Source organism: Clarias gariepinus, chromosome 20, assembly GCF_024256425.1.
Source record: "Clarias gariepinus isolate MV-2021 ecotype Netherlands chromosome 20, CGAR_prim_01v2, whole genome shotgun sequence".
Classification (NCBI taxonomy): domain Eukaryota; kingdom Metazoa; phylum Chordata; class Actinopteri; order Siluriformes; family Clariidae; genus Clarias; species Clarias gariepinus.
The window spans coordinates 9,927,676-9,999,764 of record NC_071119.1 but is presented as its reverse complement, the minus strand read 5'-3'; the positions used below and the strand labels follow the sequence as shown (position 1 = coordinate 9,999,764).

Genomic DNA, 72,089 nt, shown 5'->3' with positions numbered 1-72,089 from the left:
TTTTACCGCCGGAAAGGATGTTGGAGAGACGAGTGAGCTTAATTACTGCCCAATGCAATGGCTGAAAGTACTTTATTTTGTACACAGCATGTATAGCATGAGCAGCACATTCACACGAGAACCTACATCCAATTCAGCCTAAGCATGAACCAGCGCACATTCAACAGGTCACACTCAACAAACAAACATGGCCGAAGCCACTAACCCAAACACCCTTCCCCAACATGGTGAACACATAGCAAACCCTCCCGCAAAGCATGATGGTTGCCAGCCGAAGCCCCGCCTACGCCACACTGCTCCCACCCGAGCTGTGACCGTCCCCGGTCACATGATGAACTCAAAGATGGTCGGCGCTGTGAACGCCGGAGTCCTTTTGCGGGGGAGGAAGGAGCGCAAACATTGTCCTGAGGCGGTCCGGGCCCATACGCTTCATAGGTGCCCCCACCCGAAAGTCCTGCAGTGGTGCCCGCGAGCACTGGGTGGGGCCCTTCTTTGCCGTGCAGAGGTCGCATCAGTGGACAAAGAGTATGTATCCGCGAACTCGTGAAGGAACAACCTCAAAGTATCGGTCTGTGTTGGATTCAACCCCGCGCTGCTACGCTGCAGAAGCTCACCCATTATACTCGCTCGGTCTGGTACCGGATGTTTATTTGGCGCGACCCCGGGAAGTTCCGCCCAGTATCCCCCCCGGGGGTGTGTGTAACGAATACGCGCCGCGGTGGTTTAGGTACTTACAACCTGGCTACCCCTGAAATTACCACGCAGAGTCCCGTCAGTTAGATTCACCACACTTTTCTAAAATGTCCAACCCCAAAATGCACTCATCTTCAATGTCTCCCACAAAGAATTCATGCAAATGAACACGCTCACCTACTTTTACTCGCAACGTGCGACAAGCCCGTATCTTCATGTAGCTCCCAGACACGGTGCGAGTGTTGAAGGCTGGGTCAGGCAGTCTGCAAACGTGCTTGCTTTGCCCCAGTAACGCCACAATAGAGTGATTACTGTTAACAGAAAGTCATTGTTTAATAGAAACTGGTTTGAAAGAGGTATTTTGTTTGTGACTGACTTGTTCGACTCAGATGGTATTCTGTTGGATTATGTACAGTATCTTTTTTGAAGAAATTTAATTTAGGTTATCCGCAGAAAGAATACAGGACGATTTGTCGTGCTATCCCATTGGCTTTAAGGCAGCTAATATACAACATTATGTTATACACAGAAGTCAAACCAGTGTTGCCAAATTTAAAAATTGGTAATTGTAATCTAAACGATAGCAGATGTAACAAAAAGGTTATTAGTGTGAACTTTAAATTAACTCTTTTTCATGAGTTTGACTCAGGTAGGCATTTGCAGGCTTTTCATGGGGATCAGTCTCTCATGGAAAAGGCGTTTTCTAAATTTGTTAAGTGGCCTGTTTCCCCAAAAGTTAAAAAAACTCATTTTAAGATAATTAATACTATATACCGAAAGAGAAGGTTTAAATTTGAGGTGGACCTGTGTTCTTTTTGTGATTCAGCCTGTGAAACGTTACAACACCTGTTTTTTCTATGTCCTGTGTCAGCTGATTTTTGGTCAGAAATCCACACCTGGTTACACTCAATGATATTCCACAGTCCGATGTATCTGATGTTATCTTCTACATGGATAACTTACACCCCTCTGTTTCTATTGTGATTAACATTATCATCCTTTTAGGTAAATACCATATACATTGTAGTAAGTGGAGAAATAGTAAACCGTCTTTCATATGGTTTTTAAATGACTTTAAACAATACTTCATGTCACTTAAGAAACTACCACTTAAGTAAGGATCTATGATGACATTTCTTATTTTTTACTGTTTTGATTCATGCCTCCAGTGCCGTGATCTCTTTGTTATTTTGCACTCAATTTTTATTACTGTGAATTGTGAATCTTTTTAGCCCCCCTTTCGTTACTTCTTTCTTTTGTTATTGTATTGTAGTAATTGAATGTTGATTTGTTTTATCCTCTGCGAGATTTTGTACTGTACTGTATTTTGTTTGTTATTCAATAAAAAAATAAAAATAAAAATTATTTTTCCTGTATATAACATGCGGAGGTTTTGCGATGCTTTGCGCATGCGCGCCCAATAGAAAATAAACGAATCACTCTCCGAAACGACTCGTTCATCTGAGTCATTTTAAAGATTCGTTCAAAAAGAACGAATCGTTCATGAACGACCCATCACTATTAGAGACGGCGAGGGTCAGACACGGAGAATAAAAGATACTTTAGGACTGAGCAGCTTCTGCTTTTCCCGGATTAAATACTGTGTAAAGTGACTCGGAGGTGACTTTTCGCTGCCTGGAGGCTGAAAGAAGTTACAGGCAACACGGAGGTTTGAAAACGAATATTGGGTCTTGTGATATTCACGTATTTGCCTTAAATGTGTTTTAAAAAGGAACTGTCATGTTTTTACATTTTCAATTGATATAAACAAACAAACAAAAAATTCTGTGAGGCGCATAACCCCGTTAAAAGCGGAGCAGCGCTGTGTTCGGCTTAGGGACCGAGTGAAAACTGTATGTACTACGTAAAAACGTAGAAAACTAGTCAGTGATTAAGGGATATTGACAGATGCCACTTGCACAGCTTTACTACAGTTTAATTGTACGCATAATTAATTTTTACAAATTATTTTCTCATCAGTCACAGTGGAGCTCAACCTGCTGACAGATTGAGAGAGATAATGGTAAGAAGATTGAACCAAATAGTATATATTAATGAAACTTCCTTTTTCATTAACAATATTATAATTAATTATAGATCTCACAATATATAGCAGTATGAGGAATTTAAAACAATCAGTAAGTCAAACTGTAGTTTATGAGCAAGTGCAAGCAAGGGATAGGCATGTGTTGAGTACATTATGTAGTATTAATATCATACACCTGTTGGCTGCCCTGATGCTTTTGGTTCATTATCCTCACTATTATCTTTCTCAATCTAAATTGATTATTGTGCCAATAATTGATTGAAATTAAAATAAATGAATACTTTTATTAGAGGAGAAAGAGCTCTTGTAACATGCTTCTGGCATAGAGAGAGAGGCATATTACAAGAGGAATTATGGGGAAAAGTGCAATAAATTTGTTGTTTAATTGATTATTGTGAAAAAAAAAAGATTATGCATACACTTCAGCTGTAGTAGAGCTGTGTAAGTGACACCTGCCAATATCCCTTAATCACTGACTGTACTTGCAGCTTTCTACGTAATGCAATTTTTATGCAGTCCCTAAGCCGCACACAGCGCATGGAGTTATAATAGTGCCAAAATTCAAAGCAAGATGGCAGGTTGAATTACATGACTGAAAAAAAAAACTTGTTGCAATGAAAATGTTTGAATTTTTCTGCATTGCAATTTGACAAGTTTGTTTCAGTTCATGTAATTCAACCTGCTATTTTGCTTGGAGATTTTTGGCACTATTATACTTCCATAACAGTGCAGTTCCGCTTTTAACGGGGTTATGCGCCTCTCAGGAAAAAAAACTGTTTATATCTCCCTAAAAATGACGCAACATGACAGTTTCTCTTTAAAGCACATTTAAGGCAATGAGTAAACATATCACAAGACCCAATATTTGTTCCAAACCTTTGTGTTGCATGAAGAGGGGCAACAAAAGCTGAATATCAAACGAACATCGAACGCCTAACAAGCTTTACCGCAGTGCTATATCTGTGAGTTTGGAAGCTCCGCCCTTCTTCCTGCTTATCTACACCAAAAGCGAATGGCATGGTGAGAATGATTTTCTTGTAATTTTATGTGCAGTAACGTCTAGGACCCCAGCGATATGCACCCTTGCTATGGGCATAAATGTTGTTGAACCAAATTGTAGACTTGCTTATCTTGAGTAAATTTACTAAATTTTAATGTTTAAATTGGTAAAAGTAGCATGCACAGACATGATCTGTAAAATATTTGGTGCAAAATAAAGTGGCGTGGTTGCTAACTCTCGCGTGACAAAGAAGCAACCACAGTTTCATAGACACACCCAAAAAACATCACATATTATTATAGTATGTGTAGGGTTTACCTAATAATGACAACGAATGACTGTCGCATTGTTCACCAATAATATGTGATGTTTAGCTCTGGGTCAGAGGTGTATCGAATCTTTAATGATTCGGGTTAATTTGATTAACTGAAACAAAATTTATGATGTACACCTTATCGACTACTTGTCAGCGTCTAGCACAATTTAGTGTATCTTACCAGTTCTGCTTATCACGTGACCAACAATGATAACAGAAAATCTAGTATTTAGCAATTATGAACAAGGTAACAAGATCTGGGCAAATGTTTAGACTTTAAAATACATGACCAAGACAACAGTTCTTTTTAAAGAAACAAGAATTTATTTGACTAATCTACGATACATGAAACTATGCTATTTAAACGCATGCACACACACACACACACGCACATTAATGAAGTGAAAATTAATGAAGTTATTCTGGTACTGTTGACTAGATCAACGAAAGTCACAAGAGCAGAGTCTTGGGTTTAATCTTACGGTTCAGTTATGAAACGAGCACCAACTTCTGCAAGGTATTCAGCTTTGTTTGTTTACTTGCGTTATGTTTCATTCTCATCCATTGGTTCGCCCTCAGCGAAGAGAATCACGGCGTTGCTGATTGGTTGGTGCGCTGTTGTAAAGATGACGTCTGTCAGGAAAGCCATTCGGTGAGGCGTTGGTTGCCTGGTTACCGATGGCTGCGCTCTGGAACTTCTCCTGAGGTTTCCTTTGTTGCGGGACTTTGGAGTTCTGGCACGAAGTCTTGTTGAGAGGTCTTGAAGACCGGATGACGCCAGCAGCGGCGGCGTGGCGCCCGCAAAGGGCGGAAGCCCGAGCTGCTTGGAAGATGTTGTAGGTCGCAGTAGTGATATTAACTTGACAGACCCCTCCTACCTTTAAACTCACATACACACACACACACACGCTTTCTCTCTGCTCTACACAGAAACACTGCTTTGTCGCGATTCTTTTCAAAGGTAAAGTGCAGGCTAATTTGTTTTATTTTTACTTTACAGCAGTGATTCTGTTAGTGTCGTTTTAAAAACTTAATTTGGTTTACGAGTGTTTTGGAATACGAGCCCGCTTATAGAACGAATTATGTTCGTAATTTAAGGTTCCACTGGATATATTTGGCAGATGTAAAGCATACATGTCTGTTTTTTGTGTTAGTCCATTTTTTATTTTATTTTCTCATTATTATAACAGCTCACATGTTTGTGCACTTTCTAAATATTTTAGTTCTATTTTTGAATAAAGGGTTGGAAATTAATGCTTTCCTTGTGTTTTGTTTGTTTTTAATCCGATTAATTGATTAATCGGGCAAAAAATAATCGACAGATTAATTGATTATTAAAATAATCGTTAGTTGCAGCCCTACTTACAACTAATGAAAAACTTAAATTCAGTATCTCAGGAAAATAGGGTATTACTTAAATTTATTTAAGACCAATAAAGATTTGGACAGAAATGTTGAACTACTTAAAAGTATGAACATGTACAGCACTCGGTACTTGTTTGGGGCTCAGTTTGCATTCTTATGGAAGCCCCCAGGTTGCTCTGATAGCGGCCCTTAGCTCTTCTGCCTTGTTGTTCCTGGTGTCTCGCATCTTCTGCTTCACAATACTCCATAGATTCTCTGTGGGGTTTAGGTGGAGCAAGTTTTCTGGCCAATCACGCACAGGGATCACATGGTCCTTAATAAACCAGGTATTAATACTTTTGGCAGTGTGAGCAGGTGCCAAGTCCGACTGGAAAATTAAATCAGCATCCCTATAAAGCTGGTCAGCAGAGGGAAGCATGAAGTGTGTATATGTGCATACAGTTGAAACCGATATTTACATACACTTCGGGTAAAAAAGGAGGTTTTTTCTTTACTGTCAAACATTAAATCAGAATAAACTTTTTTAATGTGATGAAGAATTTTTATGTATTTCTTTTTTTTTTTATCACTTTGATCAAAGTCAGAAGTATTCATACACTTCCTTAGTATTTGGTAGAATTGCCCCAAAACTGTTTCACTTGGTCAAGCGTTTGAGGTATCTTTCCACAAGCTTTCTACAATAGTTTGCAGGAAATTTGTCCCACTTCTCTTGACTTGACCTGGTGTAACTGTGTCAGGTTTGTAGGCCTTCTTGCTTGCACTTGCCTTTTCAGTGCCACCCACAAATTAACTATGGGATTGAGTTGTTTGCCCATAATCTTTTAATAATCTTTTAACTACTAATACCCATATCTCACCTGCATGGTTTCGCGTGGTGGCTGTAAATATGGTTCATCATGATTCCATGCGAGTTTTGGCGCTGTGATTAGGTTTCCATCTTTTCACGTGTCAGTCCTCTCATAGTCTAACCGCATAGGTGAGATAGGCGTATAACAGCAGGAATAACAGAGGGGGACAGGTTATTATTGGGGGAATGACTGCTGTCTGGCTCACGGATTACATAAACTGTCTAAATAACAGATTAAATAAAAAAAAAAAAAACTAAATAACTGAGTACTTAAATGGCGGACCTAACGCGTTAGATTACTCGTTACATCAAAAAAGTAATCAAAGTACTCTAACGCTAACGTTACTTTGTAACGCGTTACACCCAACACTGTTAATTACCTAATGCCACGTGTTATTTGATTACATTGCATTGTTCTAGAATGTAAAAACAAATTCAAGAGAGGTTGTGTAGACGGTATCTAGCAGTGAATTTAGGGAAAGGGAAAACATAAATGTAAAAAACAAAATTGCAAAAATTTGCTCTCTTTTTTTGTCAAGCAACCATGTTTTTAAAAACAACCCCAAAAATTGACCCACAACCTGTAGTAATTTTAAGCGACTTCTAAGAAAAAAAAAGCCCAACGTTGTGTAATATATGCAGAACTGGCAACTATGTCAGCAACAGCATGGAGGAGTTTATTACCAAAACAAATCTGTTAAAGATTGTTTTTCAATTAAAATGACACATATAGTCTGGGGGGGGGGGGGGACTGGGGAAGGGTAGCTTCTCTTGGAAAACATTACTAATAAACTATACTCAAAATGGCTGTCTGAAGTCTCAATGATGTGTTGCTGCTGTACTGAAAGCCTGTTTCCCCTTTTATTAATTCTACATATGGAAGAAACCACAAGTGCGAAACTGACACACTGTGGCAACAAACAGGAAGGCCTTAAAGGGGCCCCTACACAGTCATGTGACTATCAGACTAACCCTGTTGAAGTTTACTGAACATTTTATTACTATATGGATGATAATTTTAAAATGTTATGTGGCCTTTTATTCAATCTCCACATTTCAAAACGGCAAAAAAAGTCAAGAAACAGCTATTTGACGAACCGATTTTGCTAAGTCCTGTGACGGATGTTAGCGAACCACTTGCGGAAACTTAAGTTTGGACTTAGCAATGCTGATATTGTTATGTATTGGAGATATTTGTCCTCATGGAGTTATTCCCTCATGTTCCTATTGGTGGCACTAATGTTTGTGTGTGTGTGTGTGTGTGTGTGTGTGTGTTTCAATAAAAATGAAAATGTTTTTTTTTTTAAGTACTTGCTAATATCCACAGTGTTATTAATGTGGATGTTAATTGAAATTTAACTTTTATTTTTTTTTTTTAAGTTTCCATATTACATTAAAGTGGGGCCTACTATGTTTTATTAAATGTCCTAGTCTCATTTTAAAGTTACATATACTCACATTATCTAGTTAGGTATTTCTTATATATTATAGTTAAAATACCAGCTGTGTAATTTTGTACTTTGAAATGCAACTTCATCCAGCAGAAAACTTGAATTAAGAACCACCCTAAAAAATACTGGGTTAAAAACAACCCAGTCTGGGTTGTTTTTAACCCAGCTGCTGGGTAAATATTGGACTAACTACATGCTGGGTTAATTTAGCCCATTAAAATGGGTTATTTGTTTATAGTGAATCTGTAAAAAAAAAAAAAAAAAAAAATACCCATGTCTATTAAACAGTTAAATTACTTTGATATACTGGTCTATTACAAAAAAAAAAACTTCCAAGTTTTGCGAACCATACATGTATGCAATAAACATCATACTATTAAATGTCCTTAGAAAAAATATTTATTTTTCAAAAGCACAAGAACAGATAATCAACAGCGACATCATTACTATACTATTACTCACAAGGGCAGAATGGAGTAATAACACAAATAGGCTGAGGCATCTTCTACAGAGCAGGATCTCTTTGTGACATTAGATATCTTTTCTGCAGAACAAAACTATCCAGCCCTGGTTCTGTTTTAACATACAAACACTGTCTATGACTTTTCAAGTAGGCCATGCTATTTCATAGCAACATTACAAAAAGTCCTATACAGGAGCACACTACTTTAAATAGTTAATGTCAAAAATATAAAATGCCTTGAAGCACACATCAACCGCCCCAAGTAGTGTGCCATGCTCCAGAGCCTGTCCCACCAGAATGACGAATGCCTGAGAGCAGCGCTGGTCATCATCTCCCAACGTCAGGATGTACAGTAGGGGTACGGCCTTGACACTTCAGCCTGCTGGAGGTATTCCACCATGTTGGTGCCAACCTTAGAAAGAAAAAAAATGAAAAGTAAACATTTTGTTGAATAGCAAAGATTAAACTGAATAAGACTATCAATTTAATGTGTAATAGGATTTATACTAAATAAAAAAATGACAAAGCTGTCCATTAGGATAGGGTATAGGTAACCTGAAACATCTTAGCTGTTTCTTTCATACACAGGTGGGGTTCTTTGGCTAACTAGCAGCCATTGTCAGCTAAATTATCATACTGTACCTCAAACCAGCCTGAAAGTTTGTGTGTAACCTTAACACGGTAACAGTAATAAATCTCACATATAGTAATCATTTTTTAGTCATATGTGACTTAGGTGAGTGAACATGTGTATACAGACCTTGTATTTAACGTCATTATCCCTTAAATTATCCGTCATCAGCAGTGTGGGAGCTCAAGAGAGACACGAAGCTTTGACTGACAGCCGCTGAATCCACCGGTGAACTTTGGGGGAGGAGCCAATCAAACTTCAACCCAGCAGCTGGGTTACACAAAAACTACCCAACTCTCTGTAAATAACCCAGAAAAATGACCCAGCAGAGGCAACCCAGCGCTTGGGTAGAAAAAACTACCCGTGCATACACTCCTGAACACCCACAGTTCCTTCAAAGTGCACTTAAAACTTTTTGCACACGAGGTGAACAGAATGCTCCAAAGAGTTGTTTCCTACCGCAATGAGGCTTTGGTACACTTTTAATTTGATACGGGGTTTCCCATGCTTTTTTCAAGGGGAGGCAGTTTTATTTAAACAGAGTAAAATGAACAAGATTATTGCTTGTTGCACTTAAAAAGATTGTCAGGGATTACGTAAAAAAAATGTTAAGGAAAAAATGCACATTGTCTTGTGTTCTTAACAAATGCAGATTAATTTCTAACTTAGATATATTTATGTAAACGTACAAACTTGATTAATTATCGTTGATTACACAGATTTAATAACGCTACATTTACAACATTAGATTTATTTTTTTCAGTGTATAAAGTACAAATAAAAAAAATTAAAAAGGAAAGGTGTTTCCGTTTATGCGCGCAGGCGCTGTGTGTGTGTGTGTGTGTGTGTGTGTGTGTGTTTTCTCTCTCTTGTGCTGTGGAGTGTTTGCGTTATGTGTGTGCGTGTGCACGTAATTTGACACTGTGCCGGGTTCTCACACACACTCTCTCTTTTGTGTGTGTGTGTGTGTGTGAGTGAGAGAGAGAGAAGCACTCCCTCTCTGCTTTACACACACACACACACTTAAGGCAAAAGAGAGAGAGGGAGAGTGTGTAAACCGGCACAGTGTGAAATTACCTGTTGCCACACACAACGCACACACTCAGCAGCACAAGAGAGAGAAAAAACACACACACAGACACAAAACGACACAGAGGAAGAAATTATTTTTTTAACCTCCAATGAGACTTTCTTTTGCTTTACACGTGTGCGCACACGCACACAAAATAAAAAGTTGTTGAAAAAAAACGGATGTTGATTATACCAGTAAGAGATGCGCACTAAGACCCAGGATGGGAGACGATTACCCACAATTGTGCAGTGCAAGAGAGAGAAAAACCGTTGGCTCAGTAGTGATCACGTGACGCTCGGCGTCAAAATGCATACGTGATACATGATATTCCGTACCTGTAAACCAAGACTTGTTTGTTTTCTATGGAACTCCTAAGTGTTCAAAATTAAATAAATAAATAGGACATGATAAAATAAATAACTCCATGAATAAATAAGACACACGCATGTAATATGAGAATGATATTGTGAAATAATGGAATATATTTAAAAAAAAAGCTTATTATTGTGAAATATATTGAACTCTGCAAATTATTTTTCCCAATAACAGAGATTACTGCAGAGGCATTTTATTTAATTAATGCTGTTTTTATTTCAAAATGTCATTTTTTCAAAGTCATTTTTTATTTCAAAATCCCGTTTTTCACGAGGGCCTATTTATTTCATAATGTGACTTTTCAGCAGAATGAGTCGTTCTGTCAATCAGTGACAGTGGGTTGGACCTGCGCGCCTATTGGCTGATCCTTTAACATCGATTAGTTTCCCTGGATACCTGCTTCGCGGAACGCCGCTACAGCTAGCAATAAAGTGTTAGGCAGTGGCGGAATGGCTGTCTGGAGTACCGGGTGTTCTCTCGGTGGGCCGCTGGTCAATGTGGCCGGCCCAGTCAGTACGTAAATTTATTTTAAAAATGACGGAAACTATAATATTGCATCTCTTTTTTACGCAGATAGATGAGTGCGTTAATCGTACGGGCGCCGCCGATAAAGTGCGTATGTTTTGTAACGGCCAAAACTGTGTTGTATATCACATCATGTATGTACAGTGTGTTGCCCTTTATGAGTTGCTGCGCGTGTCCGCTGAGGAGGTGTGCACGTGAGGAGGTGTGTGTGCGCGTGAGGAGGAGAGAACAGAGCAGGAGCTCAGCTGTGCTGCTCCCCCCACCGAAACGCTCTATTGTTTTACCCATTTCTTTACTTTTACTGTATGTTTTGTATTATAATTTTGTGATGCTGATAAAGGTTTTGTGCTGAACGATATTGTTGGCTCTGAGCTCTTTTTTCCCGGCTATCCGGCGCAAAGCGACACAGTTTGTGTGCATGTAAATGTATTGTAATCCTATTCCATTACGTGTTCTGAAACCACGCCCCCTTTCACTTTAAATTTACAGAGGGAGAGATATGGATCATTTCTCGATACAGCAAAGAATGAATAGTTGCCATGGATGAAAAAAAAAAAAAAAGAAAAGGTGGAGCTGAAAATTTATGGGACAAGAAGAAAAAGCTTTAAAAGCAGATGCTGTGAAATTCTTCAAATGAACAGGTTATGCCTTTTGCGTGAGGGGAAATTACAGTTCCACAGGCTCTGACAGCTCTAACATTACGGTCAGGGACAGAGAGTCTGAATCCAGCAGCCTCAGGGTCAGTGTAACGATGACCAACACCTCTCCCCTCCTGTACCCGAGCCAAGTGAAAATCAACAGATAAACTGGAATAAAATCAGAAGCAGCATTAGCTTGGACTAGTAAACTTAATCATTTTAATTAATATTGTAGACAATGATAATTTAGAATAAGGCTGAGAAAATATTATTTTGAAATTATAATGACTACAATAATAATTACTAGCATGAGCTGATGCTGCTACTGATTTTATTCCAGATTATCTGTTCAGTTTGATTGGCATCATTTCCACTCTGGTAGATCAGGGGAGCGGTGTTGGTCATCATCAGCAGGCACTGGTTCATCATCACTGACCTGCTGCACTTGCAGCTTACACTGATTGGTGTATACTTGCTTGCTGATACACTGAGTGGTGTATCTTACACTGACTGCATTAAGATGATCCTCCCTGACCTGCTAAAATATTGTCTATATGTTTTTTTATGTTGTTTGTCTTAATGTTCTGTCCTTTGTTTTACAAATATGACCCAATATATACTACCATACAAAAGTTTGGGGTCACTTGCAAATTTCTTTGTTTTTGTTTAGGGATTTATTTTCTTCTACAACAATACTGGCGATTTCAAAACTATAAAATAACACATATGGAATTAAGTAATTATGTAACAACAACAAAAACAACAGTTAGTTGGTATTTTAAGACACAGAGGTCAGCCTTTCTGTGATAGTTCTTGCAAGAACAGTATTGTCAAGTGCATTTGCAAAATCCGTCAAGCACCAAAATGAAACTGGCTCTCATGAAGGCCGTCCCAGGAGGGCGAGACCAAAACCTACCTCTGCCGCAGACAAGAAGTTCATTTAGAGTTATCAGCCTGAAAAATGACCAATTAACAGCACCTCAGATTAGAGGCGTTATGAAGTCTTTACAGAGCAGAAGTAGCAGACACATCTCACCATTAACTGTTCAAAGGAGATTAATGCATTTTTTGGATGCCTTCAGCATTCCTTTACAATGTAGAAAGAAATAAAAATCAGGAACGATCATGGAGTTAGAAAGTGACCCCAAACTTTTGAACAGTAGTGTATGTTCAGTGATACTTTAAATAATATACTTAAAAAGCATTTATTTCTGTATTGAGTTATATTTTTATTCTAGTAAGTTGTGTGCTAAGTCAAAACTCATGGAAGATGGCGAACTGGTGTGAACTTCAGCCAGTTCTGGTCATTTTAGCTAATCAGATAGAGAGGGATAATTTACCAGTAGACACTGTACTGCCACCTACTGCATAAAATACGTATTGCACCATTATATGGAGTTAATTATGTGCCAAAATTTAACAAACAAACACAATCTGCTTTGCAAAGAAAAAAACGACTTTCTTACAAATGCAGCGTTTTGCAAACAAACACAATCCGATTTGCAAAGAAAAAAATTCAACTTTCTCACAAATGCACCCTCCATATTTTCTCACAAATGCATCCATCCGTATTTTCTCACAAATGCACCCTCCATATTTTCTCACAAATGCATCCATCCGTATTTTCTCACAAATGCATCCATCCGTATTTTCTCACAAATGCACCCTCCGTATTTTCTCACACATGCGCCCAACCTATTTTCTCACAAATGCAATGGAGCAACTCCCTCTTCCAAAACAGCAGATGGCGCTATCGGTCAATTTACTCTATTCTCCCGAGACCTCAAACAACGTGTTTATATGGTTTACCCTTATGTCCCAGAGGAATATAAGTGGGGAACAGTTTTGAGGTGTCCATTATATATCCAGACAGCCGGACATATTAACACTTCACTATCTTTAGGATAGAGCCCTGTAGGGGAATACAGTTATATCAAACCACAGCTGCATTTTAATTAATTATTGAAGGCTGAAAGAACTGCCATCATGTTTGGCTTTTTATATCCATACCAGACGTATGCGACATGATGCATCAAAATCTCTTATAATTAGTGATCATATCTACATTTAAATAATCTTTAACAAAGTTATATGGGGGAAAAGCTATAAATGAACAGTAAACATACTGAATTACAGACAGAATTCTATTACAAACCAGATTGTAAAAAGTTTCATAAATTTTATGCAGTCTAATACAATGATTCTTGCATCTTACTGTATCTACACCTCGCGCTGCAACAGCTGTCTACAATGTATGATTATACCACAGACACAGATTATTTAAATGTAGATATGATCACTAATTATAGTTAATAATTCAATAGTTAATTAAAATGCAGCTGTGGTTTGATATAACTGTATCCCCCTACAGGGCTCTATCCTAAAGATAGTGGGTTGTTAATATGTCTGGCTGTCTGGATATATAATGGACACCTCAAAACTGTTCCCCACTCATATTCCTCTGGGACATAAGGGTAAACCATATAAACACGTTGGTCTCGGGAGAATAGAGTAAATTGACCGATAGCGCCATCTGCTGTTTTGGAAGAGGGAGTTGCTCCATTGCATTTGTGAGAAAATAGGTTGGGCACATGTGTGAGAAAATACCGAGGGTGCATTTGTGAGAAAATATGGAGGGTGCATTTGTGAGAAAATACGGATGGATGCATTTGTGAGAAAATATGGAGGGTGCATTTGTGAGAAAATATGGAGGGTGCATTTGTGAGAAAGTTGAATTTTTTTCTTTGCAAATCGGATTGTGTTTGTTTGCAAAACGCTGCATTTGTGAGAAAGTCGTTTTTTTCTTTGCAAAGCAGATTGTGTTTGTTTGTTAAATTTTGGCACATAATTAACTCCATACCATTAGACCTAAATCGATACTTCATGCGCTATCACACAGCTGGCTCCGCCCTATCGCTCTTGATTGACAGAACGACTCATTCTGCTGAAAAGTCGCATTATGAACTAAATAGGCCATCGTGAAAAACGGGATTTTGAAATAAAAACTGACTTTGAAAAAAATGACATTTTGAAATAAAAACAGCATGAATTAAATAAAATGCCTCTGCAATAATCTCTGTTATTGGGAAAAAATAATTTGCAGAGTACGATATATTTCACAATAATAAGCTTTTTTTCAAAATATATTCCATTATTTCACAATATCATTCTCATATTACATGTATGTGTCTTATTTATTCATGGAGTTATTTATTTTATCATGTCCTATTTATTTATTTAATTTTGAACACTTTGGAGTTCCATAGTTTTCCAGGTCAAAATGTATTAAAAATCTTTGCTCGTCTTGCGACACACTCGCAAACCGCATTACTCGCAATCTCGTATAACAAAATACTTTCTTTTTCTTGGGCCCTGTATACAGCAAAGAGTCGACTACTATTAGGTGGCAGGAAGTTATATCTGCACATTGAGGGATCGGGAAGTGATTCTGATGGCCATTTCTGCAACACTGTAGCATTTTCTGTTACACCTTAAATACACTTGAGTGCTGCCTTGTATCTGTCTATGCTCCTAACACATTTGATTCCTCCTACCTTGATGAGGTTAAAAGTAGAATCTAAGCTTTGGTAATATTCCAATAATATTGGGAGTGGACCTTAATTTACAGTAACAGCTGATTCCTCTGATTGGTCCAGTACCAATCTGCCCACTTCCAGTCAACTTATGGCTTTTAATTACTTCAAAACCTTCATTAGGTATTTGAATATTGTGTGAACGGTTGGCGTGTTAAGAATCCAAACTATACAGGGATTATACATTGTTTCTTCTCGGCATAAAACATTTTCCAGAATTGACTACATATTGATCTCTGCTGCTCTTTTGAAATCTACTTTGGACACTAATATTTTATCTACAGTGGAGCAAAAAAGTATTTAGTCAGCCACCAATTGTGCAAGTTCTCCCACTTAAAAAGATGAGTAAGATCATAGTTATACCTCAAATATGGCAGACAAAATAAGAAAAAAAATCCAAAAAACCACATTGTAGGGTTTTAAATGAATTTATTGGTAAATTCCTCTGTAAAATAAGTACATTAAAAATTAAATTTGGTTTACATGTGTTTTGGAATACGAGTTGCTTCCGGAACGAATTATGCTCGTAATCCCTCCACACTCACCACCAAGCTGGAGCACCTGGGACACAGCTCATCTCTGTGTCAGTGGATCACCAACTTCCTAACTGGCAGACCACAGGCAGTAAGGATGGGCGTACTGCTGTACTCTTTGTACACATATGACTGTGTGGCCACTACCAGCTCCACCACCATCATAAAGTTTGCTGACGACACCGTCATGGTGGGCCTGATCTCTGATGATAACGAGATGGCCTACCTGAAAGAGATTAGGAATCTGGAGAACTGGTGCCAAAGGAACAACCTCCTTCTAAACGTCAGTAAGACAAAGGAGTTGATAGTGGACTTTAGCACTAAGCAGGAGAGCAACTACCAGACCCCCGTCATTAATGACAGCCCAGTGGAGAGAGTGGACAGCTTCATATACTTCGGTGTTCACATCACGCAGGACCTGTCATGGTCCTGTCACATCAACACCGTGGTGAAAAAGGCCCGGCAGCGTCTCTACCACCTCAGACGCTTGAGAGACTTCAGACTGCCCTACAAGGTGCTTGGGAACTTTTACTCCTGCACCATAGAGAGCATCCTGATGGGAAACATTACAACCTGGTTCGGGAACAGCACCATGCAGGACAGACGAGCTCTACAGAGGGTGGTGCGATGAGCAAAGCGCATCATCCGCACCGAGCTTCCTGACCTGCACTCCATCTACAGCAGGCGGTGCTGGACCAAGGCCAGGAAGATCGTGAAGGACCTTAGCCATCCCAACAATGGACTGTTCTCTCTGTTGAGGTCAGGAAAGCGATTCCGCGCCCTGAAGGCCAACACAGAGAGATTGAGGAGGAGCTTCTTCCCGCAGGCGATACGGTCTCTTAATCAATACACCTCACAAAACTGACCCACACATATGGTTTTTACACTCACTCAGGACATTCTGGACATTCGTTTACACTAGTGGCCACTGCAAAACTACACTTCATGGTCATTAGTTAAATCACTCTATCACAAGCCACTTTAAATAAATCACTTTTAAGCATATTTGCACGCACAAGACACTTTAAATATGTGGATTGCACAACCCTGGACATTACCATTTTTTTATTACCATTTTTTCTAACTTCATTCCACACAAAAATGACGTACATCTGTACCCACTTTGTACAGCTGTTCTTATTGTTCTATATTTCTTCATATATTCTTCATATATTTTCTATATTGTGTATTTTTGTTGTACATTTATTTTATTTTAACTTACAACAGATCTTTCATGATAAATGTGTGTATATGTGCTTCATATTATTTTCATAATGATGAAATGAGATGCCCAAATTCGTGCTTTAAAATTCCTAATAAGTTGCTTATATATTTTTTGTAATGTCTTAACAGGGACAAAACAGTGAAAGACAAGCCAATGCCTCATTTTAAATGGTATTGAAATTAATTAAATTTCCTGATAGTAGGCTATCTGATATTGTTAACTATGCGAATGTCCTGATTCGTGAATATGCCAACATATTGTGGCGTGGGCGGGGTTTCGACTGGCAACCATCATGCTTTGCGGGAGGGGTTGTTGTGTGTTCACCCTGTTAGAGAAGGGTGTTTGGGTTGGTGGTTTCGGCCAGGTTGTGTGTGTGTGGGTTAGATGTGTGTTTTATTGATCGTGTGTGACCTGTTGAAATTCTTGTGATTTCCGTGCTAAGCTGAATAAAGTACTCCCAGCCATTTGCATTGGGCAGCAAGGAAGCTCACTCGTCTCTCCAAGTTCCTTCTTAGCGGTGAAAAACGCTACAATATCTTATTTAAAACGTAAAAATGTGTCGCCATCATCATAAGACATAAATGAACTATATATATATATATATATATATATATATAATTTTATCATATTAAGTAAATATTAATTTAAGAACATAAAGTGCTTAGGGCTTTTCGTCATGTTTGTGTCTAGCATTGAATAATTATTTCATCCATTATTTGACCACGGCTGGGAATAAGAGCTGTAATGTGATGTGATTGTGAATTTATGACTGAAATTAATAAAGCTGTTCTTTGCCGTGCGGAAACCCGCAACTCATACTTTCACTTTACAAAAGGCAGCATTTTGATCAAAAGGCTAATCGCGCATAATTTAGGGATAAAAATGCAGACATTCTCGGCCAGAAATGCACCATAGACAAAAACATGTACTGTATATAGGCTACTCGCATAGTTTTCGTGCTGAGAGATTGTGTGTGTCGATGCGCGCTTCACATGTAGGTTGATATACAGGTCAATCTGCATTTGAAAAGTCAACCAGAATCTCTCTCTCTCTCTCTTTCTCTCTCTCTCTCTCTCTCTCTCTCTCTATATATATATATATATATATATATATATATAAATGTTTTTTTGCTGGTGAAAAACATTTTAGGCAGAGACGTCTGCTCGGTCTTTGTTTTAAAACCCCCAATTCCACGAATTCCCCCATCAGCGAAACCGGTTTGATAACTTCACACCTATCGAGAATTAAAGGTGAGAAGAGGCTTAACTGGGGGTTCTGTGGGTGCGCTTCACCTCGGAGTGCGCTGTCGCTTTTTTTTAAAGAATAGACTAAAACAAAATCATGTTTGCTTCAGCATTGGAAACAATATTGTATTAGGCTAACTTTATTAAAGATTATACACTTTTGTATTCTTTGTTAATTTTGTCTATTTGCACACACACGCGGGCATCTTTAAATTTGAACAGAAAATAATAGTGGGCTGGTAGAAACGGTATTTTTCCTATAACTTAAACGGCTGAATGAAGTTAAATATACACAATACATTAATAATTGCGTTTGCTTTACATTTGAGCACTCATGTGTAAATAGCTTTTTCATTGCATATATACTACTATATCATATATTTGTATCTAATATTGTTTTATTCATATTTTACAACATTACATGCAGTTTGTAATTTACTTGCGATTGTACTTTTAAAATATACCCTACGTATCTACAGTATAAGCATATTTAACTACTTGTGAATAAGAAATTTGGTCAGTCTGGCTTTTAAAAGAAGTTCTTATTTGATATAATTTTATTATTTAATTAATTATCTTATTATAAACATGATTCTTATTTTCTATATTCTTGTCGAGTATAGTCCTTCATGTCTGCATTTTTTCCGCACATCCCTTTGATCAAAACGCTGCCTTTTGTTAAGGCTGTCGGTTTATACACGCCGATGAATGAATTTTAGATGAATTTTAAAGCATCTTTTTAGGACTTGTGTGTTTGTGACATTATCTTCTCCTTCAAACGTGCTTCCAACCAACCAACCCTGGCCTTCAAACTCAGAAGGCTACGTGTCATAGCAGATAAATGCTCCTTTGATCTGCTGGTTACGGCGGGGAGCCGATTGTACAACCCAAGCTCTTCCCCCAAAAAATTGTGTGAATGTCTGCAACAATCACTAACCATTAAAATGTTAAGAATTTAATTAAACACGAATATATAAATAATATTTTCTTTATACATAATATTTTCATGGTACTTTTACTACGCTGAAGTACAATTTAAAGCTATTTTTTTTGTTTATCTTTTATTTACTTACTGTACTTACTTACCTACTAACTAGTGAATGCTTTTTTAGGGCTCTAAAACTACGGCAGTATGAATGACAATGAAATATTACATAACATGAGTTGACGCCCATGCACCAATCACTAACCATTAAAATGTTGGATTTGAATTAAAATGCCACTTATATTTGTGTTTAATTAAATTCTTAAATCATCGTGTTCACCCATGGGTTTACTGCGTAAACACCAGAACAAAAGGTCTAGGGACAAAACGGAGAAGTTTACTTTTTCTTTTTTTTTTGCATTGGGTTTAATCATGCAGCACTTTTAGTATTCATAGCAAAAGCAACCCAACAGTGTAATTATGTACCCGAAATATTGGCAATTTTGACCCAGCATAAACAACCCAACGATGTGTTTACAGAAACCCAGCAAATTTTTTTTGTGTACTACTACAGTACTAACGAATGGAGAAAGTGCAGTCAAAGCCCAGATCTTCTGCGTGTTGTCACGTTGTATTCAGAGTGTCCTACATATTTTTTTCGTTTTTTTTTTTCATTTCATGTCTGTTGTTTTATCGATAAATCTGCTCATACTGTATCTGCGCACGCGTTTATCAGCCTTTTGATCAAAAAGCCGCACGCGCAACTCACTTTCACTTTGCACAAGAGCGCATAAACACAATAATGTATGTTATGTAATGTATGTAATGTAAATAATAATGTTTTAGGCTAACATATCATACATCTTTATAGTCTTTTTGCACACGCGCTGGTGCGTTACAATAACAATAATAAGAATAACAATAATAAATTCGGAGCACTACTACTAATAATTATAATACTGAATGGGGAAAGCGTAGTTAAAGAAGTATTATTATTAAAGGAAAGAAAAAAATGAAGAATAAATACATATCAGTATTTATAGTTTGAGCTCGACACGTTTATGTCAATGGGTGCCTAAGAGAGAGAACACATTTTCGGCTTCAGTAGACACACAATACTTCAGACTGAAACATGACTGCCCCCTACAGGAAATGAAGGGCATTTTCACAGCTTGCTGCGCACAGTCACGAGATCCCTTTTCTCAAAACGTGCGTTTTTAATGGCGACATCTGTATTTTAAGGTCACGAGCAGTTGTCTAAGCTTTTCACTGCATATTGTACTGTGTATGAGACAAATTTGAATTTAATTCAAGGTTTCACTGTATATACAGTATTTGGCAGATGTAAAGCATGCATGTCTGTTTTTGTATTTTTATTTTATTTTATTTTATTATTATTATTATAACAGCTCAAGGAGCAACATGTTTGTGCACTTTCTAAAACTTTTAGTTCTGTTTTTAAATAAAGGGTTGGAAATGAATGCTTTTCTTGTTGTTGTTTTTTAATCCGATTCATCGATTAATCAAAAAATAATCGACAGATTAATCGATTATTAAAATAAATGTTAGTTGCAGCCCTAAATACATAATCAAATGTAAATCCTCATACTCAGTGGGAAGCAGCAAAATGCATAATTTGAGGTAGTTGTATCTCATATTCTTCCAAATTAGTGGCCATTTGAAAACAGAAAATCAGCTCACTTGAGAAAACATATACAGCAATTAGAATTCATGCAGAAACATCGTTATAGTTAGAACTAAAACATTAGACTTTTTAAAAGCAGAATATAAGGATGCCATCAGCTCAAGAGCACAGTTTATATTACTTAGAACTACCCATATTATAAGCAATCACACAGACCACGCTGACTACCTGCATTAAAACTCAAACAGTCAGAATGTCTTACCTCAGTAACTGCAATCAGAGATACTTCTGGCAGGATTTTTACTCATCCTTCTTGTGTTAATAACATCTTTAGAAACTTTTTGCTGAACTTTTGTATCATCGATGATCTCTCAGATTTGAATGCATTCATGGACCCTTTAAATCTTCCATCACTCATTACTTGTTGCAATTGGATGCCCCGATCACCTCGAAGGAGTACCAGCTGACTTCTGCCTTCCTGACAAGAAACTAATTGCCTGGGTTAGATGGAATACCTCCAGAGTTCCTTTTAGAGATCTGGGATTTGGCTGGTCCTTTACTGCTTAAGTCTATTCAGTACTTGCTTGATGTTAGTTACTTTTTATAGATATCAAAAGGCAGCACTGATTTCACTATTGTTAAAATCTGTAATGGACCTGCTGGATTGTGTGAGTTACAGACCCTTATCATTGTTAAATTCTGATATTAAGATGTCTGCAAAGGTTCTTTGTAACAGATTGAACATGTGTTGCTGGATTGATTCATGAGGACTAGACTGGCTTCATTAGAGGCCGACTGGTCTCAGACAATGTCGGGCGTCTTTTGCATATGATCGATGCTCGCCAAAATGATAAACATTCATGTACAGTTTTTAGTTTGGATGCTATGAAGGCTTTTGATAGACTAAAATGGTCTTATCTGTGGGCTGTATTCAGAAAATTTGGCTTTGGATTTTAATTCATTCACATGATTCAAACACTATACTCCAACTCCACGGCAAGCCTCTCTACTGGCCATATAGTTTCTTCACAGTTCTCTCTCCAGAGGGGTACCAGACAAGGTTTGGCTTTCGCCAATTTTATTTGCTTCATCACTGAAGCCCTTGGCTCAAGCAGTCAGTCATAGCTCTCTCATTTCCTCAATACATACTAGGAATTCCATAAACCCCATCTCACTTTATGTTGACGATATTCTTTTCCTTTCAGACGTCAAGAATTCAATTCCTCAAGCCCTAGGATTATCTGAGAGATTTGGTTCTTTTCCAGTGTGTAAAATAAACTGGAATAAATCCATCTTAATGCCTCTTGATTCTATCTTTACTAAATCAGATCTTAATGTCTTTTTTCACTTCAGATTCAGTCCTCTAATTTTACTTATTTTGGTGTAAAGGTTTTTCTTCTCCTAGTCAAATGCAGCATGGGTGTAAACAGCCCCCGCAAACATTCACAGCTATGTCATTCTCCCCTGCCTGCTCTGTCTCGTGGTTCGTGAGTGTTTGACTTGCAGCTCTTTATGGGGTGTTGAAAAAACAAAACTTGTTATGTTTAAGTCAGGAATAAAACACTCAGTGGCATGTTATTACAGTCGTGTGCAAAAATATTTTTTTTGTAATTGGTTTGTTGGTTAATAAATATATTGATTAGTAGCTGTGTTGTTGCACTTTTCTATTGTTATTATTATTAATATTAATATTATTATTTTTAAAATAGCAAACATGTTGATCCCAGCAGTGTTCAGTGGAGTTTAAGTTATCTGTGCTGGACACTCGTTCTTCCACACACACACACACACACACACACTGGAAAATCATGACCTCTGTCTGTGCACAGGGTTATTATTGTGCTGGAACAGGTACGAGTCTCCTAAAGGGAGGAACTTAATATATTGCTTCCAGCGTTGTGGCAAGAGCTTGGAGAAGTAGTACATTTGGGAATGATAGTCAGGTGTCCACATACTTTTGGACATAGTCATTTTAAAGAGTTATTACCTCTGCAGCTTTACTCATCTCATGAGTTAATTATAAAGAAAAAAGGGGAAAAAAACACAGCTTGCTCCAGAGAAACGACAAAACACAAACTCCAAACACACAACAGAGATCTGTCCTGAAGACTGTCCCATGATGTTTATATTGAATAAGTCATCCTCCCTTTACATGCCTATGCGTGCAAAAGTGTGTGTGCATCGTGCGTGTTTATGTAGTTTCTGTGAGCTGTTTTTTTTCCACACTCCGATGTGAGACAGAGAGCGGTGGTTGACACTGACCTCAAATCAGTCAATCAGCATCAGACAAACAGTCTTTTAAGTGTTTCACAGAGCGCCTCAACAGATCTTTTTTCCCAACGGCCATGAAATTATACAACTCTTCTTTGTAACTCATACACTATGTACTGTAGATATTCACTGTAACAATAATTACAATATTACACACCAATACAATATTATATAAAAATACAATATAATATACATATATTAAATTACTGTATTAATTGTGCAATATTTACCATATTTAGTGTGCAATAAGCTATTCAAAAAGTTTAGTGTACAATATGGTACTTACTGTTTTAGGACTCTTTATTGTATTTATTGTATTCTATTTTATTTTATTTATACTTTTCCCCTTACTTATTACTTGTTTTTTTCTACTGGATAACAACTAGCAACTGTAACCAAGAATAAGCAGTTTCACTCTGGGATTAATAAAGTTCTTTGAATCTTTGAATCTAACAGGTTTTGCAGAATTACATTGTATGAAACAAAATATAATGTCTTAGTGCAACTTGTACATTACTATAACACAATTCTAACATCATTTTGTCTTTATATAACTGCTGCAGTTTAACATGCACAGCTGAGGTATATGTGTGAGTTTTGCAGCTGAAATGTCTTCACACTTTGTACACTAGAAATGACTGATGTTGCGGCTCTGATGTGTAACTTCCTCTAACTGCATTTACTGTCAGCAGCACATTTAGTTCCCTATACAGAGTCTTTTAGTCATGTTTTAGTGGGACTTTTATATACTGTAAATACTTTTGAAAAAGTATTTAATCCTGTTTCTTTTTTATCCTTTTTTACATAGGGCCATGTAGGTTAATTAGTTTTTTTTAAATGATCATTTAAAAATTGCATTTTGTATTTATTTGGGTTATCTTTGTATAACATACGTAACATTATAGGGGCAAATACTTTTTCACGACATTGTAGACTAAAGATGTTTTGGTATTCTCCTATGCAGGATAAGATGCCAGGGGGTTGCTACAGTGCTGCAGACAATGAGTGAAGGTCATGGCAGTGACTCTAAGGCACGATGAGAAGCAGGTACAAAGTGATTAAGTTTGCTTGGGCAAATGTGTTATAAAATGTAGAGGTGCATTAATTCAGGTAATTTAGGTAACAACAATAACAGTCAGTTGTTATTTAGGACACGGAGGTCAGCTGTTGTAGAACACTTCTTGCAAGAACAGTATTGTGTCAAGTGAATTTGGGAAACCCATGAAGCCCCATGATGAAACTGTCTCTCATGATGAGTAGCAGACACATCTCAACATTAACTTTTCAAAGGAGATTATTGCATATGTTGAACACTTCAGCATTGCTTTTCAGTGTAGAAAGAAAAAAAAATCAGGAATGAACATGGAGTTAGAAAGTGCTCCCAAACGCTTGAGCGGTCGTGTACATATGTTTATTTTTACAGCATTTAACAGATGCTCTTATTCACAGTAAATTAAAAAAGTGCTTTATAATCTCCATCAAAAACAGTCTCGTACTCTATAGGTCAGGGACCATGGGTAGATCTACATGCAGCAAGGGAGGCAGCTTGACCTCCCTGTTATATAATTTGCCGGCCATCCTCCCCATCCACAACCAACCCTGTGCCCTTTACACTTTCCAGTTCCTAACATAGTGCAAAAGAAAAATGTAAAACCAGCACTGCTGCTACTGATGCGCTGGTCAACACACAACGAGAACTGCTACGGTATCTCTAGCTCAGTCTTTTTTAACCTTTTTTGAGCCCAGGTACATTTTTAATTAAAAAAAATCACAAGTCACACCATCAATCGAAACTGTAAAAAAATGAAACTCTGTAGCCTATATTAACAATATACAGCCATTCTTATCGGAATGTCTTGAACAGGAATCAAATAAACACAAAGAAAAAGTTTTTTATGATCTTTTATATTTCTTCTTCTTTCAAATAAAAAGTGCAATTAACAATATACAGTCATTCTTATCAAAGTGTCATATATAGGAATCAAATAAACACAATGAAAAGTCTTTTTTGATCTTTCATATTTCTACCAACTCAGTGTGAAACCTGGGCCTGTTTGGATGAACACAAAGCTGATATCCTGGAAGGAATTGAAAGACGCACAGCCCGATTCAGATGGGACTAGTTTTACAGGGGGTCGTTGGAGAAATTTCTGTTTCACAGACGTACTTTGTGATTTTAATCCGAATCTGCCATGTCTGTCTTTCTCTCACATGGCGTCTGTAAAAATTACAGAGCAAATTACCTACTGTTTTTCAGCAAACTTTGAGGTCCTCTGAGAAATCGAATCCCGTCCGAATGCGAATGTCTGTGATTGCCGAAAATGTTTTTTTCCAAAACACATTTTTTTTGGGTTTTGGTCAACGTGAACCAACGTACGATCTCTAGCGCGCCGGTATTCAAGTTTGCGCCTCAATAATGGATGTAGATGTCTTGTGCAATGCCCACATGTAAAATACAGACACTTCTTCCTCCGTAATAAACACAGAGATGTTAGTCCCGTCCGAATGCATAAATGAAATGACAGAAGTCGTCTGAATTATTATTTTTTTTTTAACTCAAACATCGTTTGGAAAACTAGTCCCGTCCGAATAGGGCTTTAGTCTCTCTTTGTTTTTAGTTTTTATAGCAGTCAGGGTTGAGAAGCTCAGCTCACACAGGTACGTCGGTGGAAAATGGGAGCAATGTCAAAATAGCTTTGTTTGCTGCCACCTACTGATATGGAACAGTATGACATTTACATTTACATTTAGGCATTTGGCAGACACTTTTATCCAGAGCAACTTACAAAAAGTGCTTTAATGTTTACATCATTGGATACATACTTACACTGGGTTAACTAGGTTAATAACTAAGTGCCATTAGTCCAACACAACTGGGAAGAGGTTGTGTTTTTTTTTTTTTTACTAACTTGGGGTTAGTCCAAGTACTGGAGAAACAGATGCATCTTGAGTCGCCGTTTAAAGATAGTCAAAGTCTCTGCTGTACGGACATCTAGAGGAAGTTCATTCCACCACCTAGGTGCCAGAACAGATAAGAGCCTGGATGAATGCCGCCCTCGATCCCTGAGAGATGGTGGGATGAGGCGAGCAGTGCTGGAGGATCGGAGGGAACGTGGTGCAGTGTGTGGTGTAATTAGCGCAGAGAAGTAAGTGGGTGCTGGGCCATTTTTAGCTTTGTAGGCAAGCATCAGTGTTTTGAATTTGATACGGGCAGCTACAGGGAGCCAGTGCAGGGAGCGGAGGAGTAGGGTGGTGTGGGAGAACTTGGGGAGGTTAAAAATGAGACGTGCTGCATTCTGGATTAGTTGCAGAGGACAAATCATGGACAGAGGCAGGCCTGCCAGGAGTGAGTTGCAGTAGTCCAGTCTTGAAATAACAAGGGACTGAACAAGCACCTGAGTAGCCTGTGAAGAAAGAAATGGGCGAATTCTTTTGATATTGTAAAGAAGAAATCGACAAGAGCGAGTAAGGTTAGCGATGTGTGGGGAAAATGACAAATGATTGTCCACGGTTACCCCAAGATTGCGGGCGGTGGCTGAAGGAGTGATTTGGTTGTTGTCCAGGGATATCACAAGGTCTTGACCTGGGGATGAGTCACAAGGGATAAACAACAGTTCAGTTTTACTGAGATTAAGCTTTAGCTGATGAGCAGCCATCCAGAATGAGATGTCTGCCAGACATGCTGAGATCCGGGTGGAAACCTGAGTGTCAGAGGGAGGAAAGGAGAGAACAAGTTGGGTGTCATCTGCATAACAATGGTATGAAAATCCATGCGATGATATGACCTTACCGAGAGACCGGGTATAGAGGAAGAACAGAAGAGGACCAAGTACTGAGCCCTGCGGGACACCATTAGAGAGTCTACATTGGGCAGATGTAGATCCCCCCCATGTTACCTCATATGACCTATCTTCTAGGTAAGAAGCAAACAATTGCTACGCTGTTCCACAAATTCCAAGGCTTGTAAGAATAGAATCTTGTGGTTCACCGTGTCAAATGCAGCTGACAGGTCCAGGAGGATGAGGACAGATGACAGTTTAGCAGATCTAGCAGCATGGAGCTTCTCAGTGACTGACAGAAGGGCAGTCTCTGTGGAATGTGCCACTTTGAATCCAGATTGGTTGGGAACATTAAGGTTGTTCTGTGAGAGATAAAGAGACATTTGATTATAAACAGATCTTTCAAGAATTTTGGAAATAAAAGAGAGCAGTGATACCGGGCGTTAGTTGTTAACTTCTGATGAGTCCAGACAGAGTTTCTTGATGGTTGATGATGGCTGTGGTGAAGGGAAGGAGGTCTCGTGAGATGGCCTAGAGCATTGTGGAAGGGATTGGGTCTAATGACCAGGTGGTGGGGTTAGATGACAAGATGATCTGTTGAATCTCATCAGGTGACAGGTTAGAGAATTCTGCTAAGGGCGGGAAGGAAAGGTCCTGAGGTTCTGCCGTAGGGGTTTGGTTGAGAGCGAAGGACTGGCGGATTGCTGCAATCTTTCCATCGTAGAATGTGGCAAAATCGTCAGCAGTCAGAGAGGAAGGGGCAGGAGCAGTTGGTGGGTTGAGTAGTAAGGAGAAGATGTTGTGGAGTTTGCCAGGATCATGTGCAGAGGCTTTTAACTTTTGTCTGAAGAAGGTAGTTTTGGCAGAAGTCACGTCACATGAGAATTTGGAGAGAAGAGTCTGGTAAGAGATGAGATCTGCATCAAGTTGCGATTTCTTCCATCTTCTCTCCGCAGTTCTTAATTCTCTCCTGGTTGTTGCGCAGTACATCAGATAGCCAAGGAGCAGGACAAGACGTCTTCCTTGGTTTAGATGACAGCGGGCAAAGGAGATCTATGGATGAGGAAAGAGAGGAGAGGAAAGTTTCAGTCGCAGTCTCTAGTGGTAGAGAGGAGAAGGAGTCTGGGTCTGGGAGGAATGATAAGGTGCATGAAGACACAGAGAAAGGGGAGACAGAGTGAAAGTTTCTGCGGGTAAAAGAGACATTTTGGTGGTTAGGTTTACATAGAATAGGAAGGGTTATGGTAAAGGATACCAGGTAATGTTCAGATTTATGAAAAGAAATAGTAGTGATATCTGTGACTGGGGAAGGGCGGCAAAAAACAAGGTCGAGAGAATTCCCTGCCTTGTGTGTAGGTGGGCAGCTGTTTAGAGTTAAAGAGAAGGAGTTAAGGAGAGGGAGAAGGAAAGAGGATTGGAGTTTATCAGATGGGAGGTTGAAATCTCCTAGAACAGTGAGAGGAGTGTTAGCAGAAGGAAAAAAACTAAGAAGCATGTCCATTTCATCTAGAAAGTTTCCTAGGAGGACGGTAAATAACTAAGATGTGAATGTTAATTGGAGAGGTTACCTTAACTGCATGAAATTCAAATAATGAAAAAACAGAGATGAGACAGGGTGATAGGCGAGAAGGACCATCTCTTGGACAACAGGAGACCCGTACCACCACCTCTGCCAGTTTCTCGTGGAGTGTGAGAGAATACATAGGCAGAGGATAGGGCAGCCGGTGTAGCTGAGTTCTGAGGAGATATCCAGGTCTCAGTTATTGCCAGAAAGTCAAAAGAGTAATGGGTAGCTAGGGCAGAGATAAAACCTGTTTTCTTTACAGCAGATTGGCCGTTCCAGAGCCCACCTACCACCAGTGCAGGGCAATAAGACAGTATTGGTGGGTAGATCAGGCTTCTGGGAGATCTGCCTCTGCTGTATGAGATGATTACTTTGCCGGTGTAGACTGCGTTGACTGCGCAAACTGCGCAGACACTCGACAATGGCATATTATTCGCAGACTTATTAGTTTAAAAAAAATGTTTTAGACCAATTAGGTGAAATTAAATAATTTCCCACGGCACACCTGACAATATCTTACGCCACACTAGTGTACCGAGGCACAGTGGTTGAAAAACACTGCTCTACCTGAAGTGAGAGCTTCTGTGTGTAGGACTACATCAGTTACACTCAGTTACAGCCAAAAGTCACTCACTAAACCGACATCTTCATAAAACATCATTAAAACTCAGAGTCTACACACAAGCATGATGCCTCCTTTACTGTCAGACTGCGATTATGTGATGGAGAAAAATCGATGCAGTTCTGAATTGTGATTCTTTTGTATGCTGATTCATTCATCCCCACATTGATGCCTAAATGGATTAATTTATTTTTATTTATTTACATTTAGGCATTTGGCAGACGCTCTTATCCAGAGCGACTTACATTTTTATCCTATTACACATCTGAGCAGTTGAGGGTTAAGGGCCTTGCTCAAGGGCCCAACAGTGGCAACTTGGTGGTTGTGGGGTTTGAACCTGGGATCTTCCGAACCGTAGTCCAATGCCTTAACCACTGAGCTACCCCTGACCCAACTAGTGGACACACAAGGCATTTATACATTTATGATAGAGATGCAACAGTCAGTCAGCCTGTGACTACCTCAACTACTACCTCAACACCATATTTTATGTTCTGTTATGTCGTGGTTGCGCACTGTCACTATGTTGTTGCTCTTGTTTGCACATTTGCACGTGCACTTTATGTTGTCTGTAAAAATGTTATACTTAGCTAGTTAGTTTTTGTTGATTTATGTTGTAATTTATGTTAGGTCTCTCTGTCCTGTCTCTGCTAGCCAGCTAACTAGGCCTCTTGGTTAGCTAGTTTAGTGTCTATGTTAATTTATGTTGTAAATTTATGTTGCATGTAGCACCTTGGTCCTGGAGGAACGTTGTTTCGTTTCACTTTGTACTAACTGTATATTGTTGTAATGACAATAAAGCCTACTTGAATGTGAACTTGAATTTGACTGGAACTGCCTGGTTTTCAGCTTGATCAGACATGACCAATCATGTTGGACATAATCGATTTTGTGCTGAGTGCACGAGCTTAACAGAAACACAGTTTTAACATTATCAAAAGTCGCGAAAAATAAAAAAGCATCTGACTGGCTTTTTTATCTTTTCCAATTAGTCTCGAAACTCACTCATTACACATATTTACACCAGACTCTAATACCACATGCACTAATTAGCGTCAAAACATGTGTGTTAGAAGTGTTAAAATCTGCTTACGGCCGTATGATCAGAATTGCTCAACGCACACTCAAGACTTTGGAGGCATTTGAGATGGTAAAACGTCGATGTTTCCTTATAATCCTACAGGTACTCAACTCAACTCATCTTTATTTGTATAGCACTTTAACAACAAGAATGCCCCAAAGTGCTTCACATAAATAATAAAATAATATCGTAATCTAATAAAATAAAATGAAAAATAAAAACAAGATAATAATAAAAACTAAAAATTCTTTTTTTTATAAAATAATAAAAGAGGAACATAATTAAAATTACATCACACGCATATCTCATACTTAAACACCCTCAATGATGTGGCCTCACAAATGGTCAATAGTAGGTCATTTCATAATTCGGGAGCCGCCACAGAAAACGCCCCATCACCCCTGAGCTTGCATTTGGTCTTGGGTACCATCAGCAAATGTTTATCTGATGATCTGAGAGACCGGGTGGGGCATAGGGCTGGAGCAGGTCCGAGAGGTAGTTCACACTTGTCCACCCCATGTGGTAGGAGTGACAAGTTTGTTTGGAAATACTAAAATTTATGTATGAAATAATTATGGCGGACAACACCTGCTGCTTAGTTACAGTGTAGTTTTATGTTAAATTTACTTTGAAATTAAATGTTAAACACTTTTATTTAAAGTTAGTTTGTAATGTTTAAATGTTGAACTTGGTTTTTAAAATGAAAAAAAAAATGAATGTTATAAGAAATGGGCTAAATTTAATTTCTCATGTTCAGTTTAGTTGTGAAGCTCTTGAATAAAGCAAAGGTATAAAACCTTTAAGCTATTTGTAACAAAATCAGGTAAAACATCAATATCTCTGTGTGTCATTTTAAATGAACTGCCATTGAATGCTATTTTGCTAAAGTACATTTTCCTAGTCAATCAGAATCCAGAAACCGATGTATTTTACCTACATTTAAGTGTATATTAAATATGCATTTTAACTCTCTATGACTGGAAGGAACATCAGAGACTCCATTTGCATATCTTAAATTAAGTGTCATTAAAATCATAACCAATAAACATAACCCAGTAATTCTTTTGGATACAAAATCAAAGATTTTTAGTATTAAAAGTAAAACTTCACACATGTTTCTGTAACACAGTTTCCCTCCTCAGCATGCAAATTGTATGAATGTATGTTTAAAAAAAAAAAAAAAAAAAAAACGCATCCATTCACGAATCTATAGGTTCTACATGTGCATCGACATCATCACTGTGAATGCCATAAAGATCTAGGTTGTGTGTGCATGTTACTACCGTGTTTTTTGTATGCAGTGATGTCATGTTCATGTGAGATTGGTCTCTTCATGCTTCCTCTGGCACCTTCTAATCTATAGCGTTTTATTCTTAGCTCTCTTTATGACTACAGTCTCTCTCTCTCTCTCTCTCTCTCTCTCTCTCACTTACATTCATACACACTTGAATGCGTAAATTAAATTAAACTGTCCTCACATAAACAGTGTAGTATAGATTCAAGGACACTTACAAAGGAAAGTAGACGGCCTGAGATGCCGGTCGGTTGTAATCTGCTCCTGCGTCTGAGCCTTCCTCTTAGTTTAGTCCTTATAATCACACTTCTCTGTTTAGAAAAAATAAAAACTTTCTCCTTTTTTTTCTTGTTTATTGTACTTTTAATCAACTTCTTTTGTTACTTGGCATTTATTATATTTTTCATTTTTGGAGATAAAGGTGTAAGGAGAGCAGTGATATATGACATATGAAACTATGCTCCGAACCTGCCACTACAGCAGGTACAAATCCTACTCTAAAAATAACACTCTGATGCAGCTCTTCTATTGCAGGTCTTCCTATTTGTTACTGACAAACAAAACAAGTGGAGAAAATATTTTTTCAGTAGCAACGATTTATTCAGTAGCATATTTTGAGTTGTTAAAACAATCTCAGTGTTCAGTTATTAAACATTAAAACACAAAAGCTTTAGAAGGCTGTTAGCCATTAGTCGCTAGCTGCTAACCTGCCCATCTTTAGCTCGTAAGAAACAGATGGACCAGAGAGCGTTTTATTAAATTATATATTAATAAACAGGTGTGATTGAGGATGATGTTACAAACATATGCAAATAATACTCTCCTAACTCTGTGCATACTCTCCACATACAGTCACTCTATTTTACTAGGTTTATATAGCTTTGGAAAGCAATACAAGCTACAAATGTCTAAGGGTAGGTTTGTTTGTAAAATGTTTTCCTGTTATTATTATTACACTCTATATTACATATTGTAATTCACATATTACTTTTTTTTATTATTATTATTATTTTTATTATTATTTTCCTGAATTTTTTTACATTCTAATTTAGCCGTGTCCAATTCCTCCACGTCATTAGGAGCTCCCACATTAAGGCTATAACAACCATTCAGTCGGGCCGGCCCGAATCTATCACGTTTCCTCCAAACCACGTGACGTCACAGACCGCATTTTTTTTAAACTGCTCACTGACGCACCATTAGGGGCAGGCATAACACACTTATAGGACAGGGACTTAGTGGACAATAAGGAGGAAGTGCACTTGTGCTCACACAGAGACACAGTAATTCACTGTTTTAGTGAATCTTTTATGGTTTAGAGATGGTTAAGCGTTCTTCTAAGCAAAGGGAGATGGTGGTGGAGATCTATGATAGTGCAGATGGTGCTAGAGGACACAAACCCAAACCTGATACCAGGGACACAAAGCGAGACCCAGACACGGCTCCACACACGAGTAAGTGTTCAGTTTAACAACGCAAAAAGGGTTTCTATGTGAAGATTCAGTAATTCACGCTTTTATAGATCAGTGTAATTCTAAACCTAACATAAACTAGTTGAAGACTTTAATGTTCCCACATTTGGAGTTCCAGCAGACATTTCTGTGCCAAACAGTTGGTATTGTTCAGATTAGCGTCATATATTCAAAGTAAGCTTTTACTCTGGAACTGTCATGGATAAAGCTGTAACTTAAGTTTTCTTACACAGAAAACACTTTGGGTTGGTAAGAGTGAATCCTCTCCGCACCAGGAGGGATCATGACATCATGATTGTGATAATTTCACTATAATCATATAATCAGGAAGCCCAAATACGAGTCAAGATAATTATTTATTTTAAATAGGAAATTAAACAAACCTGTACAGAATTAGTTAATCAATATCAACAATGTAAGAGTAAAATATGTATAAGATATTAAATTCAAATAAAAAATAATTTTCAAACCAAAAAATACAAAGAGAAAGCAGTGGAGAGAGACACACACCAGCTCTGCAATCAAACACTCCACTACCTACAAGAGAAGCACACATGCGTCCACTTACACAGACAGACTAGCCATGTCCACCGCTGGCCCCTCTTGTAAAGTCAATCCAGTGGGGACACCAGCTCAGAAACTATATGACTCTCAAACACAGAAATGTTTAAAAAGCTAAAATTATAAATCAGAAATTTTTAGAAATTCTGGTACCTGAAAATCAGCCTAGGACTTAAGATGACCAGCAGAACCAGAACAGGTCAGAATAAGTCAGTATGACTTATATGAAAATATATACTTTCTAGTATATTTTAAAATATTAACTCTCTAAATCACAAGTCTGCAAAAACAATGATCGTCTTAACAGTCTCTGATTTGAGCATCTGATAGAACAGTGGCCTCCAACTTTTTTAGCACCACAGACCAGTTTAATATAAAATAGTTTTGACAACACATAATAAATACAGCATATGATAAAATCAGTGTGAGTCCTGAGCTTGTTTCCCTGTAATAAAACCATTCTATATAGGAGTGATGGGAGATAAAACAAATATTAAAACAACAAAGAGAGCTTGTTGGAAATGGAAGCAGAGTTTATTCAATGGTTCTGTGGTGATATTGTTGTTAATCCAGAAAGTCGGCAGAGCCGAAGTTGTCTCAGACATACTTGCATAAGGTCGCATCTTTTATACAGAGCGGGCTTGGAGTGTGTAAATTACCAGTTGTGATAAGGCCGTTATTTAGGTAGAACTCTTGGCGTTTTCTTTTAAATGCTGCTTTCTTTTCGTTGGAGTTCTCAGAGTCTCATCAGCGGTCTTATCGATGGGTATTTTACCTTTTTAAAGAAGCTTTACAGAGACATTTATTTTTACTCATTTTTTGCAGTTTTAGCTTTTAACATTGTCTTAATTGTATTAGGCATCAGAAACTTCAGCAACACGTCTACTATTTTATGTGACAGAAATCACCAGTGCTGTAAACATTCATTTATCTTAAAATCAGCATGTGAAAAACTAATAGTTGTAATGATGTTATGAGGAATAATAATAATAAATGTGTGCATTGGATACATCATTATTTTGGCACAGCAGTGTTATATTTGTGCTTATATACCTCTGGACTTTAACAAGCATCTGGTGTTCGTGTGAAGTGCAACTCAAATGTCTTCGTTCTGTGACGACTGTAACTGGTGTGTAACTTCTGTTACTGACAGAAGCACATTTTATTCAGAGTACACTAGGAATAAGTGAAGACGCAGCATGACACAAAATAACAAGGCCAAAAGGGTTTCTCTGTGCAGAGATGGAGTAGTTCAAGCTTTTTTTGCAGACATTTCGTCTCGGGTTACTTTGCTGTAACCCTGTTCCCTGAAAAGGCGGGAACGAGATGCTGCGTGAAAACGCTATGGGAACATCTTGTCATGTTGCCGGTTGTGAAGCATGTGTGTACCAAACACGCCAAATTTTTGGCTTTTATAACCTCGGTCAGGTGACGTCATCTGATAGGACGCACCTGCAGGTTATAAATAGGAGTGAACCGGAAACATTCCTCAGATTGATTTGTCTGAACGGACGTCCGGTCACATAGGCAGTGCGGCATTGGGACGCAGCATCTCGTTCCCGCCTTTTCAGGGAACAGGGTTACAGCAAAGTAACCCGAGACGTTCCCTTTCAAAGGCTACACTCGATGCTGCGTGAAAACGCTATGGGAACGAGAGTGCCAACGCCGCCGCACTGCGAGTGTCTGGACTCCAAGGTTGTGTAGCGTGTGCGCACAAGGCCGAGAAGGTCTCAGAACTATGTCTGGGTAGCTGACTCGAGGACCCGTGAGCCCGGAGTAGCATGAACATCCAGACTATAAATGTAATAAATGTGTGCGGAGAGGACAACCCTCCGTGTCACACACTTGCTGCAGGGGAATACCTCTTGCTAGTGCAATAGATGAGGCGATCCCCCTGGTTGAATGAGCCCTGATTCCTAGAGGCGAAGTGAGCCCACGCGCCTCATAGGAGAGGGCAATAAGCCCAGTGTAGTGGGGGCCACCTCCCGTTGCGGCCCCAGACCATGTAAAAGCTGCTTTGACTTACGCCACTAGCTGATGCGGTGGACGTAAATCTAAAGAGCACGTACTGGACAAAGTAAGTGAAGTCTTGCTGCAAGGGAATACCTCTTGCTAGTGCAATTGATGAGGCGATTCCCCTGGTTGAATGAACACTGATTCCTAGAGGCGAAGTGAGCCCGCGCGCCTCATAGGAGAGGGCAATAGCATCTCTCACGTAGCTTGCGGCTTCAAAACATGTAAAAGCTGCTCTGACTTACGCCACTGGCTAATGCGGTGGACATAAATCTGAAGAGCACGTACTGGACACAGTAAGTGAAGTCTCTCCTGCTCCGAAGCTGTAAAGGCGGAGGACAGAAGGCTTCAAAACAATAGGATGCATATTGGCAAATGTGTGCGGAGAGGACCAACCCTCCGCATTACAGACTTGCTGCAAAGGAATACCTCTTGCTAGTGCAATTAATGAGGCGATTCCCCTGGTTGAATGAACCCTGATTCCTAGAGGCGAAGTGAACCCACGCGCCTCATAGGAGAGGGCAATAGCATCTCTCACGTAGCTTGCCGCTTCAAAACATGTAAAAACTGCTCTGACTTACGCCACTGGCTAATGCGGTGGACGTAAATCTGAAGAGCACGTACTGGACACAGTAAGTGAAGTCTCTCCTGCTCCGAAGCTGTAAAGGCGGAGGACAGAAGGCTTCAAAACAATAGGATGCATATTGGCAAATGTGTGCGGAGAGGACCAACTCTCCGCATCACAGACTTGCTGCAAAGGAATACCTCTTGCTAGTGCAATTGATGAGGCGATTCCCCGGATTGAATGAACCCTGATTCCTAGAGGCGAAGTGAACCCACGCGCCTCATAGGAGAGGGCAATAGCATCTCTCACGCAGTTTGCGGCTTCAAAACATGTAAAAGCTGCTCTGACTTACGCCACTGGCTAATGCGGTGGATGTAAATCTGAAGAGCACGTACTGGACACAGTAAGTGATGTCTCTCCTGCTCCGAAGCTGTAAAGGCGGAGGACAGAAGGCTTCAAAACAATAGGATGCATGTTGGCAAATGTGTGTGGAGAGGACCAACCCTCCGTGTCACATACTTGCTGCAAGGGAATACCTCTTGCTAATGCAATTGATGAGGCGATTCCCCTGGTTGAATGAGCCCTGATTCCTAAAGGCGAAGTGAGCCCACGCGCCTCATAGGAGAGGGCAATAGCTGTCCGATCCTCTTAGAGAGGTAACACCATTTAGAAAAACCATCCCAACTTTTCAAATACATTCTATTTGAAGGGAGGCAGTCCTAGTACTTAGAATAGTCTTAATTACGCTGGCTGGAAGACCAGCTTGACTTAAAGTCAGAGAGTAGTAAAGGGGACATTTGCTGATCTTGCGAGGCAAAGAGGTCCACCTGCGCTACATGAAATTTTCCAAGAATGTAAATCGCCCTGAGGGACAGGAATCTGGTGCGCTAGCTATTTAGCGGCGTGAGCACAGTCCGCCCTGGCGATTAATATATGAGACTGCCATAGTGTTGTCCACCCGCACTAGGACATGGTAGTCTCAACTGCTGGAGGAAGTGCTTTAGGGCCTGAAATAGAGCCATGATTTTGAGGCAATTGATGTGCCGCGCAAAAAGATGGCCTCTCCAGCTCCCTTGGGCTGGACGGTCATTTAAGACCGCACCTCAGCCCATGAGGGAAGCGTCTGTCGTTAGCATCTGCGACGACAAGACGAACTTAGAGTGGGACCCAGAGTCAGAAACCGGGGTCTGAACCACATAGGAAGGGTACGAAGCACCTGGCGCGTAGCCCTTATTGGGGATTGGCCCTAGAGTAAAATCCCCTGGTTCTTAGCCACAACTGAAATGCTCTCATGTGCAGAAGGTCCAAAGGTGTCACCGTGGATACAGCTGCCATGAGAGCTAAGATCTCTGAAAGTGATGGTCACTTTCTGGTCTAGCTTGATTTCCTTTCCTCTAAACAGGAAAGAGCATGCTTTCATGGCATTGGATCTCAATCCTAGGAAACAAAGATTAGCTAGAACGACATGCTGATGTCGAAGCGCTAGCTACTGAGACTGGGCCAGCCAGTCATATAATTCAATACGGATGCTCTGGAGTCGTAAGAGCCAGAACTACATCCATGTATTTTGTGTATGTGCGGGTGAAAAAGCTAGACCAAATGGAAGGACCCGATACTGGTAAGCTTCGCCCCCGAAAGCGAACCTCAGGAACCTCCTGTGTTGTGGCAATATTTCCATTGATTTATTTTTAGATAGCGGTAAAGCCCGCAAAATCTAAAAAAAAAAAAATTGGACGCAGCCCCCCGTTCCTCTTGCACTTTCCGGTTTCATGGAAGTGGAGACCACGCCATTGAAACGCGGAGGGTGATGTGAGAACTGAATCCTGTAGTTTCTCTGTACAGTGCTTAGTGCCCAGGGAGATATACTTGGCAGTAGCTTCCACGCTGCCAGTTTCTCAGAAAGGGGCAAAGCTCAGCGGCTTGGTTAAACGAGGGAATGTTAGATGTTCGGCATCCTGAAACACGGCAGGAAAACCCGAAGAACTAACATTTTATTGGAGACTGGAGTTGCCCGAAACACCAGTGGTGGCGGAGCAATAACACCAACCTCCTGGGGGTGCCAGGGAGAACACTTTATTCTTTAAAAGGAATTCTGCGTGCCTCTCACCATTGGGGGGCCACCCCCCACGGCCTGGGCACATGAACCTCAGGGCTTCTTTGTGAAGACAATATAGTCTGACCTCTTTTGAGGCGGATTGCGTGACGCACCCCAATCTTGCGAGGGGGTGCCCAGCTCAAAAACACTCTCCTTGTGTGTTTCATGCCTCGCAACAGTCAGACCCGGTCGAGACTGGGTGGCCGACAGTCCCGACTCTTGAGCAAGGCGGGGAAGGAATTTCCCGAAGGCTTGTTATACAAACTTCGCCTCATGAACCTAGTGGCGACCGAGTTAACGACATCGCCAAGTAGGCCGGGAGGCGAGATGGGGCATCGAGGAGGAATACACGATCCTACTCCTTAATGCCCCTGAGATTCAACCACAAGTGCCTCTCCGCGGAGACCATAGCAGCCATAAAACGGCCGATAGCACGAGCCGTCTGCTTTGTTGCACGAAGAGACAAGTCTGTGGCCCGGCGTAAATCCAATACGCCTTACCTTGCAGAGCCCCGCCAGTACTCAAGTCTCTCAGCAGGTCAGCCTGGTAGGCGTGCAAAACTGCCATGGTGTGCAATGCGCCAACCTGACCTGCTGCCTGAAAAGCTTTTCCCTCCAGGGAAGATAAAAAGTCTACACAGCTTGAAAGGAAGTAATAGCTTTTCAGGAAGGATAATGACCCAGAAGAGAGATAGCCTGGAAGCGTCTCTTCTATCTGGGTGTCATCATATAACTCTGTGCTTCTACCTCTATTATATTTAAATAAATAAATAAGTTGATGGCAGGAAAACACGGGATGAATACAGCTTACTCCATGAAAGGGTTAACTCATATCGAGATTGCTAAGAAAAGGGGAGAGAGCGTCGTTGAGGCTCCGCCCCCGGCCACCCGACAGAACCTGCCGTCTATGTTTTTATTTATTTATTTTTAAGTGCTTAGAGGCTATTACCATCTCCGCGGAAGCAGGAGAGGATGTTTATCCTTGCTGTCGTGGCAAATTTTTTGTATACTATGCCAAATTTCCCAAACAAAATCAATAACTACTCAAGTACTGAAATAGCAAAAGAGTTTATTGCAGCCAAAAGTAAATGGACAGCACTGGGCCAGCCAGACAAAAGACAAACAGACAAACTGCGAAGCTGTCTATCTCTCACCTCCTCTAACTTCCCTAATTTTACATGGTTTATATACCTTCATTTAACACTTACATCATTGTTTGCTCCTCCTTAAGTCAAGAAATCACTTAATATTTATTAGATGTAAGCCAATTTTGCCTAGGTTAGGTTGGTTAGGTTGATGTAGCGCCTCCCAATTGCATAATCTCCTTTTTTCCTTTTTTTCATCTCATATTTATTTAAGTCTGGGCCTACGAAGTCTTATGCTTTCCCTTTTTTGGAGAAAATTTGGTTTGTTCCTGTTTCTTGACCAGAGCATTGACCACCGCTGGTGACTTGAGGTTTTGTTGAAGCCGCAATCAATTTTTCTGAAATTTCCTCATCAAGATGTGTAAGTGTTTTATTTTCATAATTACATTTAATTTTTTTATTATTCTCATTACAGTATATTTTGTCTTATTTGTTTTTAACTGTCCATTATATATTTTTGAGATTTTAGCTATTCTAGAGACATTTATAGAAATTATTTGTCTATTGGTACTTTAACATATGTTCTGGTTATTCATTTAGATTATGCTTATACTAATTAATTTAACAGATTATTTTAATGATTTTTTCCCTTATATTTTAACTGAGATAAGCATTGAAGTATATTTAATCAGCTTAAATCTGATTAAAGTATTGAAATGACTTTAATCAGATTAATTCAATCAATTGATCATGTTTGTTAGTTAGTATTTAATTTTTGTTTACTTACTATTCCCATATTACGTGGGAATATAAGGTTAGTTTAAACAATCACATCACTCTGATCATTGCATGATTATTTGTGATTATTTGCCAGTTTTGAACTTACACTACTAAAATCAAGATTACGTGATTACATGTATACATATATGTAGATATTACAATATTAGTTTAATTTGGTTACTGGTTGGTAAAGAGATAATTAATTTTTTAGTTGTACATGTTGCTTTCTTTCTGTATGCTTTGTTTTGTTATATTTCTTTTAATATGTGCAAAATGCATTTGTTTCAGATTTTCTTATTTAATATATATATATATTTTTTTATTATTTATTGTTCTAAAATATTTATTGTTCTAGTTCGCAGGCAGCGCTCTTCTCGTCCCTCTTCTCGTCTAAGATTCCTTCTGGGAGCAGGTGGCTACACCTTCCCTTACCCAAATCGTCACCATTTGCGTCTGATTCGAGCTCTGATGGGCCTAGTCCGCCACCTGGAAATTGTGATTTACTTCAACAATTTACCTGATATACTTCTTATATTTTTCTTAACAATTTGATAAATCTGATCTTGTTTATCTGTTTTTCAAAGCAGAAGTCTGGCTTTTTTGCACTTTGTCCCAATTAAAGCAGAACCGAAAGTTTATTTTTATATTTTGGATCACTGCCTGCACTTTCTGAATTTTCCATTCCAATAAAGTTGCACAACTTTTTTGCACTCTGTGTGTACGGGTTGTTCTTGGGTCACACTTTGCACATTTTCTTTAATTTACATTACCCAACCATCGTTAATCATCTTAAGCGTAAACGTAGTAAATATTATTAGTATTATTATTAAAGATTACAGGTTATTATTTTTCCTGATGTTAGTTTTCTTATCTTATTGCTCTATTATCTAACTCCTGCCTTCTGCCTGCATGTTTTTCTCACTTCCTCAATTTGTCGTGCAGGCTGTGAGGATTAAGGCCTCTTGAACTAAGGCCTTCTGAGTATTTGGTACCTTCCACTCAACTTCAATTATAGTTCAATAATTTTTTTCCACATTCCCCCCTGAAAGCCATGAATATGGCTTTACTCAATTTTTTCCACATTCCCCTATTCCATGATTAAGGAGGAGCTCTAGTAACAAGTTCTAGATTATAAACACATTTATGATAGAATTGATACCTTTAAAAATTGCTACTTTTTCTTCCCTTTCTCGGATAGACCTTGTGGTCTCTACCTTGTAATCAGGAGAAATTATAGCTAATTTTAGGTTCTCTGCTCAGGGGTAGGCGAAAAAACCTCATGGGCTACATTTGAGGAAAAATTCCTACCCTGCCAGTGGCTTAGCACTCGACAATGCATTGGCATCTGGTCAGAGGACTCAGCAGTAATAACCACTACAGATCAATCATTGTAGCACTTAATCATTTGTAAAACGAAATATCAGATATCAAATATTCAAAATAAAATATTAAGACAAAAATAAAACATTAAGACAAAAATCAAAATAAAACATTAAGACAAAAATCAAAAAATGATTATAAAGTAAAATCATTAATACCTAATACCTAACTTGATTACAGTGAATTTACATTTTGACCATTTTATGGACCAGTGGTTTATGGTTTTTAAAGTCGGCATGGTTCCTGCCAACTACGATATTGTTGGTAACGACGATAGCGTTTATGCATCCAGGTTGGAAAGTTGCTTACGTGCGTTGACCAAATGTTTTTTATGCATCCATAGTCCGCTTTGGTTTTATTGGTATAGTACAGATCAGAGTTATCCCGCGTGAATGTTCTATTTGGGGAGGTTGTTGGCAGGCTTGCCAACCAGGCTTGTTGCTTTGGGTTAGAGTTCCATCGTTCAAAATCGTTGATTGAGAAAGAGACCACGTTAAATGTCCGGTATTGACGAATGTCTTCTGAGATCAAGTATTGATAATTGATAATTTTCTGTCTCATAATATTCAGAGACAGATACTGTTCGTAAGCAGTACCATTGAGTTGTGGTAAGGCATAGTTCAGGAGTGGTCTTTATGAAGTATCTTGTTACAGTCTTACGGTTTACCCACGTGTCTCGATTCAATATTAGATTTACAAAGTTAAGTAGGAGTTCAGTAGGCCGAAGGAGCTCATGCACCGTAGTCCATTGTTTCAAGTCTGCAAGGCTACGATCCGGTGTGTATTGTCCTCTCCAAGGTGCAAAACTTGTATCAGAGCGATGTAGTCTTGCTTGTTGGCAGACGTAGCATATGGCGTCTCCTCCCACATTTTGGCATTCTTTGTGGATCAACTCATGTATGAACATGTCAACAGTGAGATGGCAGTCTCTGCCTCCTGTCGCCATGATAAAGTTCTGGTCCTGCACACACTAAACTACATACATACTAAACAATTTCATAAAAGTTAACAAGTTCAATCAAGAGTTTACATTTCATCGGGTTTATAGTTCTCTCAATATTTTGTCTATATGTGTGAAAATTGTTTTATATGTATATTTACATGGTTATTTGTTTACTGGGTATACAGTTATACAGTTATGTTATTTGTTTACAGTGTGCTCTCCTCTACTCTTTCCATGACCATGCTAGTCCTCTCACTAGGTATGGTTTCATCATATGGTGTGCGAATGTGGGGGACAGACATTGGTCGTGGATAATTTAGAGCTTGCACAAATCTTGGCAATTTTGGTTTTTAATACTCCATTAGCACGTTCTACCATTCCTTGTGATTGAGGGTGATAAACGCATCCTAATTTGTGTGTGATGAATAGAGCCTCTGTGATACGTTTTATAATGTCATTTACAAAGTGGGATCCATTATCCGAACTTAATATATCTGGGATTCCAAATCTTGGAATTATTTCTCTGACTAGAAATTTTGCTACGGTTTTTGCATCTGCTTTAGCAGTTGGAGCAGCTTCTACCCATCGACTAAATCGGTCTTCCACTACTAAAATGTATCTTTTTCCACTTTTGCGCTCTATCATGTCTACAAAATCCATTATTAAGTGTCTAAATGGGCCCATAGGTTGAGGAATATGTCCTAGAGGTGTTGTTGATGCTTTTCTTATGTTATATTGACCACAGATTTCACATATTGATAGATAGTTATCGACCTGGCTAGCGAGATAAGGAGACCACCATTCTGAGCGTATTGTTCGCAGGATTTCCCCCCTGGCGCAGTGATCAATTCCGTGCGCGGACTTTATTAACATGGGAAGGTATGACGCAGGTGCTACAAAAAGTCCTTCGCAATTACGCCAAATATTAGTATCTTGGTCAAATTTTGCTCCGCGCCTTATCCAAATTGCTTTTTCGTATGCAGGGGCTGAGTTTTGCATTTCTGCAATGGTTTTTAAAGTTAATTCTGTGTCACATGGTTCCACATCTTCTGCAATTACTGGGACCATACTGCAAGTAGGTCCTAAGGCTGCTTTCTTTGCAGCTTCATCGGCTGCAGCATTGCCTTGTGAAACAAATGACCCGTCTGACTTGTGGGCACGGCATTTTACAACAGCTAATTTTGATGGGAGTGTCATAGCATGTAAGAGGTCAGATATTGCTTGTCCATGGGAAATTGGCGACCCATCAGTACGCAAAAATCCTCTCTGCGCCCATATTGTTCCGAAAACATGTATTACCCCATATCCGTATGATGAATCAGAATATATGGTGCACCTTTTTCCTGCGCCGAGGTTACAAGCGGCTGTTAATGCTTTAATTTCCGCTAGTTGAGCAGAGCATGGCTGAGGGATGAAAGCAGAGGAAACGACCTGATACGTTTTATCGTCTGCAGATAGGGACACCACAGCGCATCCAGCTTTATTTACACATTGGTCTCGGAAACATGATCCGTCTACAAAGAATACCTGCTCTGCTTCTTTTAGTGGTTGGTTTTCTAAATCAGGTCGGGCTTTAACAAATTTATTAGACTCTTCTGAGCAATCGTGAGGGGTTCCGTCTATTGGCAGCACCATTAAGCTAGCCGGGTTTACAGTCTTACATCGTTCAATGGTTAATTCAGACGCGGATAAAATTACATCATATGCTGAGCGTCTAGCATTAGTTATTACAAACATCTGACTAGTTAGTAACGCGTGTATTGCATGAGTAGTATATAGTGTGGTTGGATGCCCCATGGTAATACTTGATGCCTTTTCATACGCAAATGCAGCTGCTGCAAGACCACGGTAACAGGGGGGCATCCCTTTTTCAATATTATCGAGGGCGGTACTATAATATGCTATGGGCTGTTTGCCCATTCCGTGTTGAGCTTGGGTTAGTACGGCAGAAGCAAATCCTTGTCGTTCTGACACGTATAATTGAAACGGTTTGGTATAATCAGGACTGGCTAGAGCAGGCGCTGTGGCCAATGCTGTCTTAATACAGTTAAATGAAGCTAATGCTTCAGGTGTCCAGGTAAGAAGGGAGTTAGGTTTAGTTCGATCAGCAGCTTTAATTAGATCTCTCAACGGTTGCACTTGAGATGCAAAATCGCATATCCAGGGTCGGCTAAACCCTGCCATTCCCAGAAATGATAACATTTGTTTTACTGTTTGGGGCTGAGGTGCCTTTAGGATGACTTCAATGTGGGTTATTGAAATTTTTTTGTTCGTTCCTTCTAACACTCGACCTAAATATTCGACTGTTTGTTTACAGAATTGTAACTTGTCTTTGCTTACCTTATGTCCATTTTCTGCCAGCATAGTTAATACTTTTATTGTGTCCTGTTGACATTGTTCTTTTGTTGGACTGCAAATCAAAATGTCATCAACATATATTAACAGACGACTTGGTATCGAGAGCGTTGCTAAATCGCGTGCTAACACCTGGTTAAAGAGGGAAGGAGACTCCACATATCCTTGTGGTATGGATTTGTACGTATATTGTTGCCCTTCGTAAGTGAATGCGAATAAGTACTGTGAGTCAGGATGTAGAGGAATGCTAAAAAAGGCAGAGCATAAATCAATAACTGAGTACCACTTAGTTCCCTCAGGGATATTTGACAATATTGTGTGTGGATTAGGAACTACGGGAGTGTCTGCAATGACTATATTGTTAATAGCTCTGAGATCGTGAACTAATCTCCACTTTTGTGAGTTTTCTTTTTGAAGTGGAAAAATAGGGGTATTACAAGGACTTGAAGTGGGAATAAGTACTCCAGCTTCCACTAATCCTAAAATTGTGGGTCTGATGCCCTCAATTGCCCTGGACGACAGTGGATACTGTTTTATGTATGGGAGCCGGGCATTGGGTTTAACCTGGATTTTTACTAATCCTGCTGATTTGACTAGTCCTACATCTGTATGATGCTTTGACCATAATATTTCTGGAACTGCTTGAAGTATTTTATCTTCTGTTTCTTTTTCTTCCTCTTTAATCATTGACATCTGTGAAATTGCTATGTCTTTATCTTGCAATTCTATGTCTACATGGGTGGCAACAACTCTGCCTATGTTTTCTTGTGATATATACATGAACTTTTTATCAGGTGATAAATGTATGCATGGATTTAACGTTGGTTCCCTATCATTTATTTGTTTGGCTTCCTCAACCATCTTACCTAAGTCTTTTTGTTCAAAGTTTTCCGCGATCATCAGAGAGACATGTGGCGCTGCATGTTCAACTTGGTACCACTCTTGAATTTTCTCGGGCAGTAGTGCAATGGCTGCCACTCCTTGTGGGCCGATTATAATCTCCATGGTTTTCATGTCCATTTCACGGCCTTCTATTAAGTCTTCCCACAATGTAGCGAATTCCTCATCATGTTTTGAGTCATATTTTATGGTGCAATGTAGGGGTAAGTCTGTTTCTTGACAATCTGGACGTAAGTGCGTAATCCATGGTTTCCATTCTTGATAAGTATTCCAAAGACCAGATGGTTGGTTGTATTCTAACCAGTATACCACATTAACTTCTTTCGGTGTTATATCTGGGTTATGAATGAGTAGACATTGTGTTGCTAAGGTTTCTGGAAAAGTTACCCAGAGTCCTGTTGGTCCACAGTGTATTTTTGCTCCTAATTTACATAATGCGTCTCTCCCCAAGAGATTCATAGGTGCATGTGGGGAATACAGCAGAGGAGCATTGATAGTTACTCCATCTAATGTTAGTTCTTGAGGTTCAGTAAACCGTAAAGTCTGAGTTTTTCCCGAGAAGCCCACTGTTTGTATTGCTTTACGGGTCAGGGGGAGTCTAGAGCCTGCTTGTCCAATGCTTGAGTACGTAGCTCCGGTGTCAATCATAAATGGTGCCTCTAGATATTGTCCTATTTTTACTGTCACCGTTGGTTCTTGGGCCGGATACAAAGTGGTGACAAACTGCATAAGTTCCCCCTTCTTAGGCTTCTCTGGGCATCCTCAATAATTGGGGTTTTGGCCTTCTGAGGGGCCTTCCCATTGTCCACTTTGAATTGGTGGAGGTAGTTGATCATGTCTTTGGTTTGGTTGGTTTTGGCCCTTCCATGTATCTGACCAGCCAGATTGTTGTGTAGCTGGCAATGGCGGGGACATTTGGGCTGTCTGCGGTCCTCGAGGTCCTCGGGGTCCCAATGTTTGACCTTGTTGCTCAGCTCTTTCCACTCTGTCTCCCCATAAAAATTGAACATGGGGACAGTCTCTTCTAAAGTGGCGTAAATCACCACAGGCCCAACATCCTCTTCCTCTGCCTCTGCCATATTGGGGTGGTCTTGTCATTCGATATCTTGGCGTAAATGAAGTCATTGTTTGCATTGGGGGGTTGTTTTGATAAGGCTGAGTCACGGGTGGGGAGGTTGGTTGGGGATTTACCATAAGTGCAGCCTGCTTGGTAGCCGCTTCTTTTTCTTTTTTCTTTTCTTTTTCTTCTTGTTTGTTTCTAACTATTTCTCCCAGTTGCGATTTACACAATTGTGTCATCAAATTATTTGACATTTCTTTCGCTTCGAGTTTTGCCTTTCGATATTGATTGACAAAATGGATTATGTGGGCTTGGAAGGTTTTCCAGGCCATGGTGTTGAGGCCGATCACTCCATCCAATTTCTCCTGCACTGAGAGTGGCAAAGTTTTCTTCAACATCATTCTCTCCAAGCATCTTGGAAATTTTGTATGAACTTAACTACATTTTCTTCTTCAGCCAGTTTAATAGTTTCCAATCGTCCTGGATCCATCTTTGTTGGGTACATTTTCCTTAGGGCTCCCCAGATTGCATTTCTGTTGGGTCCCAGTGGGTAATGATCATATCTAGCATCTTCGGCCTCAGGTGGCATTCCAGCTTCTTGCAAAACTTCAGTGGTTTTATTTTTCCCGATAGTTTGACCTAATATGGCCTTGATGTCTCCAAGGGCCAGTTGGTGGCCCATTGTTTTTTCTTCAAATTGGGTGATCCATCTCTGTGCCCCCTCGCATAGGTCTGGAAGTCTACTTATGAGTCCAGTCACATCCATAAAGCTCCATGGCACATAGTGTAGTGCTGTTCCTTTTACTATTAGTGGACACTGGGATGAAGAGGCTGTAGGTTCATCTTCATCCACTTGTCTTTTCCTTTCCTCTTCTCTTCGGCACCTTTCGTGTTGAAAGCAAGCGAGTGTTGTACTGCTGTATCGATCCGGTTGTCTCAGAGTGGATCTGTCTCTCAGTGCTCTAGTAGTTTGAATGGCTTTTTCCCCTTCCACCTCCATATCTATCTCTATGAGGCTTGTTACATTTGAGTCATGATTTTGTGCCCTTAAGCTGTGTGGGAGCTTCTCTCTTCTTTGTGGGTCTTCATTTGCACCTTCTCTGTTATTAGGTTCTGATACTTCCTTGGTTGCAGTCCAGCTATGTTCTTGCGTTGCATTTAGTCGAGTTATATTTTTAATACTGTCTGCCATTTCATTTAAAACTTTTACTAGGCTTTGACTTTCTTTAAGGGCTTCTTTTTGTGTCTCTATCCGTCGTATTTGTCTTGTTAAGTCGGTAGTGTTTCTTCCATTAAGATCTTCAAAGACTCCATGAAGTAACTTATCTTCCTCTTCTAGTGGAGTTATCTTCACTTCTCCTTCTAGCTTGACTAATTTTCCCTGATTGTTTTCTGTCATATTCTTTCTCTCTTCCAACTCGGAACGAGTATGGGCAAAACTCTTTGGTCTTGTGCTTGTTTCACCTTGCTGAGGGATAGGTAGTTCTTTTTTCAGGCATGAACTTTCACCAGGACATGAGACCCATCGAGGTTTCATTTTAGTGTCTTCGGTTCCTTGCCTTCGTGGTGAACTAGTGCTCGGGTATTCATTCCAGTATGTCTGAGCATTTTTATTCATCATGTTTTTCCATGACTGCTCTTCAGGGAAAATTGAGATTTCTTCACTTGGTAACCTTTTTTCTGCAATATTTTTTGAACCTGGGGTTGAAGATTGAGCTCTTCTTCCAGCTCCTCTGCCAGCTGACATTAGATTTGGTTCCTGCTCCTTTGACCGTGCTAATCCTTTCAGCGTACCATTAACTTGTAATTCTACGTTTGTCCATTCATCTTCAATTGTTGTTACTCCCATCATAGGGATAGTAGGATACACTTTATTCTCCTGGGGCTGTTCAGTGTTATAGGGTGGTGGCCTCATGCACATCTCTGGTGGTGGCGGAAATGTTTCTTCCTCTCCATCTTGAATTTCAGTTTCTTCATGTTTGGCTTTGTTCTTTTGTTCATTTTCCTTGATTTCCTTTTCTCTTTTTAATATCATGTTCATCATTTGTTGTTCAGTTTTTTCTTGTTGCCTTTTCTGCCTTCGTTGTCCTTCTTCCTTAAAATAATCTATTATCATTAACTTAAGTTTGAGTTTTTCTTCCATTTCTTTTTTCTTTTTTTCCGCTCCCCAGCTTATGATCTTTTGCCTTAATTGGGTACATGTTTCTATGTTAAACGACCCATCAGTAGGCCATTGGTTTGAATATCCTTTTGTTTTATCATGCCATTTTTTCATATATTTTCTGATCTCTTTTTCGAGTAGACGGTGTTGCTCAACTATGATTTCTACTGGTTTTTCCATTCTAATTTAATTATTTAAACAATCTAAGTTAATTATTACTCTTGTTACTGAAGTTTACTGGACCTTTTTTTTTTTTTTTTTTTTTCCTTCTAATTTTTATTGAAAACTGGAAAAAATGACAATATATTTATTCCTTTGTTAGTAACAGTATCCTCTGTCATCCACACCATGAAAGCAAGTCCCTTTTTTGAATTCAACAATGATTTGCAATTTTTTCTATGGTACACTAGATGGCGCCATAGAAAATTATAACATAGCAGTAAAGACTACATCAATGGCGCTTCATTGCAGTTTCCTCACGTGTTTCCTCTATTCCGCCTCTTAGATGTTTCTAAATTAAGATCTAACACACATTTTTACAGAAGTTTGCGAGCGGTTTGTTCCGCTTTTCCTTAGCTGGTTGATTTTACCATATATTCGTGCACAATTACAGATTTATATTTCAGTAATAAGTCTATCAGTAGTAGTCGTCGTCCTACATTATGTATATATGCATATAAAACAATTTAAATGTTACTATGTGAAGTCTTCTCCCTCAGCAACCAGGCGTCCAAGTTGGTCGGCCAAATTGTTCCCCTTGCTTGTCACTGGAGATTTTCTTCTCTCAATGTTCGTGGTGCATGTGATTCGTGTGCGCTGCGGTGTGCCGTTTCCTGATTCACCCACAGCCACGTCTGCTTCAACTCAAACACAATGTAACGAATAACGGTTATAATTTTAATTAGATTATTTCCTTTTATATCAGTTATGTATTGCATAATATGAGCATATATCATTTTATTATTATTATTCTAATTAATACACATATTCAGTTCAGTTTCTCATTTCTATACGGTTGTTTAACAGTTCAGTTCATCTACCAACATTTAATATATACGTTTTCTTTTGCAGCCTTCTTTCTCTACCCAAATAATATCGCCTCACAAACATGTGTCCCCCCCGAGTATGTGGGATTGAAAATACTATCTGCATTGGCAAGCATATTAAATCTACATTCATAGCAGTTAATGCAAGAGCTATTAAACGTTCTGGAAATGGTGCGTTCCTAAATAATTGTTCTTCCATCATGCGCTCCGTGCCTCGTGATATTCTGAGTAAGTGCTGGTTGGACATAGGTGCTTGTGAGGGAACCATTTGGTAATAATATGGAATCAAAAAATTGGCATGTGTGTGTACAGGGTTGGTGCTTGGTGACTGTGTTCCTCGTCTCCTTCTTCTCAGATTATTATTGTGTGCTCTACTATCCCCCATTACTCTATTTGTCTCTGGATTATCTCTCCAGAGCTCATATAATATACTAATGTGTTTTGCTATGTCTCTGGATTATCTCTCCAGAGCTCATGCAGCCTCTGCCCTCGTGCGCAAATACTTCTATCCAACTCTGCCAGATCCCACTTAAGAGATGTTCCAGGAGTGGTATAGCTGTATTTGTCACCACAGACAAGAAGCTATTCTATCTATGTCTCCGGATTATTTCTCCGGAGCTCATGTAACTTCTGTCCTCGTGCGCAAGCACGTCTATCCAGCTCTGCCAGATCCCACCTAAGGGATGTTCCAGGAGTGGTATAGCCGCCCTTGCCACCACAGACAGAAAGTTATTCTACTTATATTACTTATGTTATTTATTTTACTAACATTACTCTTTTTTACTCTTATTTCTATTCATGTATATGCTAATACACTATATATATATATATATGTATATTTGGAACTAATAAGTACAGTATAAATATGTTGTCATTAAATTTATTACATATATTTTTATAGCACTATATGAGTGTACTTAATCAATTTAACCAATAACCATCTTCTGCTACCACATATTCAGAAATTCTATTTTTATCCGGTTCTTTCTTCACTTGCCACACGTTTCACAATTCAAGACATTATACCAATCGCAACATCATAAAATCACAGAATTACAACCACAAATCAAACTTATCTATTCTAATTTTCTAATCATGCATTCCCACCAGCCACCTGATCAGGACTTTTCCACCTGTCACCTAAGCCCTGCTAAAGGAATTTTCCAGTCCCTAGAGCAGCGGTTATACAGGAATTTTCCGCTGGAATTTTTCCACTCGCCCGTTCAGCCCTATCTATCATGCCAATCATTATACCTGGACGTACTATGGTATCATGATGATAGCGGTATCCACGAGATTTCCTTTCACACCGTAGTTGTATACTACATATTACCACGGTACCTAGGTATATTGTAGTACACGGTTACTTGTTCCATGCCAACGCATGCACGCACCTACACAATCACACACCCTACCTACCAGTATTTCTTATATCCACTCTTCCAATCAACACTACTTGTTAATTGAAGGCAGCCCTACTTGTAAAATGTTACAATTCAAGACCATCACAACAGAATTACACAATACAAATAACAACCAACAAGCTCAGCTCAGCAAGCATAAAAGCACAACGCACATTAATCAACATCAATTTATGCACAAAGCGCATACTTTTTTGCTATTTCTTCAAATTGCATTCAACATTACATTATTACACATTACATTACTCAATTTACATTACTCAATTTCCACATAATTTGGTTCCCGGGGCCAGCCAGCCGTCCCCCAAGAATCAACCGACCCCCACAGACAGCAGAAAAACTATAGCAGAATTTGAATAACAGGTTTCTGCTTACCTTGTTCCTATTGCCGCGCGGCAGTTCCGCTGACTGCGTAGGGTCGCCGACCCCCAAGGGGCTGCAACGACCAGCCGGGGTATCCTATGCCGACAACGCCAATATGTCGTGGCAAATTTTTTGTATACTATGCCAAATTTCCCAAACAAAATCAATAACTACTCAAGTACTGAAATAGCAAAAGAGTTTATTGCAGCCAAAAGTAAATGGACAGCACTGGGCCAGCCAGACAAAAGACAAACAGACAAACTGCGAAGCTGTCTATCTCTCACCTCCTCTAACTTCCCTAATTTTACATGGTTTATATACCTTCATTTAACACTTACATCATTGTTTGCTCCTCCTTAAGTCAAGAAATCACTTAATATTTATTAGATGTAAGCCAATTTTGCCTAGGTTAGGTTGGTTAGGTTGATGTAGCGCCTCCCAATTGCATAATCTCCTTTTTTCCTTTTTTTCATCTCATATTTATTTAAGTCTGGGCCTACGAAGTCTTATGCTTTCCCTTTTTTGGAGAAAATTTGGTTTGTTCCTGTTTCTTGACCAGAGCATTGACCACCGCTGGTGACTTGAGGTTTTGTTGAAGCCGCAATCAATTTTTCTGAAATTTCCTCATCAAGATGTGTAAGTGTTTTATTTTCATAATTACATTTAATTTTTTTATTATTCTCATTACAGTATATTTTGTCTTATTTGTTTTTAACTGTCCATTATATATTTTTGAGATTTTAGCTATTCTAGAGACATTTATAGAAATTATTTGTCTATTGGTACTTTAACATATGTTCTGGTTATTCATTTAGATTATGCTTATACTAATTAATTTAACAGATTATTTTAATGATTTTTTCCCTTATATTTTAACTGAGATAAGCATTGAAGTATATTTAATCAGCTTAAATCTGATTAAAGTATTGAAATGACTTTAATCAGATTAATTCAATCAATTGATCATGTTTGTTAGTTAGTATTTAATTTTTGTTTACTTACTATTCCCATATTACGTGGGAATATAAGGTTAGTTTAAACAATCACATCACTCTGATCATTGCATGATTATTTGTGATTATTTGCCAGTTTTGAACTTACACTACTAAAATCAAGATTACGTGATTACATGTATACATATATGTAGATATTACAATATTAGTTTAATTTGGTTACTGGTTGGTAAAGAGATAATTAATTTTTTAGTTGTACATGTTGCTTTCTTTCTGTATGCTTTGTTTTGTTATATTTCTTTTAATATGTGCAAAATGCATTTGTTTCAGATTTTCTTATTTAATATATATATATATTTTTTTATTATTTATTGTTCTAAAATATTTATTGTTCTAGTTCGCAGGCAGCGCTCTTCTCGTCCCTCTTCTCGTCTAAGATTCCTTCTGGGAGCAGGTGGCTACACCTTCCCTTACCCAAATCGTCACCATTTGCGTCTGATTCGAGCTCTGATGGGCCTAGTCCGCCACCTGGAAATTGTGATTTACTTCAACAATTTACCTGATATACTTCTTATATTTTTCTTAACAATTTGATAAATCTGATCTTGTTTATCTGTTTTTCAAAGCAGAAGTCTGGCTTTTTTGCACTTTGTCCCAATTAAAGCAGAACCGAAAGTTTATTTTTATATTTTGGATCACTGCCTGCACTTTCTGAATTTTCCATTCCAATAAAGTTGCACAACTTTTTTGCACTCTGTGTGTACGGGTTGTTCTTGGGTCACACTTTGCACATTTTCTTTAATTTACATTACCCAACCATCGTTAATCATCTTAAGCGTAAACGTAGTAAATATTATTAGTATTATTATTAAAGATTACAGGTTATTATTTTTCCTGATGTTAGTTTTCTTATCTTATTGCTCTATTATCTAACTCCTGCCTTCTGCCTGCATGTTTTTCTCACTTCCTCAATTTGTCGTGCAGGCTGTGAGGATTAAGGCCTCTTGAACTAAGGCCTTCTGAGTATTTGGTACCTTCCACTCAACTTCAATTATAGTTCAATAATTTTTTTCCACATTGCCCATTCACAAGAAGCGCAGCGCGCGCTTGAGAGCGGACAGAGGGATTTCCCAATCCGATGAGAACACGAAAGAAAGGAGTTTTAAATCCGTCTCTCACTGCTCTGCTGGATGCACGAGTTTAAGCCCCACGAATGCGCGGCGGCTCGAGGCTTCTCAATGCGAGGCGCGCGCGTAGCACTTAATCGAGCAGTAAAGTGTAGAGATCGCCCTCCGATATAGATTATACACACGGAGGGACATCTCGTTTAAACTCTGCCATTATCGGTGAGTTAAACACTTATTTTTGCTGGTTAGACACAACACGCTCACAACTAGACAAGGTGAAGACAAGAATCTGAGGAATGTTTCCGGTTCACTCCTATTTATAACCTGCAGGTGCGTCCTATCAGATGACGTCACCTGACCGAGGTTATAAAAGCCAAAAATTTGGCGTGTTTGGTACACACATGCTTCACAACCGGCAACATGACAAGATGTTCCCATAGCGTTTTCCGCAGCATCGAGTGTAGCCTTTGAAAGGGAACTGTGCAAATAGAATATATATATACAGTACAGGCCAAAAGTTTGGACCTTCTCATTCAATGTGTTTGCTTTATTTTCATGACCATTTACATTGGTAGATTCTCACTGAAGGCATCAAAACTATGAATGAACATATGTGGAGTTATTCTCCGGCGCCATCTTCTTCCAAGATGGCGCCGGTGAGGTCGGCTGCCGTCACGAGTGCTCCGACCATCTTTTCTTTGTTTTTGTTCTTTAAGTCAGTTTTTAGCGTTTTAAAACCAGTCAAGTTACCACCATGGAGTACATTAGTTATGATAGAGACACTCTTGTTTCTATTGGCGTACAATGTACTCACAATTTGACGTTTTTAACTCCGGATCCGAGCTGGCCGAGTGAGATCCTGAGAGACAACAAAGGACGCGACGGAAACGAGCCGGCATCAGGAACAGGCTGAGAGCCCGTGCACACCGCACACCTCTGCCTACCATCCTGCTCGCCAACGTCCAGTCACTGGAAAACAAGCTCGATGACCTCAGGGCCAGGATAAAGTTCCAGAGAGACTTTTGCTCCTGCACACCAAACCTGGAACTTTTGTCCATCATGTGTCGTCCTTTTTATCTACCTTGGGAGTTTACATCGGTCATAATCAGCGCCGTTTATATTCCACCACAAGCGGACACGGACACTGCCTTATGCGAGCTGCATGAGGCACTCACACGGCACCAAACACAACACCGGAACTTTTATCAGCATATCACCTGCCCCACCAGGGGTGAAAGGACACTGGATCATTGTTATACAACGGTCAAGGACGGCTACAAGGCACGATCTTCGTCCACCGTTTGGTAAATCCGACCACGCCGCCATCTTCCTCATGCCAAAATACAAACAAAGGCTGAAACAGGAAGTTCCGGTTCAGAGGGAGGTCGCGCGCTGGACGGACCAATCGGTGGCCGCGTTACAGGACGCACTCGATGACGCAGACTGGGACATGTTCAGAAACAGCTCTGATGACGTCAGCGTGTTTACGGAAGCGGTTGTGGGATTTATCGGGAAACTAGCGGATGATAGCGTGGAGAAAAAGACTATTAAAACGTTTCCCAACCAGAAGTCGTGGGTGGATAAAACCATCCGCGACGCTCTGAAATCTCGCACTGTTGCCTACACGCGGGACTCGCGTCGGGGGACATGGAACCGTACAAGGCTGCGTCATACAGCGTCCGGAAGGCGGTGAAAGAGGCGAAGCAGCGCTACGGGAGGAAACTAGAGTCACAGCTCCAACAGGGTGACTCTAGGAGCCTGTGGCAGGGATTAAGGACAATTACGGATTATAAAGCACCAACATCCGGTATGATGAACGCGGACGTGACTTTGGCAGACGAGCTGAACACTTTCTATGCTCGCTTCGAGGCTGCAGCTAAAGACGCTAGCGATGCTAATGCTAGCGGCGCTAACGGCTGCAGACAGGAAGTCACTGCCAGCACTGGAAGCGCGTTCATCATCACCGAGCATGACGTGAGGAGAGCCTTCAAGAGAGTGAACACCAGGAAAGCAGCAGGACCAGACGGCATCTCAGGCCGTATTCTCAGAGCCTGCGCAGACCAGCTAGCACCTGTGTTAACTGAGATACTGTATTCAACATCTCTTTATCTCAGTCGGTGATACCCACATGCTTCAAAGAGTCCATCATTGTTCCTGTCCCAAAGAAACCACATCCTGCTTCTCTCAATGACTATCGCCCTGTAGCCCTCACCTCAGTAGTGATGAAGTGCTTTGAACGCCTGGTCAGAGACTTCATCATTTCTTCACTACCAGACACACTGGTCCCACTACAGTTTGCATACCGTCCAAACCGTTCCACGGACGATGCAATCTCACATCTCCTTCATACATCTCTCACTCACCTGGACACTCGTAGGGGGAATTATGTGAAAATGCTCTTCATCGACTACAGCTCTGCATTCAATACCATAATTCCCTCCACACTCACCACCAAGCTGGAGCACCTGGGACTCAGCTCATCCATGTGTCAGTGGATCTCCAATTTTCTGACTGGCAGACCACAGGCAGTAAGGATGGGCGGACATGTCTCAGCCTCCATCACTCTCAGTACTGGAGCCCCCCAGGGTTGTGTTCTGAGCCCCCTGCTGTACTCTCTGTATACCTATGACTGCGTGGCCACTACCAACTCCACCACCGTCATCAAGTTTGCTGACGACACTGTCGTGGTGGGCCTGATCACCAACAACGATAAGACGGCCTACCTGGAGGAGGTTGGAAATCTGGTGAACTGGTGCCAGAGAAACAATCCCCTCCTGAACGTCAGTAAGACAAAGGAGCTGATAGTGGACTTCAGTACAAAGCAGGTGAGGAACTACCAGACCCCCATCATCAACAGGAGTCCAGTGGAGAGAGTGGACAGCTTCAGATACCTCGATGTTCACATCACGCAGGACCTGTCATGGTCCTGTCACATCAACACCGTGGTAAAAAAGGCCCGGCAGCGTCTGTACCACCTCAGACGCTTGAGAGACTTTAGACTACCCTCCAAGGTGCTCAGGAATTTCTACTCCTGCACCATAGAGAGCATCCTGACGGGAAACATCACGACCTGGTTCGGGACCAGCTAGGCCTGTCGCGATAGTCGATGAATCGATTAATCGCACGATAAAAAAAAAAGGCCGATAATTTTTCCGGCCGCGATAATTTCATTTGCATACTTGTTTGTTATCCGCGACTGAATGACAATTCTCGTTTCCTTAGCGTAGGAGAAGCGAACCCTCTTGTCAGTTGCATTGGCTTTTGTGTGGGGAGGCGGCGCTTGTCAGTCACATGGACTTTGTGTGGGAAGGCGGGAGTGCTTGAGGCGACTGCAGAGAAGAGCAAAAAGACGGGACGCAAGTTGTGACATGGAATTGGTTTCAAAGCCAAACGCGACAGCTGCTGTGTGGAAGCACTTCGGATTCAAACCGAATGACCGTGGTGAACCACTTAACCTGAGCGAGCCGGTATGTCGCATTTGTTGTAAAACAGTATCGACTAAAACCGGTAACACAACAAACATGCACATGCACCTAAAACACAATCATCCTTTGCAGTTTTCCCAGATGGGAAAAAAAAAGCTACAACAGACGGGCCGTCTTCGTCTTCCCGACAGTGCACCATAACTGGGGCATTTAGTCGACAAACAAAGTACAAACAGGACAGTGCAAAATGGTGTGCACTCACCGACAGTGTAGTTCGCTTGATTGCTAAAGAGATGCTACCCGTTAGTATCGTCGAAAAGCCGGCAGCTCTGAGAGAATGTTTAGCACAGCTGGCAACATTGCTACTCCTGAGAGATCCTGCCTTAAGCCACACAAAGTCAACATGTTGGTATTTCTTGCACGGAATCTGCCATAAAATCACTATCTTTCTCTCTCTCATCATTGGTGTACATAGACTGCAATTCACTTTTTTTGCTGGAGAAATTATTTTTCAAAAGTTTTTTGCATATGGCTTGAGGCTTTTTGTTTGTTTGTTTACAAAGGTCCTAACAGGCAGTTTTGCCTGTTATGGAATGCATGTTGAGCCTATTGTTTAATATTTTTTGCAATTTTGTTTACATCCATTTTATTTATTGTTTTTGGTATTTATTTAAGTGCATTTTTTGTTAACAGAGACTGAGAGTCCATTGCTTTTATTGTTTTTGGTTGTTTTGTTCATTGTTATTGTGGATATTTAAAATGTTTTCCATTTTCAGTGTTAAATAGTCTAAAAATAAACGTTTTTGAATTTTGAAAGGCGTATGTGCATTATTATGCCATTATCATTATTCTAGATGAAAATGGTCTCAGATCGACAATATTATCGTTTATCGCGATAATTTCTTGGACAATTTATCGTCCAGCAAAATTTGTTATCGTGACAGGCCTACAGCACCATGCAGGACAGACGAGCTCTACAGAGGGTGGTGCGATCAGCTGAGCGCATCATCCGCACCGAGCTCCCTGACCTGCACTCAATCTACACTAAGCGGTGCTGGACCAAGGCCAGGAAGGTCGTGAAGGACCTCAGCCATCCCAACAATGGACTGTTCACTCTGTTGCGGTCTGGGAAGCGATTCCGCTCCCTGAGGGCCAACACAGAGAGACTGAGGAGGAGCTTCTTCCCGCAGGCGATAAGGTCTCTCAACCACACCACTATGCAGAACTAACACAATATTTTCACAATTTTTCACAATCAATCAATCAATCTTTATACATCCATGGACACTATGGACAATTCCACGCACATCACATCTACACTACATGTTCACGTTTACATTCTGGACTATTGCACAAAGTCACTTTAATAACCTTTGCACAAAGTCACTTTCTCTATGCATATTTGCACACCATTATATTTCTATTTGTACAATACATTTCTATTTTCAGTTTATATTTTTAGTTCTATTTTTCCTAGTTAAATTTTATTTTTTTATTTTTATTTAAATGTTCTATCGTATTTCTTTTATTCATATTTATTACTTATTATAAGCTTTAAATTCTCTTTTTAAGGTCACTGGCGGTCGTGTAAGCATTTCACTACATTTCGTACTGTGTATGACTGTGTATGTGACAAATAAAATTTAAATTTGAATTTACTTAACAAAAAAAGGTGAAATAACTGAAAACATGTTTATATTCTAGTTTCTTCAAAATAGTCACCCTTTGCAATGATTACTGCTTTGCACACTCTTGGCATTCTCTCGATGAGCTTCAAGAGTCTTGAAGGAGTTCCCAGAGGTGTTTAGCACTTGTTGGCCCCTTTGCCTTCACTCTGCGGTCCTACTCATCCCAAACCTAGGGTCTGTGTGAGTACAGAGAGGATGAGTACAGAGGTACAGTACAGCTGTGCAGGAGTGTGTAAATCAATTCTTTATGCGAGAAAATGCAACCAGTGTTGCTATGTGTTTTCTATGAGGCGTTCAGGTGTCAGATTGTTCCAGTTTTCTCCACTAGAGAGAGGAGGATCTGCTAAAAGCTTATGCAGCTCATCCAATTAATGACACACCTGGTTCTCATCACCTGCCTTATTGTCTGGGTTTATGAGTCCAACAGTCTTACTAGTTTCAGGAACTTGTACATTGTGTGTGATGTAGTGATGGCAAAATAAAGCCTCATTTAGGTGCCAAGGCTTCCAGGCAATAGTTTCCCCAAAAGGTTCATTTCATGAAGCTCCATTTAAGGGCTGATTGTACTGACATCTAGTGGACACATTTTGTATAGCATGGCCTGAATCCTCTCTGTTCTCTGCAGTGTTACTGCTGCTGGATGGACTGCTGATGCATTCATGCTTTTCAAACAAGTGACTAAAGCTGTGTCCTCAATGGGTTAACACTTAGGGGTCGACGGCATCGTCGACGATGCCAATTTTTTCTTTGCGTGTGTTTTTGTGTATGAAATTATATTGTAGCAACCCAGAAAAACATATGTACACAAACAATAAGCGGTTTTCTTTCCAAAAAGTTTATTGCCAAATAAATGTTTGTTATTAAATGAATTTTCAAAATTTTTAAAAGACGCATGTCTCACGTGTTGGAGCCCTGCCCCCGAATAATTTTTACGCAGGAAATATTTATATACGCAGGTAAGAATCTCTCCATGATAGAATGTCTCGTGGCATGAATCCACACAAAGCACTTCAGTTTCAAATAATCATTTAACACTGGACACAAACCACAAAAGACATGATAATAATAATCAGAATAACAATAATCATGCTTTTTGACTGTTTGTGTCCAGCGCTAAATGATTATTTGACCACGAATGGCTGGAAAGACTGAAATAAAGCTGCTCACATCGCATGCTCTTACTGTTAAAAATGCAGTGTTTATTCAGCAAGTATATATTTGTGTTCTCTTGGTTTTCTGTGGTACTGATTTTACATTTTTTCTGCTTTGCAAAAGTTGTCCCCTTTGTGATCTGTGTATATTATGACTAAAACAAAAGCTGCTCGTATCGGCTCATATCAGAAGCGTTTTAATCAAAGGAGAGATGAAAAGTGAAAGTGTGCACTAAAATCAGCAGCTTTATTTCATTCATAAAATACTTAGATCACAAACAATAACATAGCACAATGCATGGTGTCTGTGAATGGCTAAAATATGGTTGTAAATAAGCCTTTTTAGTAAAATGTTCGTGTGAGCCCGCAGCGCGCGCTTTTTAACTTTGCAAAGTTTTGATCAAAAGGCAGATGAACGCACACGCCAATATATAGATTTATAAACGATTTCTTTTTTAAAAGGCAGTTTCTCCTCACATAAACCCCTAAAAATACAACAAACACAGATATATACTCGATTAAAAAAAAAAACTGCTGATATGCAGCACTTTATTTCAGTCATAATATACTATAACATATATTTGCTGTGCTGTTTTTTGTGTACATATGAATTGTATTTTAATTAATATTTCAGAAACAATGCTTTCTTTTTATCTCAAAAGAAGCTCTGTTTGTATGAGGAATCTGAGTGTGTAGGTGTGAACAGGTGAGACAATAGTTTTCCTGGTGAAACCTGATGTAACCTGAGCCAGGTGTGAATGTGTCTTACAAATTCATGAAAAGCCATAGATTATTCAATGAAACAGAGGCTCTGCTGAAAAAAGTAAGGCACATCAGTCACTTTACCCCAAATAAAAGGTCTTTATATGAGTGTTATAATTGAGTTGTTCTGCTATGGACACACACCCAACACTTTCATGAACTCAGTTCTGTATTCACAACAATCTGCCAGTTTTTTTTATTCTCCCTTTTCTCAGCTTTTCTGCTAAAGTTTAAAATTTTTGTTTTGTGTGCAATTTGACAAGTTTAACATTTGCACATGAATCTGACATATTTAAATCAGCCACATTATGAAAGCCCAGTTTGTGCTCTACATCAATAAGGGAAAATGTATTAGCCACTATATTGGTACAGATTAAATTTACACTAATTTAAGAAGAATCACTGCAGGTCTTTAAAAAGGCCTCAGACCCCTAAGGGTTAAACGCACAAACTGTACTGTAAGCAGTAAACTGGTGGGCGGAGCCTCAAGACTGACCGCAGTGAGCGTCAGAGAGAGAGAGAGAGGAAGAGCGGTGAGGGAGAATCAGAGCAGGGCTGCACAGATCAGATCCCGTACGGCTGCCACATGCTCTGTCCCTAAACAGTGCTAGAGCTGGACATTGTACTTTATTTCAGCTATTTAAAACTTCTGTTTGACTGAGTGAGACAAGTATTATCATGCTTACCTGAGCAGTTTGGTGGCTGGAACAACAAGCAAAATCACAACAAACATCAGATCTTAGCTATTGCTAGGTAGCTACTGTATCTAGCATGGCTGCAGTAGTATTCAGGAAAGTTACACGTGTATACAGAGTCATTATTTCATTACCTGCTTTACTCACCAGGATTTGTAAAGAATGTTCCAGGCGCTTCTTTTCTGCTCTCACAGCATCACTTCTTGTCTCCAATGGTGCTGCAGATGATCACCCTCTCATTGCATGGGACAATTTATTCAATGTTTAAGTGACATGAAAAATATTGATTTGGAAAGAGTGATGATTGAAGTTTTTAAAACTAATCAGTATAATTACTCCATTGTCAAATGTTTTGATTGAAATTCATTAAAAATATTAAGTGTATGTTAAACGTCCAGTACATCCTGTGTGTTCTCTGTGGTTGTCACCATGAACTTTTTTTTCACATACAGTACTGGTGTGTGTCAGAGAGCGGTGGTTAATGCTGATCTCAGACCAGTGACACTTGTGTCTTGTAGCCTCACAGTAAAGCTGCACAAAAGCCTCTGAAAAAGTAAATGTACAAATTATTCCAGATTTACTGAAGGAACAAGTTGATTAATTCATATCACAGAATTCATCCTTCTATCATGTTACCGTAGGTTTAAAAACAAGTGTCCAAAAGTATTCTTATTACATTAACTGGCCAGAGAGATAAACACACACACTGGCATGATGTCTGAATATCTCTGTTTATTTTGAGCAATGAGTTCGTATTTAAGCATTTGACTGTAGGTTCTGTGGCACATTCTGTGGCACAAGTAGAAGAATATTAGACAGTCAGAACGCTGTTGCCAGGATTCTGACTAGAACCAGAAAATCTGATCACATCACACCAGTCCTCAGGTTCTTACACTGGCTTCCTGTAACATTTAGAATAGATTTTAAAGTACTTTTACTTGTTTATAAATCACTTAATGGCCTAGGACCTACAGTAAATACATTAAGGATATGCTCAATGAATATAAACCTAACAGACCACTCAGATCGTCAGGATCGAGTCAGTTAGAAATACCAAGGGTTCACACAAAACAAGGGGAGTCAACTTTTAGCTATTATGCTGCCTGTAGTTGGAACCAGTTTTCAGAAAAGATCAGAAGTGCTAAAACATTAGTCACATTTAAATCGAGACTTAAGACTCATCTGTTTAGCTGTGCATTTATTGAATTAGCACTGTGCTACGTCCGATCTGACTGCACTGTATTTTAGGTTTACTTTTTTTCTTTTTTTAACTGCTTCTAAATCAAATTTTAAGTAGTTTTAAAAGCATCATTACAAATTTTATATTTTTATTTTAAATCAAATTTAAATAATTTTAAAAGTTTAAAAGTTTAAGTGCTTTTTTTTTATATAACTATTTTCTTCTCTTTTATGTAAAGCACTTTGAATTACGATTGTGTATGAAATGTGCTATACAAATAAACTTGCCTTGCCTTGCCTTGGCATTTTTTATGTTTTGTTACATTATAACCTGTTTAAATATTTTTTATCTGAATTTTATGTGATGGATCGGCACAAAATAGTCTAAGTTGGTGAAGTGAAATGAGAGAAATATATATATACACTCACTTAAAGGATTATTAGGAACACCTGGGGTCCGTTCTTCGTACGTCGCTTGACACATCCGAGATGAATTGACACATCTACGATGAGATCATCATGCTAATTACGATCTGGCTAAGTCGGTTCTTCGAGCTCACCTGTTGTTGATGATTAGTATAGCTGGATTGAGTTGTCTAGGATTATTGTGCTTGTGCGTTGGTTTAAAAGGCGATATGCATCGACAGTAAAAACACTGATCACAAGCCCTTTGATTGGTTGACGAAATGGAAAAAGAGCGGCTCAACTTTTTTTTGTAACACTGGTTATGTGCTGAAATGCCCCCCCTGCCATGGATTGCCCCTCCCTCTACATAATCGCTATCAAATATTATATTAAAACATAAATTCATAGGTTAATGGTTTATAAATTACAAATTACATGAGACAATAAAATAAAATAAGCAATATAAAAATAAATATGTCGTATATGAAAAAATAGAAATATTATGTATACTTTTATATTGTTTATTTTATAATAAAATTAGTTTCGTCAAATTTATCATTATAAAATATTTATTTTTTTTATATATATAAATATTTATTTGCATATTTTTATGACAAACCCCTGAAAAATAAATGTTACAAAATAAACAGGAATTTGTATTAATGGTCTCGACGGCTGTCTCATGCCTGGGGTTTATTATAATAGTAATATCATATTTTATAATACAAAACCTATGAATTTATGTTCATATATAATATTTGATAGCGATTATGTGTGTGGGGGGGCGGGGGGGGGAGTCCATGGCAGGGGGCATATATTTTTCTTTTTTCACGTGAGTCAGTCATGCTCTTTAACCAATCAGATGTGACCTCGCTATTTCAACCAATCATAACCTGCGAGGAGCGCAGGCTAAATCTTGTTTACATGAAATAAACCTGCTCCCGAGCAGGTTCAAGCTTACGGATATGTTGCTAAGACAACAAATGCGAGAAGCGCATCGAAGAACGAAACAATCCAAGATCAGGACAAATCCACAACAATCAAATTCAGCTAACTAAGTTAGCGACGTACGGTGAACGGACCCCTGTTTAATTTCTCATTAATGCAATTATCCAATCAACCAATCACAAGGCAGTTGCTTCAATGCATTTAGGGGTGTGGTCCTGGTCAAGACAACCTCCTGAACTCCAAACTGAATGTCAGAATAGGAAACAAAGGTGATTTAAGCAATTTTGAGCGTGGCATGGTTGTTGGTGCCCGACGGTCCGGTCTTAGTATATTACAAGCTGCTCAGTTACTGGGATTTTCACGCACAACCATTTCTAGGGTTTACAAAGAATGGTGTGAAAAGGGAAAAACATCCAGTATGTGGCAGTCCTGTGGGCGAAAATGCCTTGTTGATGCTAGAGGTCAGAGGAGAATGGGCCGACTGATTCAAGCTGATAGAAGAGCAACTTTGACTGAAATAAACACTCATTACAACCGAGGTATGCAGCAAAGCATTCGTGAACAATTTGCACGAGCTCACCAAAATTGGACAGTTGAAGACTGGAAAAATGTTGCCTGGTCTGATGAGTCTCGATTTCTGTTGACACATTCAAATAGTAGAGTCAGAATTTGGCATAAACAGAATGAGAACATGGATCCATCATGCCTTGTTACCACTGTGCAGGCTGGTGGTGGTGGTGTAATGGTGTGGGGGATGTTTTCTTGGCAAACTTTAGGCCCCTTAGTACCAATTTGGCATCATTTAAATGCCACGGGCTACCTGAGCATTGTTTCTGACCATGTCCATCTCTTTATGACCACCATGTACCCATCCTCTGATGGCTACTTCCAGCAGAATAAATCACCATGTCACAAAGCTCGAATCATTTCAAATTGGTTTTTTGAACATGACAATGAGTTCACTCTACTAAAATGGCCCCCACAGTCACCAGATCTCAACCCAATAGAGCATCTTTGGGATGTGGTTGAACTGGAGCTTTGTGCCCTAGATGTGCATCCCACAAATCTCCATCAACTGCAAGATGCTGTCCTATCATTATGGGCCAACATTTCTAAAGAATGCTTTCAGCACCTTGCTGAATCAATGCCATGTAGAATTAAGGCAGTTCTGAATGTGAAAGAGGGTCAAACACCGTATTGGTATGGCGTTCCTAATAATCCTTTAGGTGAGTGTAAATTTACAACATAAATTAACAGAAAAACTAAACTAGCTAAGGAACAGGGTTTATTCAGACAACAGACAACATAAAGTGCACGTGCAAATGTGCAAACAAAAGCAACAAAGTGGCAGTGCGACAACATAACAATAATAAGGTGTTGAGGTGATAAGTTGAGGTAGTGGAGAAACAGTAAACATTACTTAACTTAACCTAACGTAGCAGCAAGAATTAAGAAGTTAGTGCAAAACGTAGTCCAATAATAAAATTGTGCAAAAGAGCATTTACAGGTTGGTGTGTACGATAGTTTGGTGGTGTAGGTCAGTGTGTTTGCGCTTGTGTTGAATAGTCAGTCCAGTCTCAATGTTTTGAGGTAGTTGAGTTAAGCTGAGTGATAATGTTTGTGTGCGTGTGTGCGTGTATGTGTGTGTGTGTGTGTGTTTATCAGTCCAGTCCCTTTTTGTTGAGAAGACGGATGGCTTGTGGAAAAAAGCTGTTGCACAGTCTGGATGTGTGTGCCTGAATGCTTCGGTACCTTTTTCCAGATGGCAGGAGTGTGAAGTGTGTGTGAGATTGGTGTGTCCGATCAGCCACAATGCTGGTGGATGCAGCGTGTGGTGTAGATGTCCTCAATAGAGGGGAGAGAGACCCTGATGATCTTCTCTGCTGTTTTCACTATCCGCTGTAGGGTCTTGCTGTCCAATATGGCACAATTCCCAAACCAGACAGTGCTGCAGCTGCTCAGGATGCTCTTGATAGTTCCTCTATAGAAGGTGGTCAGGATTGGTGGTGGAAGCTAGGCCTTCCTCAGTCTTCTTAGAAAGAAGAGACGCTGTTGGGGTTTCATGTGTAGGGAGCTGGTGTTGAGGGACCAGCTGAGGTCCTTCTCTAGGTGGACACCCAGGAATTTGGTGCTTTCGATGATCTCCACAAATGAGCCGTTGATGCTCAGCGGAGAATGGTTGCCTCGTGTCCTCCTAAACAGGTTGTTGTCTTTACACCAGTCCGTTAGCCTCTGCACTTCCTCTCTGTACGCTGACTCGTCGTTCTTGCTAATGAGACCCACCACGGTCATGTCATCAGTGAACTTAATGATATGATTTGAACAGTCGTGAGTCAGCAGTGTGAACAGCAGGGGACTAAGCACACAACCTTGTGGGGCCCCAGTGCTCAGTGTGGTGGTGCTGGAGGTGCAGTTCCCGATCCGTACTGACTGAGGCCTTCCAGTCGGAAAGTCCAGGATCCAGTTGCAGAGGGAGGTGTTCGGCCCCAACTGGCTCAGCTTCCCGATCAGTTGTTGGGGGATGATAGTGTTGAATGCTGAGCTGAAATCTATGTACAGCATTCGAACGTTTGTGTCCTTCTTGTCCAAGTGTGTGAGGGCAAGATGAAGTGTAGTGGAGATAGCGTCGTCTGTTGAGCGGTTAGGACGTTACGCAAATTGCAGTTGGTTCAGTGAGGGAGGCAGCAGGGTCTTGATGTGTCTCATGACGAGCCGCTCGAAGCACTTCATGATGGTGGGTGTAAGTGCAACGGGACGGTAGTCATTGAGACAGGACACAGAAGACTTCTTGGGCATGGGTACGATGGTGGTGGCCTTGAAGCACGTGGAAATGACGGCGCTGCTCAAAGAGATGTTGAAGATGTCAGTAAGAACATCTGCCAGCTGTTCCGCACATTCTCTGAGCACTCTGCCTGGGATGTTGTCTGGTCCAGCAGCTTTACGTGGGTTGACTCTGTGTAGAGTTTTTCTCACATAAGCTGTAGTGAGACACAGCACCTGGTCGTTCGGAGAAGGGGTGGTCTTCCTCGCCGCCACGTTGTTCTGCCTGTTGAACCGAGTGTAGAAGTTGTTCAGTGCATCTGGGAGTGAGCCATCACTGTCACAGGCAGGTGATGTCGTCCTGTAGTGAGTGATGGCTTGTAAGCCCTGCCACATGCGCCGTGTGTTGCCGCTGTCTATGAAGTAATTGTGGATTCTGTGGGCGTGTGCGTGCTTCGCCTCTCTGATGGCCCAAGAAAGTTCGGCCCTTGCTCTTCTAAGCGCTACTTTATCTCCCGCTTTGAAGGCAGAGTCTCGGGTCCTCAAAAGTGCACGCACTTCTGCAGTAATCCACGGTTTCTGATTAGGTCGTGAGATAATGCTCTTGAAAACAGTGACGTCATCGGTGCACTTGTTGATGTAGCTGGTCACTGATGATGTGTACTCCTCCAAGTCAGTGAAGTCGCTGTAAGTTGCAGCCTCCCTAAACACGTTCCAGTCAGTGTTCTCTAAACAGTCCTGAAGAGCAGAGATGGCTCCTGCTGGCCAGGTTTTCATCTGCTTTAAAACCGGTTTTAAACGCCTGACGAGTGGTCTGTATGCTGGAAGTAGCATAACGGAGATGTGGTTTAAGTAGCCGAGGTGGGGGCGGGGCTCTGCCCGATATGTGCCGGGGATGTTTGTGTAAACAAGATCCAGCGTGTTTTACCCTCTCGTTGCTAAGTCCACATACTGATGAAATCTAGGAAGCACTGACTTGAGATTTGCATGGTTGAAATCTCCAGCAACAATAAACAGTCCATCCGGGTGTGTATTTTGCAGTTCACTGATCTTTGTATACAGTTCCCATAGCGCTTCCTTAGCATTAGCGCTAGGTGGAATGTACACTTTGATAATGAAAACTACATTTCTGTCGGCGCGAAACGGGGCTAGCCCGTCTAGCAGAATAGCGGCGTTGGGTACTCTGTCGCTGAGCCATGTCTCTGTGAAAACAAAGACACAGCAGTCTCTAACCTCACGCTGTGTAGCTTGCTGGAGTCGGATGTAGTCCAGTTTATTGTCCAGGGAGCAGATGTTAGATAAGATGATGGACGGCCAGCTAGGGTTTGTTTTTAGCCTAGCACAGACTCCCGCCCGCTTGCCGCGCTTCCGCTTCCGATGTCCCCATCTCTGGCTGCCGGCATCAGGCAATGCCGAGGCTTCGAGGCCTGGTTCACCCAGCAAGCAGAGGTCGCGTAGCTTTTCCCACAGCTCATCGTGGATGTCATTAACCGAGTTATTTAGGTACAAAAGTGTCTGGTGGTTGTATGTACGGACACCAGTCACGACGATATCCATACACAGAGTAAAATAAACGTGCTACACACAAAACATAAACAACGTAGCACCATTTTGGCTCCAGAGCGGCCGCTGCGTGCTACTGCCACACCGCCATCTTGGATCCCATACCCCGCCATCTTAGATCCCATACCCCGCAATCTTGGATCCCAAGTTGTAGACATGTTCTGTAAATGTAATGATGCAAACCTTCAAATAATCAATTTTATTTCCAGGTTGTGTGGCAACAAAACATGAAAAATGCCAAAGGGGGTGAATACTTCTCCAAGGCACTGTACAAGCCCAACACCAAAAGAACCAGTCATTACCATGTCAATCATAGAGACCCGGAGATAGAGGCTAGGGAACACATTTACATTCTCCAGGTTTAACAAAATGGTTCTAGCACACAGGAGATGTTTGGATATATACAGTTGAAACCAGGTATTTACATACACTTTAGAAAAAAAAACTTTTTTTTTCTTTACTGTCAAACAATAAATCTGAGTAAACTTTTTCTGTTTTAGATCAATAGATATTAAAATCTTTTTGCATTTGTTAAATGTCAAAATGGAGCGAGGGAGAATTTTCTTATTTTCATCAAAGTCAAAAGCAGAGTTGTGGACTCGAGTCATGTGACTTTGACTCGAGTCAAACTCGAGTCATGAATTTGATGACTTTAGACTCGACTTGACAAAATATAAAAAGACTTGCAACTCGACTTGGACTTTAACATAAATAACTCGGACTTTCACTTGGACTTGTGCCTATTGACTTGTAAAGACTTGCTACTTCCCATTAAAAGCCCAAAGATAAAAAGTATGTTAACACGGACCGCTCTATCTCTGTTTATGTGTCTGTGCGCGTGTGTGTGACAGAGAGCATGTGCGCATTCGGCACGACATCCAATCAAAGTACCGTTGATTCTTTTGATTCGACAGCGTCCAACGTGACAACAACGTGATACATGGTTGCCAGGGTAGCGGTTTTACCGCACAATTGGGCTATTTTAGAAAAGGAGTTGCGGGAAAAAATACGGAGTTCCGGGTTGCGGTTTTTTGGGCTACATTTATAATGTTAAAATTAAAAAAATTAATAAAATAAAATAATTTTGGACAAAGATAAAAGGGAACCTTTTATTAGTGGGTGCTTCATTGAGAATATGTGCTACCATTTTACATTGCTACTAGCATTTACTAACATTTGTATTTTTATGTATCTGAGCAATGTTCTTTTATAAAAAAAGGTTTGTTTAATAAATACAGATCTTACAACCATACATAATCTGTATACATTTTATTTTTCTGCTAAAAAGACTTGAAAAGACTCGAAAGTCAAACCGTAGGACTTTGGACTTGACTTGAGACTTGTTGGCCTTTGACTTGGGACTTGACTCGGGACTTGCCTGTCTTGACTCGGGACTTGACTCGGGACTTGAGGGCAATGAATTGAGACTTACTTGTGACTTGCCAAACAATGACTTTGTCCCACCTCTGGTCAAAAGTATACATACACTAAGTTTGTGTCCTTAAACAAAAAGAAAACTTCAGATAATTCCATTCTGACCGTAAGAAGCTTCTGATAGGTTAACTGATTACATTTGGGTTAATTATTGGCACACCTGTGGATGCATATGAAGGCACACCTCAAACACAGAGCCTCTTTCTTTGATATCATAAGAAAATAAAGAAACATTTACCAAAACATCAGAAAAAGAATTGCAGACTTTACAAGTGAGGCTCATCATTAGGTGCAATTTCCAGATGCCTGAAGGTCCCACGTTCATCCGTTCAGACAATAATACACAAGGATAAAGAACATGGGAATGTACAATCATCATATCGGTCAGGAAGGAGACGAAGAGTCCCAGAGAGGAACGTTTTTTGGTGCAAAATGTGCGAATCAACCCCAGGACAAGAGCAAAAGACCTTGTGATGATGCTGGCTAAAACTGGTAAAACTGTCATTTTTATTTACACTAAAACAAGTCCTGTACCACCAGGAGCTAAAAGGTTACTCTGGGAGGAGAAAGCCATTACCTTAAAACCACCATAAAAAAGCCAGACTACAGTTTGCAACTGCACATGGAGACAAAAATCTTAATTTCTGGAGACATGTCCTGTGGTCTGACGAAACAAAAATGTAACTGTTCGGCCATAATGATAAACAGTATATTTGGAGGAAAAAAGGCGGCGCTTTAAAGTCTCAAAACACCATCCCAACTGTGAAGTATGGGGGTGGTAGTATAATGTTGTGGGGCTGGTTTGCTGCAGAAGGGACTGGTGCACTTCACAAAATAGATGACATCATGAGAAAAGAAAATTATGTGGATATATTGAAGCAACATCTGAAGACATCAGCCAGGAAGTTAAAGCTTAGGCGCAAATAGGTCTTCCAAATGGACAATGACCACAGGCATACCTCCAAATTAGTTACCTCCAAAAAGTGGCTTAAGGACAACAAAGTCAAGGTATTGGAGTGGCCATCACAAAGCCCTGATCTCAATCCCATAGATAATTTGTGGGCGCCACTGAAAAGACAAGTGCGAGCAAGAAGGTCTACAAACCTGACCCAGTTACACCAGTTCTGTCAAGAGGAGTGGGCCAAAATTCTATCAAACTATTGTAAAAAGCTTGTGGAAAGATTTCCGAAATGTTTGGCCCAAGTAAAACAGTTTTAGGGAAATTCAACCAAAAACTAAGGAAGTGTATGTATACTTCTGACTTTGAAGAAAGTGAATAAAAAATACAGTGGTGTGAAAAACTATTTGCCCCCTTCCTGATTTCTTATTCTTTTGCATGTTTGTCACACAAAATGTTTCTGATCATCAAACACATTTAACTATTAGTCAAAGATAACACAAGTAAACCAAAATGCAGTTTTTAAATGATGGTTTTTATTATTTAGGGAGAAAAAAAATCCAAACCTACATGGCCCTGTGTGAAAAAGTAATTGCCCCCTGAACCTAATAACTGGTTGGGCCACCCTTAGCAGCAATAACTGCAATCAAGCGTTTGCGATAACTTGCAACGAGTCTTTTACAGCGCTCTAGAGGAATTTTGGCCCACTCATCTTTGCAGAATTGTTGTAATTCAGGTTTATTTGAGGGTTTTCTAGCATGAACCGCCTTTTTAAGGTCATGCCACAACATCTCAATAGGATTCAGGTCAGGACTTCGACTAGGCCACTCCAAAGTCTTCATTTTGTTTTTCTTCAGCCATTCAGAGGTGGATTTACTGGTGTGTTTTGGGTCATTGTCCTGCTGCAGCACCCAAGATCGCTTCAGCTTGAGTCGACGAACAGATGGCCGGACATTCTCCGTTAGGATTTTTTGGAAGACAGTAGAATTCATGGTTCCATCTATCACAGCAAGCCTTCCAGGTCCTAAAGCATCAAAACAACCCCAGACCATCAGACTACCACCACCATATTTTACTGTTGGTATGATGTTCTTTTTCTGAAATGCTGTGTTACTTTTACGCCAGATTCAACTTTTGTTTTGTTGGTCCACAAGGTATTTTTCCAAAAGTCTTGGCAATCATTGAGATGTTTTTTAGCAAAATTGAGACGAGCCTTAATGTTCTTTTTGCTTAAAAGTGGTTTGCGCCATGGAAATCTGCCATACAGGCCGTTTTTGCCCAGTCTCTTTCTTATGGTGGAGTCGTGAACACTGACCTTAATTGAGGCAAGTGAGGCCTGCAGTTCTTTAGATGTTGTCCTGGGGTCTTTTGTGGCCTCTCGGATGAGTTGTCTCTGCACTCTTGGGGTAATTTTGGTCGGCCGGCCACTCCTGGGAAGGTTCACCACTGTTCCATGTTTTTGCCATTTGTGGATAATGGCTCTCACTGTGGTTCGCTGGAGTCCCAAAGCTTTAGAAATGGCTTTATAACTTTTGCCAGACTGATAGATCTCAATTACTTTTGTTCTCATTTGTTCCTGAATTTCTTTGGATCTTGGCATGATGTCTAGCTTTTGAGGTGCTTTTGGTCTACTTCTCTGTGTCAGGTAGCTCCTATTTAAGTGATTTCTTGATTGAAACAGGTGTGGCAGTAATCAGGCCTGA

The 72,089-nt window shown here is 39.8% G+C and overlaps 1 protein-coding gene and 2 long non-coding RNA genes across 4 annotated transcripts; 2 read left to right on the top strand and 1 right to left on the bottom strand.

Annotated features, from left to right (window-relative positions):
- The first annotated feature begins 39,185 nt into the window (after nucleotides 1-39,185).
- On the top strand, nucleotides 39,186-40,479 carry LOC128508506 (uncharacterized). The gene is made up of 2 exons (XR_008355917.1): nucleotides 39,186-39,410; nucleotides 40,125-40,479. It is a non-coding gene; the product is annotated as an uncharacterized LOC128508506 (long non-coding RNA).
- Nucleotides 40,480-46,104: 5,625 nt separating this feature from the next.
- Nucleotides 46,105-51,532, bottom strand: LOC128508495 (glutamic acid-rich protein-like). 2 transcript variants are annotated; one of them, XM_053479840.1, is made up of 2 exons: nucleotides 51,411-51,532; nucleotides 46,105-49,431 (listed from the first exon to the last, which is right to left on the bottom strand). In XM_053479840.1, the coding sequence occupies exon 2, from the start codon at nucleotides 48,746-48,748 to the stop codon at nucleotides 46,805-46,807; it is 1,944 nt and encodes a 647-aa protein (XP_053335815.1). In that variant the 5' UTR covers nucleotides 48,749-49,431; nucleotides 51,411-51,532; the 3' UTR covers nucleotides 46,105-46,804. The 2 variants fall into 2 exon arrangements, with proteins under 2 accessions (XP_053335815.1, XP_053335814.1); XM_053479839.1 differs by lacking the exon at nucleotides 51,411-51,532 and adding an exon at nucleotides 50,879-51,132.
- A 277-nt stretch (nucleotides 51,533-51,809) lies between these two features.
- On the top strand, nucleotides 51,810-53,103 carry LOC128508507 (uncharacterized). The gene is made up of 2 exons (XR_008355918.1): nucleotides 51,810-52,034; nucleotides 52,749-53,103. It is a non-coding gene; the product is annotated as an uncharacterized LOC128508507 (long non-coding RNA).
- The last annotated feature ends 18,986 nt before the right edge of the window (nucleotides 53,104-72,089 follow it).

What these genes read in the sequence shown, in the direction of transcription:
- LOC128508495 (XM_053479840.1), bottom strand. Translation starts at nt 48,748, where the DNA reads ATGGAAAAACCAGTAGAAATCATAGTTGAGCAACACCGTCTACTCGAA.